Source organism: Aplidium turbinatum, chromosome 13, assembly GCF_918807975.1.
Source record: "Aplidium turbinatum chromosome 13, kaAplTurb1.1, whole genome shotgun sequence".
NCBI lineage: Eukaryota > Metazoa > Chordata > Ascidiacea > Aplousobranchia > Polyclinidae > Aplidium > Aplidium turbinatum.
Genome location: NC_137484.1, coordinates 14,048,169 through 14,109,116, shown reverse-complemented (window position 1 = coordinate 14,109,116; position 60,948 = coordinate 14,048,169). Strand labels below are relative to the sequence as shown.

Here is a 60,948-nt window from a genome sequence, read left to right as displayed (position 1 = left end):
GGAAAGGTAGTGAAGCAATACAGTAGTGACTAGTGAGTGTTAACCTGGTCAAATGTTTTAATGTTCAAACTTGAGAAAACAAGCTATTGATTTGTTTTCTATAGTAATAACACTGTGTTTACTTTTTTTCTTATATCGGACAGGTTCTTAAAAAGCAGGCAATAAAGTCTGCAGAGAAGACAAGAAGCCTATTGTGGATAAAGAATTTATCAATTACGTCAATTACTTACGTATGCTGCAACCAGGGTAAGGTTGTTCTACTAAAACAGTAGCAGCAAGAAAGTGGTAATATTACATTTTATTTACATGACGCACAGCTCAACACACACCATAAATCAAAATAACTTCAATGGAACTGCTCAGAAGAGATAGGCTACAATATAGTAATACACAAAACATCAGGTGGAACTTTAAGTTCTACAGTATCTCCAACGGTAAATAGACAGAGAACTTAGCAGATTGGTACGAAATTGGCATGTTAACGCGCAGTGACACAAATTGTGAAGCAACTTACACAACAAACTGACACAGAAAGTGCATGCGACTACTGCAACAACAATGAACTTTATACAAGGAAATTTCATCAGAAAATGATCAGTAACAGCCACACCAATCGCACCACGCCACACTATTTAGGTGCATAATAAGCTTATGAAAAAAATGATAACTGATTCTCATCACTTCATGGCACAACTAAAATCCCACCCTACTAGAATAATGTGGCCTAGCTTAAAGTGGAATGTTGACAAGACGAACAAAAGCCAACTCAGTGCCTTTGCAACCGACATTTTAAAAATCAACCAAGGCATACAACCTGCATTTCCTGCAATATCAAAAGCGTAAATGAAAAAATTCTTGACGAGAAAACGTAATCAAATCAATATCAAAAACGCTGTAAAACGATGAAAGCGTTTTTTACAAAGTAGAGCGAGAAGTTTGCACACAGCTACTACTGTACATTTATGTGTGCCATTAAAGATATGACGCGAAACGCGATCATTTGATAAAATACGTGTGATATTTTTTCAGCCATTTCACAACGCTCAATTCGAACTGACATTAGAAATAACATAAAAAAAATATTCCATTTATTGAAATTAATATGGGAGATTGTTTTAAAAGAATGCAGCTTTACAAAACATGGCTGATTTGAGAGATTTCCAAAAACAACATGAAATGCTTGAATATTTTCACTTAAAAGTAACAAAAAAAATGAAATCTGTAGATCAGGGGTGTCCGAACTCCTACCTGCGATACGTTTTTGTATGGCGCTCGCTTGTTGTTGCACAATGTTATTTTTGGCCCGCAGACACATAGAAATCACACCAATTGAATTTGCACTAAAAAAATCACTAAGATAGTATTTTCGTACCCAGGCAGCAAAATCCGTCATGTTTGTAATTTATAACTGTAATTTGTAATTATTTTGTAATTTGTAAATTTATTTTATAATAACTATACAACAATATCCTTAAACCTGCATATCGCTTTGTAGTATGAAAATGACATTAAATAAGACAATATTAATGATGATAATGGTCTTCAATAAAAACGCTAACGATGGGTCCTTAAATGGATAATGCGTCCAATCCTGACGGTAGAAGGATTAGATACCACAATATTACTATATAATACACTTTTCTTTGCGCAAAACAAGATTATTAGCGATTATTGGCACGCGGGCAGTTCCGCATTATCAAAGTTGGCTCGCCTGGGTAAAAGTTGGGACACCCCTGCTGTAGATGGTCTGACAAGGGGGAAGTAAAAATCAAAAACAAGTGTTTCTTTAAATAAAAAAAACTATCGCTGCTTCAAGCTTCTGATCAAGCTGTCCCAAAACCAGCTGTCTTCAAGCACGCGTGTGCGATCACAGGCGTTGATCCCGTTCAATATGCTCGTCCCTGTCATGCGTTGGTAAATGACGGGAATGATTTTTCGGCGCTTAGCAGCTGAAATGAAACAAGCGAACGCATGAGAGATGAGTCGATAGATATGTTTCACCACTAAAGCAGGGGTGAGGCTACTGAGCGAAACAGAGGATTTGAAATGCCTTGCAACAGCATACACCTTTGGTAAACCATACAATATTTTTAGAACGGTCATGAATGGGACCTAAGAGCAAACTCAAGACTTGGTAGGGCACAAAAAAGACAGCGTATTCTTGCCTGATGCACAGGGCATTAATTGTATGAAGCACAATTTAAGAAAATCTCCCGAGTTTAAATCAATTGCAAGTTAACAGCACAGCAGAAACTGTGTCGGGATCAATCAAAAGCTTTGAAGTTTATGGGAAAATGAGAACACTAAGACAATGAAAGTAACAAGAAGTGGATCTACTGACCTGGATCCAGAGAAACACCAATGTTGAGAGCCCATTGGCTGGCTGGCGTTTTCAGGAACGCGTCTGACAAAATCACGACCAACTTTGGACACCTTTAGCAAGAAAAGTTCTATGGTTGATTGGCACATTACAGTGGTGCTATGCGTTCAATGCACATTTAATACTAACATCAAAAAAGCAATATTCACTAAGGTAATTCACGTTTACTTGGGCCTTACAACCATTGAATAGGCCTACGGCTACGAGGTATTATTAAACATTTAAGAGGCCATACCAGTATACACTTACTTCAAAACCATTGCTTCGAGTTGACTTTGATATGTTTGAGAGCCTGGATGTCCATCCCGCTCTGGTAGAAACAGTCGAACTCCGGCCTCAACTTCGATCTTAGGTAGAAATTGAGTCTTAATGAAATCTTTATCGGCGACATCGTACAACACGAAAGCATCGTAGACCTGCTCCTGCTGCTGTGGTGGTGGTGCTGATTGTTGTTGTATCAAGGAATCACTGACTGTGTCACAGCTGACTACTGAAGAACAAAAAACAGTTGTTATGCTGTATGTTTTTATTCAATGTATAATTAGTTTTATTTTAAAGGCTTGATAAGGGATAAATGCAGAGCCAAAAACGTTTGCAACTTTGCTTTTCTTTTCAAATTGTTAACTATTGTGATGCTCAGTTAATGATATTAAAAATGTGCTATTCCATTCATATTGTACTCCATTCCAATGTATGCATGTCATCTGTGGGAAAATTATCATCAACGTGACATTAATCGCGTGCGTGTTGCCTTCAATAACGCATTTAGAATTATACACAATTTGCCTAAACACTATAGCGTACGTGAACATCAAGTCTTGTGCATTTGCAACATTATGACATTTAATGCATTACTTCGGAAATATGTTTTTTCTTTTGTTGGAAGATGCGAAGTATCGTCTAACTCTATTGTTGCCTCCCAGATGAGGTCCGATAGCCATCGTATATCAAGTTACCGTCTTCATTATATAATTCGATATGCTGTTACCTAGTCTTGATGGCTGCCATGTCATCTGATTGTTTTTAAATAATATCGTTCTGAATACTTTCAATTCTACTAACTTGTAACACTACCGTACCATTGCATGTAAACTTGTAACAGTAGATAGCCAATTTGGTGAGAGTTTAAACTGACGACATCCAAAGTGGCTCTCTGTGACCTTTGTGCATTTGCAGTTTGTGTATTATTTGGTTGTTTTGTTGTGGATATGAACAGCTTTGTCTGACGCAAATAAATAATAAATGGTTACAAAAATAACTTCTCTATTGCAACCAAATAGAATAAGTTTTGGTTGCACGAATGCACGTGACAAGCAAATCAGTCCTTTGGCGTTAATTCAATGTCTGAAAGCGCTGAATGAATTTAGAAAATGGCTGATTTGCTGACTGGCTTTGCACAACAAATCTCTAAAAGAACTTTATTAAATAGCAACAGCAACTACAGATCTAAAAAAGTCTTTTAAAATCATAAATGAGAGCCAATTGAGATTAACAAAATAAAAAAGTTAAATAATAGTTACTAAACTAAATGTGAGACAGTTAACAGAACTGCAAGTCTACAACAAGAATTTTCTAAGAAGGTATAGCTCAACTTTAAACCAGCTGGAATATTTTTACAGCATTGGCGAAACATTGATAAAACCTTGCATGTTAAAAGCAGACAGTCTTCTTGTGTTGGGCGAGGCGAACAGTAAGAAGCTTGCAATGATTTCTCTTTCTGATTCTACCATTAAAACACGCATCGATGAGCTCGCACAGGATATTGAGTGTCAAGTTATAGATAAGATACACGCATCACCTTGTTTCGCCATTCAATGTGATGAGGCAACTGATGTTGCCCAATTGTCTCAGTTGTTGGTCTCATGATCGCTTTGTTGGGTCTACTTCAATTGAAGAAGAAATGTTGTTTTGCAAACCCCTAGAAACGACTACCAAGGCAGAAGATGTATTTAAAGTTGTAGCAACATTTTTTGACAACAACGATATGAAATGGGAGAAACTTGTGGGTGTCTGCAGATGGTGCCCCGGCAATGATTGAATCGTGAAGTGGGTTTATTGCCAGGATAAAGCAAAAAAGTCCCAATGCGGTGGGATCTCACCGCGTGACTCACCGAGAGGCTCTTGCCTCTAGGACTCTTGCAATAATTATACGATCCGTCAACTTCGTCAAAACAAGTGCTATTAATACGAGATTGTTTACCAAGCTGTGTCAAAATATGGGCTCCAATCATGAAACTCCACTGTTTCATGCATCCGTTCGGTGGTTGTCAACAGCTAGAGTATATGAAATGAGAGACAAACTAAAGCTATTTTTGGAAGCTCATAGGGAAAAGGATCTACTTCTGTCATTCACATCAGAGAAGTTTCAGTTGGAGTTGGCCTACCGCGTGGACATTTTCGAAGCCCTTAATAATTTAAATCTTCTGCAGAGCAAGAATACTAATCGCATCAAAGACTATGATGCCATCCTTTCATAGCAAAACTGGGGCTGTGGCATCGTCGAGTTCAAAAAGGAAATGCAGCTTCATTTTCCAACAATGATGCTGTCCTCGAGAAAAACCAAAGTGAACTGAAGGGCGAGTTTAAGTTCGAAGTGGAGTGCCACATGCAACTTTTGAAAAAAGAATTTGAACGCTATTTTCCAGACTTGGGTGACAACGAACTTTCAGAATGGCAGATGACAAGGAACCCCTTTCTTCTTAATGAGGAAATTCTTGTGAATTCTTCTCGACAATTTATTGAGGAAAATTCTTCTCGACAATTTATTGAGGAATTATTGGAGCTAAAATGCAATTCTACTGAAACGGACGACTTTAAAGCAATGCCACTAACTGAGTTCTGGGCGAAATACGTGCATATTTACAAGAGTGTGGGTACTGTGACTATACGCACACTTCTTCCATTTTCATCCACTTTCTTGTGCGAAAATATTTTTTCTACTCTCGTGAACATAGACAAAATCTAGAAACAAACTTGACTGTGAAGCCGATCTGAGATGTGTATTATCTGCTACTAATCCTCGAATTAAATATTTAGTATCCAAAAAAACAGTTACATCCTTTGCATTAAGATTTGATTCTTTGCATTTAAGATTACATCCATTGCATTAAAAATTGATTTAACAGCAACATGTTCCAATGGGGCCTCGCCGATTCACCATCTTGTGCGTGTGGCTCAGATTCTCAGACTGCACACCACATTATCTACCATTGTCCTGCATATCGACCCCAGGATGGATATGTGGACCTCACAACGCTCGATGAACACACAATCCATTGGCTGCTGCGGCGCTGCGCCTGGATGTAACAACGTGATCTGTGGAGTGTGGTGGCCTCAAACGCAAGAAGAAGATTAATGCAACTTACCTGGAAATAAATTGCTGCTCTGCTTAATGTTTTTTGATTTTGGAACAAGGTGGGGCGCAAGTTTTGTTAAAATTGTAAAAGGAAGGTGTGTCTCAAAAAGTTTAAGAACCACTGTCCTAAACTGAGACAATATCAGTAAGAACTATTAAGCTGATTTGCTGCATATTGGCAGTTCAGTTATTTTACTTGGGGTGATAATGTCATCAACCATGATGTTACGTTCATTATCAGATACTGTACACTTCTTGATAGTGGTGATTGTTAGGTTGCTACATACGGTACCTTTTGAACTAGAAGGCCAGCTCAAATTTTTGACTGGCAAATATTAGCCTACATACCTGAAGAGATTGGATTGCTCTCCGACATAGATTCTTCTGAAATGAGGGAACTAGCAACAGCCGAGCTACTGGGAAGGGATGGTTTCTCAGACATTACACTGAACGAACTTGGGTCTACGCTTGTTGATATGAAAGGATGCTGAATTGGGCTGTGGCTATCGCTGGGCTGTAGTGCTAGCGTTGTGGTCTCGCCAAACCCGCTACTTGTTCTACCAATGACAGAAGGCATTGGTGTGTAAGAAGGGTTGCCATCAATCGAATTTGAAACACTCCACCGTGTTTTGGATTGGGACTTCAACTCTCGTTCTGAACAAATAAAAAATAGTGTATCAAGTAGTAATTAGTTTGAATGATTGACTTTTCTGGCTATGCATCTTACCAACAAATAATGCTTCGAGTATGAGCAAGCATATCAGTACTATGGTTGCTCATAGATACTATCAAATGTTTAGCTGTAGTAGAATTTGTTTTAACATTGAAGCTTTGTTTAGTTTCAGTCAATAAACGATCGGTTTATAAAAGTTGCAATACCGTATATAATAAAATATGCTAAAAAAATTTAACAGCAAATTTGTTACTAAAATGGAAAGTTGGAGACACTGCACTTACGAAACCATTTGTCCATGTCTGTTATGACATCTTCTCGTTCAAACTCCCTCAAAATCTCACATAAGTTGCCCACATTAAACTGGGGGTAGCGAATTGCAGTTTCATTCAAAAGAAAATCAGTTTTGTCCTGTCGTCTGTCCATATTTAGAATCTAATGCCCATAAGAAATACATTTTTTAAATGAGCTATTTGTTGATTTTATATGATATTTCAAATATATTTTACATCAAAACAACCTTTTTCACAAAATGATGCTGTAACTCAAAACAGTCAAAGAATTTTTGATGTCAACAAAACTTTTGAATGTAACGTAAAGGCAATTACATCGTTTGAACGTCGCCAGACATTGAAATTGCGTACAAAAGGGAATTTTTGCTGACCAGGTATAGGTTGTACGGTACCTGAGAAATATTTACAAAAGCCATTCGGTTTGTTCAAAGAACCCAATTAGCCTAACACTCAACAGTTCGTATTTACATTGATTCAATGTCTGAATATTGAATAATATTCAATTGTTGGATATACAGAAGGCGTCGTTGGATTTAAAAAAAATCGCCGAATAGGGGACTGCCGAAAAAGGCTGTCGCCGAATAGGAAACTCGCCGAATAGTAACAGACCCATATACTGGTACTTAATGAAATGAACGCTGATGTGTCTCAACCTCTGTTCTGGTTCCTCGATATTAAATTGAATGTGAAAACTTATACAATGATCCTTCAATTAGGATACAACCAAATGATTAAACATAATAAGTAAATAAATTTGGTCAGGTTCGGAAACTTGTATAATTTATTTATAAAGCTTTTGCCCCCGTAACAGTGGCTTTTTCAGTAGGCTATCTTATTTAATAAATTATACAAGTTTCTGAACCTGACTGATTTATTACACATATATATATATATACACTGGCGCCGACTTACGGGGTGGCCACGCCACCCCGTAACCGCTGTGGCGGGGTGGCAGCCACCCCGTTTAGGTTACATTACTTACTGCAAATAAATGTAATTTGAATGGACGTTTAAATCTTTTTTGATCATTGGTTTTCGCTTTAAGTCAACGTAAAGCAAGAGGTGAACCAATACAGCATTGCAAAGAAAATGATTGTTTTTGTCACAAGCATGATACTCGCGTAACAAGCAAGCTACGTGAAGATCACGCAACACGTGGCTACGAGTTTTTTCCTTGTTGTTGTTGTTGCGATCGTTTTATTTGTTACTTGGCATAAGTCATTGTTACATTTGTTAGGCTTACAATGGGATTTATTAATCAATAAAATACGATCTTTCCATTGTCTCCCTCAAAAATCTTTTTTGAAAATTTTTAACCTACTTGCGATCTATCATGACGCAACAGCGATTGAACCAAGTCCTAATTTTAAATGTTTATCAAGCTGAAGCTTCACGGTTACAACTTGACCAGTTGATTAACAGTTGGATTGACAGAGCTGCTGTTCGCAAAAATACTTTGCCAAATGTTAAGTGTCAGAGCAGCAACGTAACAATAAAATTCACGACATACCTCCTGTGCTTTGTTTTAAAGTTGCTTTGTAAATTATCGAGCTACAAATCAGGTGTGAAAAGACAATTGCATCTACGAAACACGCTTAGTAAAAATCAAACAAAAACATGCAGTTTGAAAGTTTTTAGGTTGCCATATTGTGCTATTCGCCATCCCGTGCAAAAATAAAAGTCGGCGCCTATGCATATATATATACATTGTTTATTAAATTCTTGACAATTGCTTTACCTCAAGATAAGAGAATCCAATTTCATCTGCCACTGACTTCCAATTAGGTGCATTGTACTTATCTACATCCAAGCGCAAACCAAGCTGTTTTCTGGTTTCAAAGCCAAGATTTTTAATCAGCAAGTGACTGTAATCTTTGTTACATGGTTGAAAACTAGTGGCATTGCTTGACATTCCAGGCTGGTTAGTGTTATTGAAAGTTTGTACTGAGTCAGTACCTCCATAGTATGAGGGTGGAGGGTGCAAGTTACTATCAGTCATTGTTGAAGAGTCTGGTTTCACATTGCTCAAGTCACCTTCACGTGAAAGATCTCGTTTTTCACCTGTTTCATATTTTCTAATTTCTTCTTGCTGATCCTTGGCTGCAATGCCTGAATTCAGTTCCCTTTGTTGTTCCAAAAATGAAAGATCACTGTCAGCTTCTATTTGTGCCATACGAGATTTACTAACGCTATCCATGATTTTTGTGTTTATAACAAACTCTCAGCCCTACTGATGGACTATAAAGCTTAAGGCAATCAAAAAAAAACATTGTTTAAATCGGACCTGTTGACAAATCTCATGCAGAGAATCTACCAAAATTCATATACCATGCAGCCAGCAAGGGTTAAAAAATGAGTTAAAAAGGGTTAAAAAAAGGTTAAAACAGGCTGTTAAGGATTCAGATAGTAATAACTTATTTGATTTAATTCGTTCTGCTTTGCTTTTTTGCTTGGCATTGAGCACTTTTTGTAGTGTTAATAGTTTTTATTGTTTTTATAATACATTATATATCATATATGTGTTAACAAATAAGGCTGTTGCAAGTTATAATGTACGATATTGTTAGAATGATCTATCAATCTAAAAGAAAATGTTATCTTTGCAAAACATGTATGACATTGTTACAAGGCATACAAATGAATATTAAACAAGACAAAATTTTCTGAGAACAAAACTGACCACCATGACAAAAAATTGTAATAAAATTAAATAAGCCAATAAATTTAGAAACATCATTGAGTTGAAGGTAAGAAATTTTACTGTGCGTAACTGACTGATTTTTCGCACAGAACTGCAGTTTTGACTTATTAATTGATTAGACGAATCTATATCCAGTCCACTAGACTCTATCTAACTGAGCTAGTCTTTGCACAGCAAGCTGTTTTTTAGCCTATTGGCCATTTCTTGCATGTATTGTCTGGTATCATATTGATACAAACAGCTGTTCTCTTCGATAACAGGACATAATCCGCTCATTAACAAAAGTGAGCAATGACTAACTGCCTTCCTGAAATGTTGTGAACATCTGTTTTTTGCAAAATGGGTGTCAAAATGTTCGTTTGTCAATGAAGTCTATTCTGTGTTATATTACCACATACTTTAAAGTGTGTTTCAGCATGAGTTTTTATTGACCTGTTTAATTTGAATACTGTGGGGATACCTTTGATTTTCACTGTTCTTAAACGAACAAGCCATAGTATGACATCCAGCAACAGTATTTTATTTTTTTCAGTTGATAAAACAGTTTCAAACAAAGTAAAATAAAATTTGAAACAAGGCAGCAGAAAAGGTTTTTATACTGATTTCACATCTGCAAAGGTTAAAACAACATAAAAGAGCAGATAAACTGCTATAATGTGATATCATTTTTTGTATCGTTTTTGTGTATCTTTTTACCTAGCCTTACTGATATTACATAACTGTTTACTTTTGCGTGTGTTTTACTGTTGATACCAACTGTTTACTTCAATATAGTTATTGTCTTTATTAGTTTGCTAACTGTACATATAATTGAAAGACAAATAAGCATTCTGCTTTGCAACATCTCATAATTATTAGTAGTGAATGGTTATCACATCAATGGCTGATATTCTGTTAGATACCGTGGTATTATTATTATGAATGACCAATGTGACAATTCATTCAATATTTTAAAATTCATCTAATTTTAGAAAGTCTGAATGAAGAAGACCATGCAGGGCATATGTTAATTTTATGTGAGCACTGAGCAAACATTGTAATTCAGTCTCTTAAAAATAACTTTTAATTCACTTTTTTAGCTAAACTTGTTTAATCTAAATTTAGTAAATCTAAAGCGCTCTAATTTAAGTAAGGTGATGATGTCCAATTGACAAAAGGTACCGTAATAAACGATTTTTTTTATACCTTTTCTAACTGTAAGTATGTTGAATATGACTATCAGCTACTCCTCAAATTTTGATGACAAGAATTAGGCACAAAAATGAAAAATTACGAAAGCTAAATGCAATAAAACTAAAGTCATATATTAAAAATGTGCAAATATTGTGCAGGTTCCGACTGTTTATTCTCACAACTCCTAATCAAGGTTATCACAATTCCACCAAAGAAACTAAAACAAAACAGTGCAAGTTGGCTATGAGCATTGAGCAATTACATTACAATTATGAGCATGCACTTGAGCAATTTGTTGGTAGTTGTTATTTGGCCGGCGCCAGTCTTTTAATTCAAAACACTATTTAAATGGCATTATTTGAATGGCAGTCGCTTTCGTTCAGACATGTGCAGATGGGGCCTGGCTCCCTCACCGGGATGCGAGTGTGGTGCCACAGACCAGACAGTAGACCATGTCGTCCATGACTGCCCAATCCATCAACCACCACATGGAACGCTTGGACTGAAGGCCCTGGATGATGAGACTCTTGAGTGGCTGATGACCTCATGCCCAAACATATAGTCTGGAAGAAGACAGCTCATACGACGAAGAAGAAGAATGGCATGATGTAACTTATTCTTTCTTTCACCTTCTCTTTCAAAGCAAAAGACGAGAGAAGAGCAAATGAAAAAACTTTTAAGTTCAACAATTTTTTTGAACTGAGTTAGTGGCGCGTGCGATATTTGTCTGGCTGGTATCCCCAAGGATGCGAGTTTGATACTACATAGTAGGCGAGAAGCGCTTTCCTTTAAAAACTAAATTGCCAGATAAAAAACACTGTCTAAAAGTAAACTGAACATTGATGAAACCATGAATTTTTTTAAACTAAGTTCTAACAAGAATACTCAATCGTTAGGCTACTGCATTTTTATGGTGAATTTTTAATTTGAGTAGCCAGGATGAAATGTCTTTTTTAAAGAAGCATAGTAAATTTTTACAACCATCAAACTAACTTGTTAAAAACAAATATATGTAATGCGTCGTTTGGCAAACACGGTCACATCCTCTTATGACGAATGGAAAATTACCAAGAGAAATTCTCAATATTCCAGCAAATTAAAAAAACTCTAACTTTATTACTCATATTTGAAAAGACATAAAAGATTGGGCTGTAGGCTACTCAAATTAAAAATTCACCACAAAAATGCAGTAGCCTAATGATTGAGTATCCGGGTTAGAACTTAGTTTAAAAAAAATGCTTCTGGAAACTATCGAACTCACATCCTTGGGAATACCAGGCAGACAAATATCGCATGAGCCACTGATTCAGTTGAAAAAAAACTGTTGAATTTAGAAGTTACATATACTAGGCACCTTTTTCATTTGTTCTTCTCTCGTCTTTTGCTTTGAAAGAGAGAAAAAATTTTACTGTGCGTAACTGATTGATTTTTTGGAGTTCAATTGCACAGAACTGCAGTTTTGACTTATTAATTGATTAAACGAATCTATATCCAGTCCACTAGACTCTATCTTACTAAGCTAGTCTTTGCACAGCAAGCTGTTTTTTAGCCTATTGGCCATTTCTTGCATGTATTGTCTGGTATCATATTGATACAAACAGCTGTTCTCTTCGATAACAGGACATAATCCGCTCATTAACAAAAGTGAGCAATGACTAACTGCCTTCCTGAAATGTTGTGAACATCTGTTTTTTGCAAAATGGGTGTCAAAATGTTCGTTTGTCAATGAAGTCTATTCTGTGTTAGATTACCACATACTTTAAAGTGTGTTTCAGCATGAGTTTTTATTGTTCTGTTTTACCTAAATTGATAGTGTCTGCTATCAAAAAACATGAATGCTTTGCCATATTAGGATTGAAAAACTCAACATTTAATTGCACTCATTTTCTTCTTACAGGTGATGATGAGTTAAGTGAATTCTACTGCATTATAAATAATTTTTTCACTCCAAGAAGTCAATCTTTTGGCAAACTTGTCAAGATTACTGAGTAGTTAGACAAGTAGCCAGTTTAATTTGAATACTGCGGACACTTTGATTTTCACTGTTCTTAAACCAAAAGCCATAGTATGACATCCAGCAACAGTATTCTATTTTTTTCAGTTGATAAAACAGTTTCAAACAAGGTAAAATAAAATTGGAAACAAGGCAACAGAAAAGGTTTTTATATTGATTTCACATCTGCAAAGGTTAAACTTGAAACAACATAAAAGAGCAGATAAATTTTAGCATTGAACTATTAATATTACTTTAATCTAATATTATATTATAACATCTTGTTTTGTATTGTTTTTATGTGTCTTTTACCAAGCCCCACTGATATTACATTGCTGTTTACTTTTGGGTATGTGTCACCGTTGATATCAACTGTTTACTTCTATACAGCTATTGTCTCGCAACTCCTAATCAAGGTTATCACCATTCCACCAAAGAAACTCCAACAAAACACAGCAAGTAGGCTATGATGCATGCATTTGAGCAATTTGTGCACTGCTTACATGCAGTCCAGTCACATTAGTGATCAACCATATTAATGTAACGCAAAGAGAAAAAACACAGAAAATTGGATACAAACTCAAACCTATGATTTGCCACTTGAGATTAAAATTATTTGACTAGTTTAAGATTCGAATCAATAATTCTGAATTGCCCATCCCTGGCCATTGCATAGTGTATATTGATCATCCACTATCTTACTGCAAACCAGGTAAACTACCCATTATGGTTACATTTAGCAATGGGCATTATTGAGACCTGCTCTTGCCTCCATTTAGCCAATTCATTCCACAATCATGTCAAATCATTTTATTTTTGGAAGTGGCTATTTTTCCACACTTCATCTCACGGTTACAATCAGGTGTTGCTAGAGTTAAGATTAAACTAAGGAACAGTTAAGATAAGTGTTAGAGTTTGGAATAAGGTTAGGGTTTTGATCTTCGCCTAGGACTTAACAAATTTCCAAAATACAAGTTTTTGTTTTCAACAGCTTTAAACTTTTCTCAAATTAGGGCAGAATTCCTTATCTATCTAACTTATTAACATTTTAAAATGTTTGCGGAAACTGCGATCAGCGACTTCTGCAAACTCTTAGGATCGTTACCGGAAATTTTAAAATGTTTGCGGAAAAACGGAAACTGCGATCAGCGATGTTCTATTTTTTTCTCTCGATCTTTTCAGTCTGTTTGTTTGCGGATACCGATACTCTGATACCCTAACCCTTTCAAAATGTTTGTGGAAACTGCGATCAGTGACTTTGTTTTTTTTTAATTTTTTCTTTCGATCTTTTCAAGGTAAAAACTGATGGTACGAATTGTCCATGGTACGAATTAGGTTGCACCCCTTCATGCTAGCAGTTAACAGTTGTTGTTTTTGCATAAGTGGGTCAGATGCATCAATTTTGTACCCTGTAGTCTCCAGAACGCATTTTTGCAGTTTTGGTATTTCTTGAGGTTTCAGTCTACTTTTTTAGGCTTTAAGTTACAGTTTAGATATGTGCCCCCCCTATGTAATGCTATTTTTCAATGGAAATTGTTAACTTCTGAGCAAAAATTTTGGATTTATCACAAAATTGCCCACTTTTTTTGGATTTTTTACGTTTTTAGTTCTGTAATTTCCTTGTGATTTTTCACAGGCAAATACTGCAGTGCTAAACTGACCTTTATTTAACACTGTGCAGCTTAAGCTACATTTTAATGTTGAAATGACACTGGCTTTACAATTTTGGCCTTGTATTTTTCTCAATTTTACGAATCTGCAATTTTGGCTCCACTATGTTGTAGTCTCCAGAACGACCCATGGTACTACTCTACCAATGCCTACTCTGTGCTCCTGTTTGGGTGTAAAATGATGCAAATTTATATATAAACAAACCCTCAAAACAAAAAAACAGATTTACTAAAAAAGTGTGATAATAGTTCACTCTTCTATGGAAGCTATTTAGCCTGGCTCCAAAATTGTGTAGTCTCCAGAACAAACTTTAACAAAAAATTTATGCTTCCCTGTTTAAAATGGCAAACATTCTTCCAGTATGTGATGGACTAGCATGCTCACTTGGCAGGATTTCATAGAGAAGACTCGCAATAAATAAAAGATTAGGAATTTATTTGTTATTGAATTTGTCTGTAGTCTCCAGAACACTGTAGTCTCCAGAACTTTTTTTTTTTTTGTAAAACCAGTAATAAGCACTCCTTTGTACAGTTATTTTTACATGTAATGTTACAATAAAAGGTGCTCATAAGAAATGATACCTGTTGAAGCATTCTGTAACATATTTTGATCTTAGAGAACATAGATACAGTTAAAGTTGTTAAATTTTAATTTAGCTGTGATTGTGAGGTGCTTTTTACGCATATTTGATTGGCAATGGCTCCATATGAAAAAAGTACTTTAAAAACAAGGAAATTTAGAGAGCGTCTTCGCAAAAACGTAAAAGAACATTCACAGTTTAAAGACAGAAATTCACAAAAGAAGCGATTGGCTTATGCAGAAAAAATGGAAAAAATGAAGGCATTGCCTCATGATCTTGCATAGCCTATCATAGAAACATGAAAAGAGAAAAAATAATAGCATACAGAGAGAAGAAGAAGATGCAGTAGTTAAAAAATACGACTATGAACACCTCTGATGTGAGTGCAAGTACTAGCAGTGGTCCAGCTCCACAACTGCACTCAACACCAAAGACTGACGAGCATCGAAGGCAGATAAAGAATGTGGCACAAAAAGTACGGCGCCATAAAGACAAGGAAACATCCCTTTTAAAAGTATGAGTAACCAATTTAAAGGAGAAAAACCAATCTTTAAAGAAAAGATTTCGAAAGGTAGTTAAAGCATTCATAACTGACAGTGATGATGAAATAGAAAATACCTCGTCCTTACCTACCTGTGCTAATTCACCAAATGTCAGTGCAAATTTAAGCAAAGTTTTGTGGGATACAATGAGCCCGAGTGGAAAACGCAAAGTTAAACGAAAGTTGCTGGTAAACAGTGAGCCAGGGGTAAAACAAAAATTAAGACCACCTTAGGAATCAATCTTTGCAACAAAATAAATGATTACAGTCGAATTTCACCCCTTCAAGAGGCTATAAAAATTTTTTTGGTCGTGACGATGTTACTTGTGTCACACCAGATGTTAAACGCCAAAGAAAAGGTTCTGGGAAAAATGTCGACAATGTAACAAAGTACAGATTTGGATTTTTGAAGGTACTTCATCAAAAATTTGAAGCGGAAACTGGCAATAATTGCGATCTATCTACATTTAGCCGTAATGTTCCAAAATATGTTATAAACCTAAACCACCAGATTGGGGTACATGCCTCTGCCAAAAGGGCTTAAACCCACTATTGAAATTTGAGGCAGTTCAAAATCAAATATCTATCATAAAATCAAATAGACTATCATACTGCATAGGTATCTGGAAAATTTAGCTGTCTTTTCCCAAAAATTGTTTGGTATTAAAACTTATCAGTAGCCAAAATTTAATTTGCAGTCTCCAGAACAAAAATATCTTCTTTTCTCATGGTACATACTTACCAAATACATTATAACTATTGCTAGCATATGATTTATTACTACCTTGAGGTCAAACAATATATGACTTTGGCTGAAGTATCAGAATATTTAGGTACATTATCGCACAACTGCAGTAAACCTGCTAGAAACTGATAAAATGGGTATACTCACACTGATATTTAATTTTCAGTATAAAAACATGATATTTTTTGGGGGCAGTCTTTTGATTTAGTTGGTAGAGAAGTATCTCAAGACTTTTAAATCAAAATTTTATGGCAACAAGCATTCTGAATTTTTTCTCCGTTCTGGAGACTACAGGTACAAAATTGATGCATCTGACCCAGGTGTTTTGTTTTTCTCATACTACGGTACCGTACTGTACTTTTGTAGGGCATGATTTTTTTTTATGTTTGAATAAAACAATGGGAATTCACTTGACTGTCACAAAAGTAAACAACTTTTTGTTTTCATTTTTACGGAACTTAAGCTTATCTTGTTTTCAACATAATGCCGATGCTTTACATTTATCGCATTAAAAACACGAGAAGCACTTGACTCGATGACTAATATAGTCTTTCACTGCTTCCTGTCTGTTGTTGAATATATTTTTACCGGTTAATATTTGTACCATAATCGTATTCTATTTTTCACAACAGACAAAATAAAAGGTTTCTCTCTCTAACTACAATAATTGATCTGGCTAACAAAGGTGGTACTGCTATTTTGCATTCATCAAATGCTGGTATTTGCACAACAATCTAACCTGTTTGTTTGTTTATCTTTATCCTGCATTGCGGGAAAGCGGACTTGAGCGCTATGCATCGGTGTACGCCTTCCGACGTACACCTGACCCACGCTGCAGCCGACGGCAATGTCTGTTTCGCTGCCATTTGGTCTTTCGCTGCCATCCTTGTTGTGCGAATTATTTGTGTTTATTGTCTTTTTGCTTTTTGTGTCTTTCTTTTTCGCCAACAAAACAAAAAATAAACTGAACTGTTTCCGGTTGTCTACTCTAATTATGACTTAAATTTAGTACCGTACTACCCATTACTCGAAATCGATCACTGGGTAGAGGCCATTATCGTAAAGTTTCTTGCCCAGAGAAACAACAGCAATTGCGTGTTAAAACGATATAACCTTGAAAGATTTAAGCTGTGCAGTGTGCATGGTCCTATCATAAGATAATGATTGAAATAACAGCAAAAATATGCACATCTAGTGCTAGCTTTTTAGCAAACCTAGCCTGATTTAATAAAGATTAAGACAAGTCTAGTGCACAGGTTGTTTACAAAATGACTAAACAACCTATGTCAAGGAGGAAGTTGTTTTGCGTCATTGATGATCAAAGGACAGCAGACCAATTCAACAACAGCTTTACGGTATTGAATCAAAAAAATGAAAAGTCAACACTGGAAAGTCCACTGCCAGCAAAAATTGTCTTTTACATTGATTACACGTCAGGACAAGTCATAATCATATTAATGTAAAACGAAAGTGTTTAACTGAGTAGGTTCAATTTGGGATTTTCCAACAAGCAAAGCATGTTGCCAGACGTGTTTATTTTAAAAAGTCAGTCATATTTTCGTCACTGAAAACAATGGTATAAAAACGGTTTCTCCAAACTCTAAATAGTAAATACTCACCCATTGTCAGGCATTGTTGCCTTTTATCGTGTGTAGGGTTTTGGCTAAACATTAAAACCTGACCATAGAATCGACAAGGTTGAAAGTAACGCCACCTTTTCCTTTTGTTGGTTTAGTTACTGTATTTTTTTTTCATAATATCATTACTTCTGCAATCTGACAAAGAAAAATAAATTGAACTGAATTGAATTGAAGCATGAGCTGTAAGGGAAAAAGGTGGCCTGGCCACTTTAACAAGTCGAAATTCTGCCACTGAAATTGATTAGAATGAAACCGCCAACCAATCATAAGCTACGCCGCAAGGGCGCGGGAAGTAGGGGTGCTCAAGAGGCTTCAGCCCCCCCTAGAGCTAATTCAGCCCCCCCTGGAATTTTCGATAATTGCTTCAGCCCCCTAGAAAATTCTGACAATTTAAAGTACATAGGCCTAACATATTTTCAGAAAATTATTCGAGCAACAATTGCTACGATGAATCGAGTTCCTATTACTTGTGATCGTGCTCATCATTTGCAATACAGATTACAAAGTCGTCAATCACAGGGAGCTAGCCTATACCTCGCAGTCGCGGTTCCAGCCACCCTCTTTACTGTCACGGCGTTCCATCGTTTATTGGACATCATTCTGTAATATTCACTTTACACTTACAGCATAGAACAGCAAGAGATCTGGTTGTTATAACGGAATGCGGGCCAAACTTAAAGCATTATGCCCTGGATCGTTATAGCCTACATTTACAGCAGTAATCATGCTCTCGATTTGATTTTGCAAGGCGTTGTAAAGGAAGTGAGGCTTATTGCCGATGCCTTAAACTCCAGCTTAAACTTCGTTTAAAGTTTTCCAGTTGTAATTCGTGAATCATCAAAACGTAATTCTTTATTCATGTCGCTTTTTGGTTCCGATGAAGTTTCTTGCAATTTGCTGGGTTTGTGCCCTACTCGTTGGAGCGTTCGTGCTTCTGCCCTCGCTCGTGTTGTTAAGTCAGTGGTTCTCAAACTTTTTACAGTCTAAGCGCACTTACAATACTACAAATAATTCTGGGCACACTTTATATAAAAATGCACTAAAATGTCATAATTAAGTCAAATAAATAAAACTCCAAAATAAAGAAATTATCTTTTTATTAATGGGAAACATGTGCTTGATGAGCCTGTGAGATTTTCTCAATGTTCGGTCTTATGTTTGAGAGGCAAACTCTCATTTCCTCATCGATGCATTGCAGAGTTCCTCTCTTTTTACACTTAATTGTGGCGAGGGTAGAAAAGCCAAGTTCACATAAATATGACGTTGAAAATTGCAATAAAACAGTCAGTGCTTTTTTAGATATCGCGACATGTTCTTTTCTGATAGAAATCCAAAAAGCTTCAAGAGACCACTCTTTGTATTTCATCATCAATCTACGATCTGTGGACACAGCTGCCAGTTCTTCTTCTTCTGTCAGTGTTAAACTATATTCAGAGGTACTTTCTAAAAAAGGATTTCTAATCCAGTCATATTGCGCAGTGTTAAGTGATGGAAAGTAAAAATTCATTTTTTCTTCTAAAGTTGATAAATGTTCAATTACAAGTGGAAGGATTTCAGTTTTGCAAGTATTAGTTGCCAATGGGAACATTTCTAAACTACCTTTAATCGCTGCACTTTTCCAAACGTGTAATTTTTTCTGAAACGCTTTTATCTTGTCAGTGGATGTAAGAACGTTTTGCCCTTTCCCTTGCATACTGGTGTTCAAAATATTGAGATGCTGAAATATATCTGCCAAATATTGTAATTTAGCAATCCAAAATTTACACTGCAAGAGGTCACAAAAATGTGACTGCTTCATTGCTTTAAAAAATACAAGAAGTTCTTGTCTTAACTCGTGTACACGAGTAAGCACTTTGCCTCTTGATAGCCACCTCACCTCGGTATGTAAAAGTAATCGTTTGTGTTGAGATTCCATATTGGTACAGATTTTTTCAAATAGCCGCGATTTTGCAGGTCTTACTTTTATAAAGTTTACCATCTTAACAACTTCATCTAAGACCTCTCTTAAATTCTCTCCTAAGGTTTTTGACATCAAGGCCTCTCTATGCAGAAAGCAGTGAGTTACAATAACATTCTCGTTTTTCTTCTTTAAAAAAGATACAAGTCCCTTGATACAACCTACCATAGAAGGTGCTCCATCTGTGCAAATGCCTACACACGATTTCCACGATAACTGCCACTTATCAAGGTAGTCATTCAGAATGTTAAAAACGTCCTCACCTTTCGTAGTCACACTTAATTCTTTGCAAAAAAGAAACTGGTTTGTTATTTCGTTTTCGTTAATAAAACGAACGAATGCTATGAGTTGTGCCTTGTTGGTACTGTCGGTAGTTTCATCAACTTGCAGAGCAAAATCTGAAGAGTGGAGTTTATTACCACTTACATTTTTCTCAATATCAGAAGACATTTCCAGAATACGCCTGCGAACAGTATCGTCTGACAGAGGAATCTTGCTTATTTTTAATGCTGCTTCGTTTCCTAACATCGTACTGACAATCTTTTTGCAAGCAGGCAAAATAATTGACTCACCTAAAGTATGAGCTTTCATATTTTGAGCAATCAGTTCAGAGACTTGGTAAGAAGCAATTTGAGCTTTATCAGAAACAGTCACTATACTCTTAAAGGAACTTGCTGTTTTTTGTTGTTGCTCAGACATTCTCTGAAAATAGCTTATGGGTTTATCTTGTAGATAAAAGTGTTTCTTTTTAAAATGTTTAGCAAGTTTACTAGGGACCATTGATTCATTGGCCATCTTCATTCCGCAAACTAAACATACAGGCAAAGGATTATCATGACTTCCGATCCAGGAAAACCCAAAACTTAGATAGCTATCATCATATTTACGAGTCGGTCGTGGTTTTGCTTTCTTACTAGTACATTTTTTTACGCTTAAATTTTGGTCACTTTCGGCGTCAACTTCATCAATGTCACGCTTTCTCTTTAGAAACTTATCCATATGTAAGAGTAAATTTTTCTAAAAAAAAAGATATTTACATCAACGAAATTTATTGTTAACTATAAAATCCGCATTACAGTTATTTACTACTATACTTCATTAATGACTACCTACAGTACACTACTATTAACACCTCTACCACCTTTTCTATGAACACTAACTCAGCACTAGCAATTTCTTTCTGCTTTACAATTACATTCTGAATCTACTCCAACAGCAAAAAACACACATAGACAATTGCTATTGTGAGCAACAATAGACAATTGCTATTGTGAGCAACAAATACAAGTTTTACGGAATGTCTGCGACCGTGCCTGAAATTATCGTAATAATGATGTTAAACGGAAGGAGCAGATAAGAAAATTGATCTAATATGGTAACTCTTCTTTTTGTTTTTCTTATTAGAATACTTTTTTAGGAATGCTGTTGGGCACACCTAGATAAACTCTGAGGCGCACCAGTGCGCCCGGGCACACCGTTTGAGAACCACTGTGTTAAGTGCTACCCTACCCTGTTGCAATGTCTGACCGACATGACAGAAGATAGTGCAATGGAAGGACTAGGAGACGCACGTGCAAAGATGTTCAGCTTGGTAAAATAAGCATGCACGATGCGGCTTTATTTTGCGATTACCTGCAGAGGTGAAGCTTTTCAGCCTGCAGAAGCCGTCGCTGGACAGCTCCAAAACAAGAAGATCTCCTCTTCTTCAGCTTTGGATCCATCACCATATCAAAATCTCAGAAAAGATGAATCCGTTTCCAAGCTTATGGAAACAGCAAACGTCTTTGCGTCTGGCAATAACCTAACGACGCCAAAGGATCCCCGAGTGAGCAAAACTCCAGTAAAATTTTGAAACACAGAGGAATCGGATGCTTTGTCGTCTGCGGAAGAAGGTGCGTGGAAACGGCAATAGGCTACTTCGAAGCCCTTGATTTGGTTCAAGCTGAGCTTGATTGAAGATTTGACCAGGCGGATCTGCTTACAGCAGCCAACAGAGAAAAGGCCCTTCTGAGCTATGCAAGCGGTGAGGAAAGATCTGATACTGAGATCAGCTTACCCGATGTCATCAGAAAAGATCGCCTAAAAACGGAACTTAGGCCTACCTTGCTCAGCGATGTTGTAAGTGAAAAACCGCAAACTCCGTTCAAAAGGTTGCTGAGATAGCCTACTATCGCAGCAAAACCCTCGAACACTAAATCTTTTCAAAGAAACGCAAAAATTCGTGGAGCTCTTCCTTTGCCTCCCGGTTTCAGCTTTATTATCAGAACGTTCTTTTTCTGCTCTAAGACGCCTGAAAACGTGGTTGAGAAGCTTAATGACACAATAAAGACTTACTCATCTTGCATTGATGTATGTCCACCAAAAAATTTTGAACACTGTCAATGTCAAAAAACTCATGACACAGTTCATACAGAGAAAAACCTGAGCGAAAAGCAATCTTCGGAATCACTTTCTAATTTGTTCGCTTTCTTTTTAATTTTCTGAACAGCTGCTTTGTTGTTGCCGCTCTTCGTTTCTTACAACTTATTACAATGTGTGTGTTTTGGCGTCGTTTTACACACAGAAGGGACCTATAAAAGTTACTACCAGTTTTGAACATACACTCTCATAAGGGGGGTCTGGGGGGCGAAGCCCCCCAGAAGCTCACAACACTACGGCAACTTCAGCCCCCCCTAGAGAAAAATAGTTCCCGCGCCACTGAGCTACGGTTTAAGTGACGTAAAAAACGGCAAAAAGAAGATCATAGAAAGCAAATTAAGTGATGGATTTTTTGTCAGCTGGTTGGCTTAGAGGTTAGGGTTCGGGCTAGAAAGTAGTCATTTCATTGACGCGTGTTCGATTCTCACCACTGCTATTGCTCTTTTTCTTCTGTAATTACCAAATAAAGTTCAAAACAAGCATTAACTCTCTGGATGAGTGCTAGAAGGGTCACATTGGACGGTAGCCTTTTATAACTCGTTCTGATTGGTTGGCGGTTGCATTGTAGTCAATTTCAGTGGCAGAATTTCGACTTGTTAAAGTGGCTACCACCTACCAGGGAAAAAAGGGTGGATTTCGAAAAGTTAATCACTTTGTTTTTGTTTGTTTGTTTTATCTTTATCCTGCATTGCGGGAAAGCGGACTTGAGCGCTATGCATCATCGGTGTACGCCTTCCGACGTACACCTGACCCACGCTGCAGCTGACGGCAATGACTGTTTCCGGTTGTCTACTCTACTTATGACTTAAATTTGGTACTACCCATTACTCGAAATCGATCACTTTATGTTGATAATTCTTCACTCTGAAAGGCCTTCATCAGACCAGACCATTGAAGAGTCAAAGCGCCCTGTAGCTGCCCAATACACAACATAAATGATTAACTTCCACCGAACGAGGTCGTGTGGCTTCTTGCGTCACAATGCTCTGGGCAGGAGTGGGAAAACTTCTGCACTAACGTTACTGTTTTCTGCTGTGCAAAGTTTCACTAGGCTTTTATCCTCAGGTTTATTTTTGCGTGTCATATGAGCGAAAGTGATGGAGAGCAAGTAGGCTACAGTAGGTTCATCATATTCATTCTCACTTATAACATTTTTCCTGGGCCTTTTGTTTCTTACTGTAATACCGAAACTTAGCCTACTCGTATAATTTAATTTTGTAACCAACCTTGCCTTATTAATATTACTCGGAGATGGGTCATGTAACGTTTTTGATCCACACTCTTCCTCCACAGGTACCTCGACTCCCCAGCCTGGCCCCAGCGACCTAAGCTGGTGGACTTACCCCTCCGGGTGCATCGTCACCCCTAAATCACGTCGCTCCCCGCCGCCGCGGGGTGTGGCACGCCGGTTTTCTAAAAGTCTTCGACCTGGCTATGATGTTTGTGCTCTCTCGCCGTGTCAATCCTTTGTACCCGTGCGCTGTTGATGCGAATAAAACAGTTGAACACTAGTGGTGCGATACTGACCAGATCAGCCTCCTGGGCGAAACACGGTGTCTATCGCTGTCAATTCTTACTACAAATCGGCTGCCGAGAAACATTTTCTTTGAATGTAAAACGTGGTTTGAAAACTTTTATATTTGGTGTTAAAATTTAAGCGAAATGTTGAGTTTTGATTCAATATTTGCAGAAAAGAAATGTAAAATATCAATCAAATGGCAAGTTTTTCTCAAATTATTTAACAACCTTTTTTATGTTTAAAAAAAACCTTATTGCTAGATAATTATATCTTGATTTGGGGCCAGAATATCCCATCGGTACCGGGGCCAAATTATCTTTTCAACGGCCCCGCTAACATGCATTTTTTTATAGTATGGTAACATGATTATGTTCATAAACCTTTTGTTGTTTAGTTTCAATCAGATAGGGGAAGATGAGGTAAGTTGTGCCAGTGGGTAAGTTGAGCCACCCCCTGTAACTCGAAAAAGAAAAATCGCATCAACTCTCTACTGCCACCTACCTGACCGTTTATCTTATATGGAGCTGTTCTGTAAAGATTATAGGTCTTTGTCTTGTAGAAAGACAGAAAATCTATTTTTAGTGATTTTGGGAAGTTTTTTGAACTTTTTGAAAAAAAAGATTTTTTGAGTTGTACAAAATGTCTGTGACATTCATCAGTATTGATATGTCTAACAGTAATCACTAATGTTAGCTTATTCAGAAACTATTAAAGTGAGGTTGCTAGCTCATATAAGACTGGAGAAATTCCCGTTTAACTTTTAATGGCGTCCTTGAGGTAAGTTGAGCCAGTGACATACAGGTAAGTTGAGCCGGTGGCTCAACTTACCTCACTTCAGCTTCCAGTGTTAAGTGATGATACATGTAGTCATTAAATAGATAACAAAGTGTATTTTACTCTTTAATAGTCTAAATATCTGGAAAAATAATTTGTTCATTGGTCTATTGAAATTTAAATTTATTTGTAGTGTAACCTGCAGCCTACTAGCAACATGCAAGGGAAAGCCCGACCCTGTGCATTACATTGGTAAAATCGAATACTTCAATAAAGATGGAGAAATTGAGGCCAACTTTTTAAGAAAAGTGCCTGGAAAGTCCGAGGAAAAGTTGTCCTTTGTCTTTAAAGCAGACGATGATGAGTGTGCTTTTCTTAAAGAGGATGTCGTTAAAGCTTCCTCACACGACCACTTGGAGAAACTTTCTGCCGTCAGCAGAAATTCCGGTTTCCATGCTCTCTTGATCAGTGGCATATGGAATAAGTTAAGATCTGACAGACAACGGAAATTGATTTATCAAATTCACATTTGGAGGTTTATTTAATCAGGATGGTGCTGTATTAATGTATCGTTTTATATTCTGTTCTGCAGCTCAGTTAACACGATCTACTAGTCTAGTACTACATTGATTCAACGTCTGTTGACGTTCAATCAACGAAAAAGTAGCAGATTTGTCGACTGGGAAGTGCGCAATTTCACAGTCGAACAGTCACAACAAAATAAATTTTTCCTTTCACATGTTGTTCTTTCTTCCTGGTAGCAGCTATGTATTAACTGCTACCCAACCTGTCTTCTTTCTAACTTTCGACTCAAGTTCCACATGTGTTGAGTGAAGATTAGCCTACATATTGTCAACAAGAAACTGGGTCAATTGTGAAGTGGAATAGTCACTGCACACTCTAATACGTCCGTCCGATAGATTTATCACATTGTAAAAGGCCGAACCACGTTTTCACCAAGCAGCGAAAACACGAGCTTGTGAATAGAGAAAAAATAATGAGATTGTTGCTCAAGCATGACAGTGCATCGCAATGATGGCGTCACCATTGCGTCACAGTCCATATTACAATTCTGGACCAATAGCTGGGCAATAATTTCGTGAACATATGTACTGCATAGCATTTTATATGTTGGCTACCATCGCTACAGCTTTTGTTATTGAACTTAAACGAGTGGCTCAACTTACCTCACACCCCGGCTCAACTTACCACGTGGGGTAGGTAAGTTGAGCCAAAATGACGTAATATTTAAAACATGCTTTTTTTCAATATTCTTATGAGTTATGAAAAAAATTTTTTTGTTAAATTAAGGCCAAAGCATCAACCATTATGCTGCCACTTTCACTTTTATTGTAAACCAAACGGTTTTCTTAGTAGAAGCGTTTAAGTAAAAAGTGGCTCAACTTACCTCATCCTCCCCTACTATTGAAGTCTCCCTCCAATCTTCAGTTGCTTGACCACTGCTCTTCCAGTCATGTTTCGATGCTGCTGCTGGTAGAGCAGCATACCAACCATCAGGGCCGGGTTTATCTGATGGAGGGCCCGGGGAACTTTTAGATCGGGGGGGGGGGGAGGCGTACAAAAAGTTATCTTAAAAGTCACGAACACCGCTAATGCCTTTACTCCAAGCTCAGTAACCACCTTGTGATTAAAATTAACCTTGAAAGAAAAAGAAGGCATTTTGCAGAAACTTCAAAGGCTGAGAGAAAATAATAATACAAAATCACATTTTTCTGGAGGCCCTTCAAAAGAGGAGCCCGGGGAAACTGCACCCTCTGCCCCCCCTAAACCCGGGCCTGCCAACCATAGACAACTTCAAAAGACTGTCCAGCTCTTGCTTCTTCTACAGCTGGAATATCACCACCGGCCGGTGTGGGCAAGACGATTTCAGCCCAATCTTGCTGAATAGGTTCGGATCTCGAGTGTGTTTGAATGCTGTTTTTTTTTTTTCGGCGGCAACCTGTTCATCCTTTTTCATTTCTTCAATATCTCTATAGCAATAGGCAAGGCTACAAATCACCAATGCATTCTATGACTGTGTTCGTGAGACAGTTCTTCTCAGTCGCATAATGCCTTTCGGGTTTGTTTGTGGTATCCAGGCTTACACCTGGTTGTTGAAGATTTAGATTAAGTGGACGCAAAGGCAATGAAGCCAATCTTCATGTCCACTTTCAGACATGCCTTTTAGTGTCAAAGACACAGCCGCATGCTCTAGAGCAGTGTCAAACTGACGCCTTTTCGATTGCCACTCTCACCACTCGGCTATGCAGCCGACAATGTGCCTTTTGGGTAACAACCATCATATGACCAATCGAGTTCTTTCTTGCTGTTGCACGGAATGGCGACATCAATGTAGCGGCATGAGAAGTCCTTATAAAAATGACACAAACATCTCAATAGACACGTGCAGTCAATACTATTTCCAAGTTTTTCTAAGATTGATTGTAGACCCTCAAATCAACACCATCCGCCGCCTCTTGTAAACATAGGCTTACTGTTTCACTTGAATGTTAACTGGTTGTCTCAAGGTCGGGGCTGTGGATTGTGGAATCGAAGTCGTGGAGCCGGAGTCGGAGGGATTTTGCCTTGTCCGGAGTCGGAGTCGTTAAAAAAGGCCTTACGTAAAAAGACATTGCTTTTTAGTAGCAGTTCGTTTGTTTCCAGATTGGCTTAGGCCTACATTACAAGATTTGTTAAATTTAATTGCAATGTGGTACGGTAGGTGAACTACTGTAGACTAGATAGATTAATTATTTTCAAACGAGCTACTGTCTACAATGCAACGGTACCGTGAGTTTCTTACTTTTAGACTTAGTTGATTGTCGGATTAACCGGATTTGTATTTTACAATGCTTAGGCTATAGGCTAGTCCGGATTTGGACTTGAGTTTTGAGTTGAAATCCGGAATTGGATTTGGTTTTTAGGCCTAAACGTCGTACATCTCTGTCAATCAGTTAATTATAAACCGAGGAATCGGAGTCGCGCATTTGTTTCTTGACTCGATCGACAGCCCTCGTGTGTGCTCTCACTCACAATATTTTGGTGCCATCATCTTCCTTCAAAGAAATACACCCAATGCTTGAGACATTTTGACAATTTCAGTCCAAGTTTTTTGTAGCCTAAGTCGCGTTGGGAGAAATCCGACGTTCACCAGCCTTGAGCGTGGAGTGTTTTTACCGGGACTGTGGAATCGGGCGAAAAATATAGGAATCCGACTCCTCGGTTTATAACTGGCCAACTCCTAATTCACTGTTGCCAGATTTTTTGATTTTTTCCTTTTCCATATTTTTTAAATTTAATTTCACTTAGGTTGTGAACAAAATTGAAACAGCGACTTTCACAAAGACTAACAAGAACAAGAGCTGCATAGCTGAGTGGTGAGAACCGTAAAACGGCAATCGAAAGGGCGCCGGTTCGACACCGCTCGAGCATGCGGCTGTGGCAGGACACTGAAAGACATGCCTGAAGGTGGACGCGATTCACACGAAGATTAGCTTCCTTGCCTTCCCGTCCACTTAATCTAAATCTTCAACCATCGGGTGTAAGCCTGGATACGACAAACAAAAAAAACAAGAACAAACACTTTTGTTTCTTCATCAACTGGCATTGATGGCTTCATCAACCGGCACACCTCCAGTTGCTTTTGGTATGTGGAGCCAACTCGTTCTTTTAACTGATTTTTCTATTTTAAACTGTTTAGGTTTGGTGACCGTGCTTAATTTACATTCATCTACGTACCCTTTAAATGTGCATTGCATGCACGTTTTAAACTTCTGTGGTTTGCCACCTTTTCGTTTTGTTGGTTTTGTTTCCATTCACTATTTGCAACTTTAATTGCTGCTGTTTTCCAACAAAGAAAAATAAATTGAATTGAATATCTAGCAAACTTTTTGACCGTAATACGGTGAACAAGAAAGAATATTTTGAAAAAGGTTATTTTAACAACTCCAATTCCAGAAACGCCAAAATTCCTCTTCTCGACAGTCCTGGTTGTTACTCCGGGTAGCCACTTAAACATGACAATTTCCTGTAAGACCCGATGGCACTGCTAAGCAATCAGAACATGTTTAAGTGACTACCGTCTAATTGTGACCCTTTTAGCATTCAGCCAGAGAGTTGATCCTATAGTTTGAACTTTGTTTGGTAATTACAGAAGAAGAGTTATCGTTTGGGTGGGAATCGAATACATCGAAGTGACTACCACTACCTTAACGCTTCTACGCCAAGCTATGGACGATGAAACGTTGACTCACTGTAATATACTTCATATGAGAATTGTTTTCTGTTTTCCATGCAACTTCTGATTGGTTGAAACGCTGTTCCTGTAACTTTTGATTGGTTCAATGATTCATTTGTCTTACAAAAACCTTTTATGTTTGAGTGCCTACCGTTACTCTGCACAACAGGTAGGCCTACTACCGAAACAAAAAACTTAGTAGGCTAATCTGTTAGGAGGTCGTCTACGATGCTTTATTTCTAGTAGGCCAGGGCCAGGGTATTTATCAAAATTTTCAAAACGCAAGATTATTATCAAAGGTTTTTCGAGTCTATGTTTATGATTACTTAGCTGATTGAAGTTATGATATGTTTGCATTTCATATATTTGCGACAAAAAACAAATTCTACTACTTTAATTGATTAATTATTATTGTAACAGCTAGGCCAATAGTTTTTGTGCTAGTCGATAGGGGTTTGTGTAAAGCAAGGTGGTTGAAAAATACATTGAAATTGTGCAAGCTACAAACCAAGACAAGACAACCACCTCAAACATGCAAATTTTTCAAAAAAATATTCAAATAAAATACAAGTCAAGACTTTACATTTTTCGTTTTATTGAAAACTGTGACACATTGTTTTTAACCCAGCCAGCAAATCAGCCCTTTTCTACATTTATTCAATGCATTGTATTCTGACTTCCATTATTGTTCCCCCAGGTAGCCGCGGAGATGGTCGGTCTTTTTGTTAGATAATAATAGGCCAGTAGGTATAGGCCTACTTTGAAAAATTTGAATCAATGCAAAAAAGCTTATTTTCTGGCTAGGAATAGGCTATACTTATACAAAATTCATACAGAAAAGTTTTTCATCTAAGGCGCTTACAAAATGTGAAGAAAAGGGAAAATGTTTTTGTATAGAGTAAAATTGTCATTGAAGATAAGTATTAAGTTATAGAAAAACTGTCATCTTCAAAAATAGTAACAAATATTACAAAAATAAAACGTAACATAGTACTTTCGTAAAATTATAAAAAGAAGAAATTAATACATTGAAATGAAACTTTGCATGTAATAGTGGCTTCTGCCAGCATTTACGAAAAGGCACGTAACCTCAAAAACCAACAAGTCATCTTCGAAGACCTTGTTGACGTGCGTAAGTTCTCGTCCTTCTGTAGAAAAATTATTGTAATAAAATTATCGTCTTTAATAAACCATAAATAATAATATACACACAAAAAATATTAAATAAAAGTCAAAGCATCATTTAAATCCGTTTCCGTGCATTGCTTTGAAGCAAGTTTCATGTAAAAAATTGCAGCGTACAGTTTACTTACGGCTGCCTGTAAATATCCGCTTGATAGCCTAGCCGAGTGGTTCCCAGCCTTTTTCTGCTCATGGCCTATTAAATTAGGAAGATATTGATGGTGGCCCATTAACTTATGCAATAAAAGACACAAAGTCACAATAGCACAAAATATTATGAAGATGAGAAGACTGACTGAAGCACACAACCACGTGATGGTGAAAGGTAACAGTTTTTTTAAGACAGTTTCTGCTCATAAAAATTTATTATGATTAGGCTGTTGTGATTTATTATTCTAATTTATGCTTAGCTCTGTGGTTCACCGGAAACAGCGTCATGGCACACCACTAAACCATGGCCCACCGGTTGGGAACCACTGGCCTAGCCATTGCGTGGTTAGAAACTTAAATATAATCTCCAGATGGAGATCGCTCAAAGAAATGCAATGTTTCAATCTCCCCAAAACATTGAACTGGAGAAAAAGCTGTAACCCATATCATATAAAACTTTTGAATAAATTGATATCCCTTCTTCCCTACGAAGGGCTTTACTCTTCCTTCTATCATACGGAGAAGTGTTGAGTTCTGTACAATTGTTTACATACCAAGAAGCCAACCACTGTTGAAGAATATGATAATAACGAGTTGGAGCCATAACTACATGTGCTAATGTGTCACTTTCAATCACAGCATAGCATGATGCTAATGTTTGATCGACCACAATGTTCCCACGTGTTGTCAAGGGGGCGAAGGCGCCAGTGGAGCGTGACACAACTTCCACGCTTGCAACTCTTGCTCGACTTACTGAGGCAGGAACAGAAAGGTTTGCAAACGACAATGATGGAGCAACAAACAAGTATTGACCGATTTTAACATTTCCGGCAAACACAGCAGTGGCTGAACGAAGATCGTGCTGAGGTGGTAGCTGATAGGTGATTTCATCTTTGCTTTGGTTTGATTGTGTTTGTGCTGAAGACACATAAACCAAGTGATTCCGAGTCAAGTGCAAATTATGACCTTCTTCTGTTGTTATGGAGACGAAAGCACGTCCTAATCTTCTTCCAGCTCGAACATCAAACTGAACATCCATGAAAGTTAGAAGAACATCAGGAGCAAGGTTTCCATTTGAATCAAGTGAAAAGACTTCATCTCCGGGTAATAATTCTTGCATCTGTTTTACTCCTCCTCCTGGAATTGGTACCAAAGCATCGCCAGGAAAGCACCCTCCTTTTAAAGCCGCGTCTGAAGAATCTAAAAATAAAGCGGATATTAAAGTTTAATTTTTGTTGTACAGCTTCCAAAAACAACGTGGCTAGGTCTTTCAATAGCGTAATGGATTAATTGTGTGCTTTATTTAGAAAATGCGAAACGATAGCCTACCTATAGCTACAAATAGCTCAGTGTTAAAAAAATACATAAATTTTACATTTTCTTGTGTATGTTACTGTGTATGGTTTTGGTTGAGCTTCAGCTGCAAGATCCTGTTTTGTCAATCTCTTTTTCTTTGTTTTTGTTTTGTAGTTCGTAGTCAAAGGTGAACATCTCAGCTAGCTTTTTACATTCGCTTGTTTTGGGATTAATTATATTGCATATACTTGTAAGATTAAAAAACAGCTAATTGTCATTGATTTTCAAACTTCTAAAGAATGAAAGACCGATTATTCTCTCAACGCACCACCACTGCTGGCAGTTTGACATAGCCGACATCCGGGTCTATACAAAGTAATAAAAAGTCCCACGTCACCTAGCGTATGTTAAATCGCTACGAAATGAGCACTTTATGTTTCGATCAACAGGCAGGAGCGCAAAATGCTCCTAGTCACAGGTCTGATGCGTAAAACGCTTGGTTATCGCTTGTCATCATTTCAAAGTTCATTTTTCTTCTTTGAATGCTATTCTTCACATCCTACAAAAACATTTCTTCTTAGCCGATTTGCTAAACACCAAGACATTGCAAAATTTGTAGCTGGATGTTTCAAAGAAAAGAAATATTTTTACAAGAAGCGTTTCAAGAGTTTACAAGAAAAGAATAAACACAATGTAGCAGGCATACAACAATCACTCAACAAAATATTTTGGACGAATAAAGGGTTTTCATTGTTGTGGCTGCCGTGTCCACAAAGATGAAAAAGATTAGCCTTTTGGGGGTCAAAACTCTGGGGCGTTAAAGCGTTTTTAAAAATATGTAAAAGTAGGATTAATTCCTTCGAACACAATGGAGATTTTTTATCATTGTTTGCTTAGTCACGATATTCTATAGGGGCTTTATATCAAAAAGTGTAGCTGCTTTCATTGCAGTCTACTATATAGTCTTTTCAACTTTTTTCTGATATGATCCATTTTTGGTGGCATTGCCAAAGCCATATAGCCCACATCTTTGCTAGGTTTGAAAAATAGATCTTTATAAGCTTATTTGAGTGCTGATTAAATTGCTACATTTTTCAAATTACCAAATCATAATAGGCCTTACAATTTATCAAAACGAGCACAAAAATTAATACTATGATTTTTCCTTTTGTCTGGCTTGAGGCAAACGTTGCCAATCAGTAGGCAATTTGTCATGTTTGTTGATTGAGTTTACAAAAACCAAAAGCAACAAGCAATGCTGCGTTAACCGCACGATCGTTTTCTTCAAACATATTTAGGTTCAATAAATTTGTACTTGACAGTCGAAAGAGTTTCATTGCGTTTCTATGGCTGAGCTCATACACAAAACACGCTTCGACCATAAATGTCGGACTTTCAAATTGTATTGGCTTCGATTGGCTCCTGCCTGACTGCTCACAAAAAAGGACATTTTGTCACTGAATTTTTTCCATGCCGATTTTATACCAACAACCTTAATAGGCAAAATTTAGGCAAAATTTACCGAAGTGGAAAAATTTTACATAAAAGTACAATCGAGAATTACTTCCCTTCTCGAGCTAAAAAAATCAAAATGTCATAAAATCGCAGAAAAGTAAAATTGATAAGATTTCTCTGCTTTAGTCTTGCGTTGTTGGGAACCATGTAGTAGATTTGGGCTGGATGATTATGATGATATGGTGTGTTATGATGATAAATTATATCGTTGTGAAGTATCGGCGTGTTTGTTTCACCCAAAAAATTTTGATGAAAACCTAACTCAAAAACAAAAGAAAAGAAAACTGGCTAAGTTTAAAAACTTGTCTAATTTATTGATATTACTTATTTATTATTCCAACAAATTACAAGTTTTCGAACCTGTCTGATTCTATTTACTTATTAGATGTTCAATCGTTTGGTTGTACGCTAAATGAAGGTCCGCGTGACTTTTTTTTCATGCACAGAGGTTTTCGCAGAGTAGCAATTGCAGTACGGAAAAATTAAATTGCTCTAAATTTCAAAAAAGAAAAATCAAGCAAAAAGTTTCAAGTGTTAACGTAGCATAACTGCATAGTTATCGTATGTAAAAGAACGATTTTTAAGCTATATGTTTGTGACTTAATATAGAGTAAACATGAAGTATACATAGGCCAACAAAATTTCCAAACACTTTTTTGTGTACCTGATTTAACGGAACAATGGACATGGAACCGTTTGTAGTAAACCCAGTCAAAACCAGCCTCCACCGCAAGTCGTGCAAGAATAGGATACTTCGAAAAATCTTCATCATTTGTTGTGATATCCACAGCTCGACCTATGGAAGAGAACGTTTTAAAAATAGAATTGTGCGCTTACATTTAAAAACTTGTTAGTATCACAATAGTTTTTGTTTCTTAAATATATTTTATCGTGCCGGTTTTATAAATGAATAAAAATGTATAAAAATTTAATAGTAAAACAAAAACAACAAAAAAATCTATTACATTAACGTTACATCATCAATACTATTAAAAACTTATGTCACAAAGCATCTAAGATTTATCAGAAACATATATGTCATAATATGTCATGCTCTATGGCTCTGAAACGTGGGCTACTTTAGCAAGCACCGTCAAGCGCCTACAACGTAATGACAGAGCGATGGTAAGATGAACCTGCCTGGTTGGGCCTGAGGACAACATCCGGTTTGAGACTCTGCTATCAAAGCTCAAATTAAAAGACATCAGTGAAGTCCTCCAATTAGGCAGACTAAGATGGCTTGGTCACGTTGAGCGCAGCTCAAGCTGGATCTCACAGGTCAGATGTGTCAACATCGCAGCACAGCGGGGTCAAGGTAGACCAAAACTTTCTTGGGAAGAACTTGTAAAACGTGACCTTGTAGCCCTGAACATGGACTCTGCCAACCCAATAAATCGCGAAGTGTGGAGGGGAAGACTTCGTTCTCGACAGACAGACAGACAGGCCACACCCTCGACATGAGGATTAATTCATGGCCTGTATAATCTAAATTGGTTGATGATGATGATGATGATAACATACAGTATCATACCTTCATAGTGCAGCGCGTTTTCTGGCCGTATTCTTTCAGTGTCCGGGTCATTCCAGCCCTCGGTAACTCGAAGCTTGACCCCCGGCCATTGGTTGGCGACCCAAATGGCGAGTACGTTCAGTCGATCCGTGCATCGCTGGTAAAACATGAAACAAGTTGTGAACAGTGACACAGCTAGAAGGGCGATAGGGATAGCAGCTGTCCACAGGTGCAGTGTCAAAATTTAAAAAAAATCTCATTAAAAAATCAAGCTTTATGGCTCACGCATTATCTTCATTGGATGCAAAAATGTGCCACTGTCGCCAGACCAGCCTCAGCTATGCAACTTTTTGTGAACACCCTGTTTAAATACAGCAGTTTAGGAAAATGTGAGATTGTTCATGTGTGAGAAGTTTTATTCGGAACGACGTGTAGCTACAAAGTATGAAAATCAATCAAAAGTCGAATCGATCGATCTGTTTGGAAGGGGAAGGAAGATGTTGCTTCACACAAACTATTCTGAACGCATTTAGTATAATTTTTAAATAGCATTGTTCTTACAATCCAAAGAATTTACTTTGTATAATTTTCGAAAAGAAAATCCACGAGAATGAAAGTTGGGTGCCGTGTTGGTGCCCTCAGGCCGGATATCACACACCCCTGGTTTAGCTCATCATTTGTGTACAAAAAACGACACAAAATTGAAATTAGATATGTGGATATTTGGGCCAACATGCTGTTTCATGTGTATCTTTGATTGCAGCAAAGTTGATGGATCGCGTTGACAAAGAGCGTTGAATAGAAAAATTAAAAGCTTTGAAGCTGTTGACGACAGAAAAAGTAAAACATTTGTAAAAGGTTTAATGCTGATGATTATTAATGTAGGCTACGCCACTTCAAAAGTGATAGAAAGTTCACAGCATGACTTATTCGATTTTGTACAAACAATAAAGCAACAAACAAAACGCATACATCAAGCAGAATGTGCAAAGGAATAAAGATATCAAGACCTGATAAGTTTGTCATAAATTTGAAAATGTGACACCAAGCGTTCAAGTTTTATTGACGATATGAGTATCGCGCCGATAACCTTGATCAATCAGTGACACCGTGAATGTGTAGCCTAGCCAAACAATAGAAAACTGTTTGCACACGTTTGAAACAGAGCTTATCATCGGTCTTTTTTAAATGAGATAAACATTTGAGCTCTAGACCTTTTGCACGCTTGGCTTCCAACAAAGGGTTGTGACTAATGTGCGCAAAGATTCTATGGAAGTAAACACTAAAAGAGTGTGTCGAATTTGTATTTATCTATTTTACTTTTTGGCAGGTTACAATATCCAACTCATGTATCCACGTTGTTTAATTAGTGTCATCACCGCTAAAAAATGTGTCCATCTTTCATTTTTACATTACTTAGCCCAATTCAATAGGTAAACTATTGCTTCCACTTTAAAAAGCTTTTCACGCTCGATAAAGCAAAACTAAATGCGAAATCGATTAAAGCAGCCTGTGGAGTTACACAATAAGAAAGTAACACAGACCAAATGTCAAATCGAGGATTTTTGTTTCATTGCTATCTACATTAAATTGAAGGTCTCTTTCAGGGCGTAGCCTATAACTAAATCCAAGTTTTTTTGTTTATTGATTGGCCAGTAGCAGTTTAATAAAAAAAAAATTGAAACATGATTTCTTCGTTAGGGGTTAACATATACTTTTCACAATTTTAAAACTTACAAAAACTAAAACCCGATTAGGGTGGATTTACAAGGGAAGAATGTAAAAAATTCAGAGCGAATGTATTTATAAAACTTTTTGTCAGAAAACGAATGTTTCAAGAAAACAAAAATACCATTAACGGCTTCTCAGACTTCATGCTAAATACCACTTTAAATCAGAGTAAGCGGTCAGATCCTTTCAAAAGACCCAGCCCCAAAATGTCTTCGTCCAATAAATTCTTGGTTAGGCTCGCCCTTATTCCTTTGATTCGAGTCACTTTGATGGTAAATAATTTTTCAACTCATGGGTGTTGATTAAAAGCAAGATACAACTTCATTCAAGATCACGTCTTCAGTAGACTGGCATGCTTTAAGAGACGATTGCAATGTTTAGTTGCAAAGCGACGATAATCAAAAAGATGCATTGCATGTTTGTGACAATGTATTTTTCGTTGAAAGTTTTTTTTAAGCGAGAAATATCATATTTAATCACTTTGGTTCTCATTCAATTGCCTGACGGACACATTAAAAGTTGGTTAAAACTTAAATACAGTATTTTTCTTACATTCAGAAAAAATGCTTAAATCTATATTCAAACCATATGTTTTGCCCTTCGCATCAGTTAAATTAAACCGTAGCCTATCGTCCCAACACCTAAGCAGTTAGTGATTTTAGAAGAAAAAAAAAAACTTAATAAAAAAAACTCGTAACATATTTAAACTAAAAAAAGTTTACAGCTAAACTTTATTTGATGGAATATTGCAAAAACATTCCATAGCATATCGATCCGTGGTGTGATAAAAACATAGCCGACTTAATTAAGCGCGTGCAAATTATTTGAGTTTAGATTTTGCTTCTTGGTATAATTAGTTTTTTTAACATTTTGTAGGTAATTTATTGATTATTTCTATTTGAATTATTGAATATAGACTTAAAATGTTGCAACTTGGATAAAATCATATCAGTAGGCTAGATCGTCGTATTTATGACGGAAAATTGCGTGAGATTGATTAAAAGGTGGTCCGTGAAAGCAGTTTTAGGTATTGAGCTGGCGGTTCTACTTCTGTATAGCTTAGCTCACGAATCTTTAAGTATTATCGCAAAAATACTGCATTTTCAAAAAAAAAAATATGACCTAATTTTTTGATGTTTAGGTTTCATGTTTAGATCATTGCAAATTAATGTCAGATAGAACCTCCTATCGACCCAACGTAGAACGTCACATGATCTAAAGTTGTGTCAAAAAATTATTTTGTAGGGCATCTGCGCAAAATTAAGAAGACTATCATAATAAGCAGTGTACAGTAAATGTACTTCGTAAACTCTCAAAATAACTCAACTTTTGAATCGAATTTTTTTATCGGTAAAGATATTATGTCGATTACTAAATTTATCCTACCAAAGTTTTTCTCAGTAGGCAATTGTTGTACCACCATCTCATTGGACAAAGTCTAATGTAGTTCACTTACACATAAATTTCAAAAATATTTTCGTTGCTTTGCAAAATCCTACGGGTTAAGCGAATACTGCAGTTGAGCATAAAGTTTCTTTTCAACCCATAAAGAGAAACAAATCAAAGGGTCAGTGGCACTTTATAGTCTACTTTTGGTCACACTGGCACTACAATCAACCAGAACTCTGTTTATTTTGCGTATCCGGAAACACAAAGATTGACATAGAAAAATTGCCGTGTGGACGTATTGCTAAACCCAGTCAGATGAAACAGGCAGCAAGATCAAGGCGGGGTGAAAGTATGAAAGAAAGGGTGAAAGTATGCACACAAGACGTCTAATTTATAAATGCAGAATGAAAACATGGTATTTATGCTTGTTGTTTTTAAACCATGCTTTCCTGCAATTTGACAGGATTTTTCCTTTAGGCATGTAATAAGCAACCCATTCTTTGAAAAATATAGCTACTGTATAAGCTCTTGTGATCATTTTTCAACATGTTTTTAATTTGAAAATTCACCAAGTATGAACTGCTTGTAGCCGACTGCAGTTTATTCCTACCTTCCGTTCAGAAATGTTTTATTTTTCAACATACTTTTGACATTATTCTTTGTTTATTTTACAATTTTAGCTACACAATACCAAACATTTCATAACGGCTTGATTGGAAAAGAAAGACTAAAATAATTTTAATCATTGTGTGTGTGTGTGTGTGTGTGTGTGTGTGTGTGTGTGTGTGTGTGTGTGTGTGTGTGTGTGTGCCTTATGTCATTGTTTCATAAAGAAAAAGTCACATTAGGTAATAAATTGACTGATAAGTCTATTTACCATTAATCAAAACTTTACCTGTGTCACATACATATTTTTGCCCTTTGACGAAATCCTAATGACTGAACAGTTCTCACGATTGCGTCATGTATTTGTACGTAATTTGCAATGCTGACAAGCCGAAAATGTTTGCCCGCCCTTATCAATGTTCTTAACCACCAAAACCCACAAACTTCGCTTCGATTGATGCTTTTACGTGTTTAAACGTTTGAACTATAAAAATATTCATTCAGAAAAACTATGGTAAAGTAACAACATAACTCAACCGCAAATCAAGAAGATGTTTTCAACACAACATTAAAGAATAATTTTGCTACAGTAAAGTTATGAATATGTCATAAATCATCAGAAATTCTTATTAGCAACAGAGCATATCATTGATTGATGGCAGTTCAATCCAGTGTTACGGCAGGTGATGTTTTGAAAGAACTTGCTTAAGTCAACTCCACAAGCTTTGTTTGTGCCAATATGTCGTCAATCAAAAGGTAATTAGTTTTTGTTTCTTATCACGTTTCAAGTTGTCAGGCCCAGTCAGCGACATCAATTTATGTTCAAAATTGAAGATACCACTGCTGCAAAAACAAAAAAGTATCCCTTTCACAACCCAGACGCCACTATTGGTGTGAGGCTACTTCTGTAGTGATTGATTTAACAGACATGGAAGGTGAAATGCTTTCGGTCTGTACACAGTTTGTAAGTACAATATTTGCACAGTCGGTCGAACTGCATGAGCGAAATAAACCAAAAAATAAAGCATTTATGAGTAGTTTAAAAAATAATTGCATCGCCTGTCATAAAGTTTATAACAACAGTAATAATCGAGTTTAATGCTTGTATGGCGATATCATGCTTCTCTTGGTCAACAGGCTCAAGCTACGAAACCAAATTACCTATATGGGTCATAAGCTCTCTGCAAAACGTGTTGCTTATTTTGTGGCATCAAACAGAAAAGCACAATTCTCAAAGTAATACAATACCATTATAGACCATATGAGTTAAAAAGTAATTCTTCTCTCAATTGGTTGACTGTTTTCTAAAGCTAAAGTGCTGTTCAGCCATAATAACAACAGTATAAACAATTACCACCTACCTTTGTCATCATTCTATCTTCGTTTGTGTGCTCTTCGTCTCTGAAGACAATATCAGGATTCCAATTCGGAGAAAGCTCGTCGCTAAATCGTCGCGTGTTCCGATAAATCGGCCCTTCCGCCGGACCGCTTGCGCCGATCGTCTGCTCAGACATTTTTGGAATATATTCGTTTCTTTGGAACGGGGATAAATTGACAGCTGGACGAGGGCGTGTTCCTCCCCCGTTTGTTGAACCAGGATGACAGGCTTGCGTTAATATCACTCCGCCGAGTGATATTCTGAATTTAAACGGTAACGAGTTTTTTGCTAAATCGTTTAATAGTGGGGCGACTGCTAGCGTCCATATAATAAAACTGTATAAGCAAAATCTTAGTGACTTTGTCACAGAAGTTCGACAGCATGAAAGTATTTTTGAGTTTAAGTTTTTGTGGCTTCGTTGAAAGCACGTAGGAGAGATAGTTTCTTGCTGGGACTGTCTTTGATAGCATCGCTTGCATTTGATATGCATCGCTTGATTCTCAGTGTCATTTAAGTTCTCGCAAACTTGCAATTGTTCACATGAATAAATAGAGTTTACTAGTTCAACCATTTTGTTTGGTTTCGTTCTGAAAATGTTCCTTCGGAAATCTTGATCAGATTGGCAATTTAAGTAATTTCAATTATTCTTGAAAAACCATTACGTTATTCACAAGTAATGTTCACAGGACTTTTCAAGTCTTTAAGTTGAGTCAAAGCAGAAGTCTTCATCTACAACATCTTTACCCTTTGTGTAACGCCTTTGCTGTGTGGTGTTAGCCGCTTGGCATTTAAATGTAGGTTCCGGTATAGTAAAAGCTTTGATCATACAGCTTACAGTAAAACACAAGCAATTTACATCATAAATACTTGAAAACTGAGAAAACACACAAAATCAGTTACTGGACAAAATATCACTGTTGGGCCTAAATATCACAAAATTAGTTACTGGACAAAATATCACTGTTAGGCCGATGCTGACGTAGTATCAGAAACAAGGATCTTTTACTTAAAGACACCAACAATAAGGTAGGCCTAACGTAACGCAATTACATTCCTGCATTACCAATTATCTGCAACCACTGGTTAAACTGAAAAAAACAAGCCTATGATAAAATTCTTTCAGATTTAAATTTCCAAGTTTTTAACCTTCAGTTACTCCTCAACACACTAATACATTCTACGAACTGTTGGAAAGACTCGGCCAAATTAGAACAAACTTTTGACTATCGCTTTACCGATCTACTGCAGTGCCTGAACTAGGCCTATTGAGGCAATATTATGCAAAATGACTGCAAAGTGAAACTCAGATGTTATTCAAATTGTCGCGACAAGTAAAGCAAGACAATTAATTACAGTACTGAGGACATACTGAATCGAATTTCCTTTATTCATGCCTGTATCCTGCTAAAATTCCAATGAAATGCAACACAAGCCTCTTACTTTGAAGCATAGCCTGCTGATTTGTAGCCTAGATCTTGTTACCGCTGTTGCACAAGCTCGCAAAATCAGCTTATAGCAAACGCTTGACTTTGTGGTAAGCCTAATAACCCCTTCGCAGTTGCATGCAATCTAATCAACGTGAACTCCCGTCGATACCTGCACTCGTGTAAACTCATTAATCCTAGATTATTACATTTTCATTGTAATTTAAAAAGCAATTGATAGAGAACTCGCTTTTCTCCGATTTCAATACTGCCACATTATGACAATCAACGAATAGAAATCAAGCAATTTTAACTTTTGTACGGCGTCGAAAAATACTTGGACAGTGCCTGTTGTCGGAAATCAACTAGCAACTGAAGTGAGGTACATAATTTGTGCCGTCTCTTATAAGAGTCGAGATTTAATGTCAACGCTAGATTCCAAACTGTCCTCCTTTTTCTTGGCTCTGGAATCCGTTACATCGTGACTTGGGCTGTGTTTCCTTTCAGAAGAAACATCGTGACAAACTATTCTCTAATTTTTTTCTTCGAAGCGTTACATTCTTATGTTCTGCCACTTCTGAGTGTAGATCTTAACCTATACAAGCCAATCGCGTGAGTCGAAACTAAAAAAAAATCAATAAAAATAACATTTGTGATCTTGAAAGTTGGAAAAACAAAAACTGTTGACAAGGTTTTATAGACAAAGGGGGCTGTCAAAGATAAAAAAGACAGTAAATGTTACTCTTCATTTTTAACCTGTTTCAAAATAATGTATCTTTATTTTCACTTCACGTCTGAGATCATTTATTTTAAGGCTAGGCTATGGCAAGAAAACGTCATATGAAGAATGTTTTATCTTCCATCAGAATAAATACCTTACACTGGCAAAAAAGTTTGTAATCAAGATTTGCAAGATGATAGTTACCAGCACCCCTCACTAAAAGAAGTTTTAATTGTAAAATTCTATTAAGTCATATCCGACAGTTTTAAACCCGTGGCGCCAGCAATGCTGTCTTGCCGAGTTTCTGCTAAGCCCCTCCGACATTGGTAATCCAGGTTCTGTTTTTTGATTTGATTCATCGATAATGCTTTGACAAATTTATTGCGGAAAGATAAAAACTAAAATGATGGTGTTAAAAAACACAGCTAAGGCATGAAAATCTCACAGGGCTTTATGCAAACATCAAACCCTTCTGTTAAATTTCAAAAATGGCTATAACTGGGTAAACCTAACTTCGAGATGTCAACACGAACTCAAGTGTTATCTGTGTTGTTCTTAAGTAATTCGTTTTATATTTTATGCTACTTTTTCAACATGCATTGCAATAGGCTACCAGCTATTTCTTCTAAAGTCATTTGTGAACTAATAATGTTCATCCAAAGCAATGTCAAATAAGTTTCATAAACCGCAGTTCGTTAAAAGTTTCAAACGCCAACCATATAAATGCCAAAACCCAAAAGAAACGAGGCAAAAGCAATATTTCCTTTTCATCATGTGCCATGCCTCAACTGTTAAAAGCTAGAATATTTAAAATTGTTAAAATAGCCTACTACAGCAGCCTGTTTTGTTTTGATTCGATTCAAAGCAGGCTACTTTTGTTTTGTCTCGATTAGAAACAAGGTTAGCCTGTTCATTTCAAAATGTTAGCCATTCTGTTGTGAGTTCGAAACGAAAATGAAACAGTTGTATAGACGTTAGACAACAGAACAAGTCATAAATTTCAAAGTGCGTCGTCTGGAGTAATATTTTTTTTTGAAGATCAACCAAATATTCAAGCAGAGACTTGTCACTATATCAGCATTTGAAACAAAGGTATTTCGAACATTTTGGAAACGAGACAATATTTTATTTTGCTAAGATGCAAAGCTTTGCCTTGATTTCATTTTAAATTTCTTATAGAAAACTTTAAAACAATGTTTGCGCAATTCAAAACTCATCAGATCGGTAAATCGTATGATAATCCAGCAATCCGTATAACGTGATTGAATATTTTATAGTAGTTGCAAAATAATACAAAGTGAGAGTAGCCTATTTGCAATTTAGCGACAAATTGCAGAGAAAAAAAGAAAACTTGATACCTGTGACATTTTTTCTAAAAGTAAAAGTTTTGTCGAAGTTTTTCGTTACACTGTAATTTAGAAATGACACAGTAGGCTAACTCTAATTTATAAACAGTGTGTCCGATATAGCCTACAGTAAAGTGTCAATATAAAAATTAACTAAACGAACAGAATAATAAAATCAATTCACACTTTAGGACAGATTTATGGTTTTGGTGGTTGAGTATGAATTTCGCCCAAAGTCAATAAACAGCTTCGAGAAAAAGTTTGCTGGGAAACGGGTAAGAAACATTAAAGGTTTGATGCTTTGTGTTATGCGATAAAAATTGATTTGCCGTTACAAAAGTAAAACTTACAAAAAAAGGTTTTTCTTCCTCTGGATCGTTATAAGCAAGGCCTTCATATAGCCTATCTTGTTGAAAATTATCAGAAGTATTTGTCTTGTACAAAGATCATGTTTTGGAAATAACGGTCAATTTATTTCAAAGTTAGTAAGTTTGTCCGTTTCAATCTTGTTTAAACAAAAATAGTTACAAGAATGAAACGACCAATTTAACTCCATCAATATTATTCTAGCCTAGGAAGCTTTGACACGATAGAATTGTGAACGAGTGGAATATCTTGAAATGTTTCAATAACAAAGACATCATTTGCTTAACAGTTGAAAAAATATTTTAACTGTTTAATGCTCATATTTCTGTTATAAAATACTGTAAAGATATTACATGCTACTAACAATAAACAAACAATGAACACACAGTAGCCTATCGTCGATTTTATGTATTACAAGAAAGGTTTCTTTATAGGTGGTTTCTAATGCTAAACACCGTTTTTGTAAATAGCAGTTATACAATGGTCATGTGCAGTTTTTTGGGAAACTTTTTACTAATGATAAAAATTGGTGAGATTACATTAGTTTTAAGCCTTCGGAATGCAAATACCTTTCTTAAATTTGTTTAAAAGATTTTTTGTCTTACCCATAGGCTACGCTACAAGTCAAAACCAATGATTTTGCTTGCAGCAAGGGTTTTTGCAATGCAAATTATACGTTGTTGAATATTTAAAAAATAATAACCAATAACATTGAGTAGTATTTGTCGATACTTTTAGTACAAAAAGTTATTAGCCAACTTGATATTTTTTTATTATACGCAATGCACATTCATTTGGATAGATGGTTGAACCATCAGGAGAATAAGTCCACCATTTATATATAAAGAACTATCTTTTCGTACAGCATTAATTTTAACTTGTTATTTAAAGAAGCAATTTTCTCGCGCGTGGCAGCAAAAAGTCTTGGTCACATGTAATTGGGGAGTGCACAAAATATTTTAAATGCCCTTTTTTTTGACGAAACCCAGACTTGAAGATCAGTGTCACTAGCTTAGTACAGAGTTATGCACCTGTTTTAAACAGTAAAAGATCCAGACAAAAATTTCGGTAAAAGTTTTTGAGCAAATTCTTGTTTGGTTTTCCGTCTGTGAACGCTTGAAGAGTTCTTCAGATAATAACATCTTCCCCAGCAAAGCGTTTCGAAAGCTAGTAATATGATGCAATGTGTTATTGTGAAGCTTTCAAAGTTTATGTTTGTTTTACCTTATCTATCCCTGTTCTGTTTTTTAATCCTCGCAGGGCCAGAGCCTGTTGTGCTGAGAGCCCAAACCCATGGTGAGAAAAGACAACTGGCCATTGCAGAAAACACATTACAATAACGTTGACACACAAGAACAAATCAGAAAACACAAATAAAGTGTGCGTTGCCACATTTTTAATACAAATGTCATCTTTTTGATGAAAAATATTGGTATCAAGACTTCAGTTGATTACGTCCAGCTTGTCAGAAACGAAGGTGCCTTGCTGGAATAAATACATAAAAAAGAGTGGGACCACAGAGGAAAAATTATGTGTTTTGTTGTTAATTTGTTATTGAAAAGAAAAGGTATCGACTCGGTAAAGTGTGAACAACTTTTGAATTTCCTAGAACATCAGCTGCAATGCAAAAACTTAATGAAATAAAACAAAAGCTAAAAAATGTTATTCAACCGTTAAACAGGTGAGCAGTAAAAGTTACGTAGCCTACTATCCGCAAGGATACAACTTGCAAAATACAACAGGAAACCCTACGTTACGCTTTTAATTCGGAGTCCCCGCTGCTTTTTTAAAACACTGCACTCACTAACTTTTCTAAAATGTTGCAACAAATACCTAGGGCAACACATCGACAAGTTTTCAATATTTATAAATAGATTTTTATTCTTTAACTACTTTTAATTGCTTAAGAGATTAGGAAAGCGACAAAGACGAAGCAATCAATGAAGACTTGACAACAAAATGGCGGAATAACAGAGCATCAATAATAAAAAAGGCTAAAAAAAAACTTTGCAGAAATTCTGATAGACTTACTCCAGATTGTAAATAAAAATCCAAAAGAGAAACGCCTCCAGTCAAGATAACATGTTTTTATCAATGACCATGCAGTAAAAATGTGCTTATGTTTTGAAGCGACAGTTTGCATTTTCAAATAAACCACTTTTTGTCCTCGCTGTACAAGCAAGTCAGATACGAACGCAACAGAAATGTGCGCTCGTTTGCAACATAGGCCTACACACTTGCTTTGTAGACACGTGTTTGTTGCATTGCTGTCGAATCTATTAACCAGAGATCGGTTATAGATAAGGAAAAGATGGTGCTTAAAAGTTTAATAAATAGTGCATTGACCTGTATCATTGCTTCAATGCTGTTTCCTTTTACCTCGCATGCTTTAGCATTTGAGCTCACCCAAAAGGAGAAATTGCTATTTGTTGCTTTAAAGATGAAGCTTTAGCGAAGTTGACTCCATTTCAAGGAGAAATCGTTGTCAACTGGTCAATTTTCACACGCCACTGACGCTATAGCCAGGTCGTTTGCTACGTAAGGTAAAATTTACACGAAATTACATTCTTTTCAAGTGGAAGTTTGAGAAAATAAACGAAATTATAACGGAAGCAATTGTACATTGAAATGGTGTGATCACAATCAATTTGTCACTTCGTCAATAACTAGTTTTGTGCTTGGCGGTTGAAGAAACACGTTTTTTTACTTTTTTGATTGTACCTGGTGTTTGGAAAATCGACAGTTGCAGATTCAGTGAAAAACAGCTTGTTGAATTATTATTTGTCAATGTAGCTTTTTCGAGATAGTTAGCACTTTGTTGTTTTTGTAATGGGTCTGTAAAATCATTTGATCATTTCTTATCATTCGAGTTGATGCTGTTATCTTCAAACAAAATATTCATTTTTCATTTTCATTATTCATTTCCTTTTGTCGGTTTCAAGGCAATCCGCGTGATTTGCTTAAAAGTCATAGCCTATCACAGAAAAGTGTCATTTGTTGTTTTGTAAGACTACTAAAGCAACACATTCACACAAACGTTATCTCAATTGTCGTTTTAAAAATGGCGCTTTTCGCAACGTTTGAGGCTTAAACCAACAGTAGCAGAAGAAGGCGTGTGTGACAAGCTGGGTCGCTTTCATTTGATTTGTTCTCCAATCAAGCGAAGATGCGTCAGTCGTCGCTTTCGCAATTGACCTTCGATCGGCAACCCGGAAAAGTTTCAAGTGTTAAATATTGTTTGTACTTTCACCACGACAATGTCGTGCCCACTTAGCAAATTATAACATTCTTGCTTAAATTGTCAGTTGTCACGCCCGAGAGCAAAGAAAGATGCAAAACAGCGTGAAGCACACGTATCAGCGACATCCAGCGGATAACCGACGCTCCACGCAAAATAATTGACATGGGACATCCGACTTAACCAACGTTTGACAGATTGTTGTGAGTTAAAAATATGTTGAAATGTTTGAAAAGGCTAAAACAATTTACGCTCTCACACTTTTTCTAATCTCAAGAATTTGAGTCATTCAAGAAAAGTCATTTTGGAGCTGGTATTACCGCCCTTAAAACACCTTTCGATTCTGACGTCACTTTGACAGTATAAGTCACTTTGTCGAAACTGAGACATCATTTCAAGTGTTTGAATAATGAAAAACAATGTTTGTATAATCATTTTACATAAACGATGAGCGTGTGTGGGCCAAACTTTCTCACCCACAGACAGTATTCTAAAGTAGCTACTAAACCCCTCTCTTCCATGCAATTGCTTTTTATTAAGTCTTTGTATGGCCATTTGTTTGCCATTGCTCCATGAAAGAAAAAACGTCTTTAACAGATTTTATAAGATGTCCCTGCTTTGAGGAGTGGATTAACTTCTATCAATGATAACAAATGAGTTTCCAAATTCTTTTCAAAAGCAACGGTTTAAGATGTTGAAAAAGATTATGGCCTTAAGTCACAGTTAGTAGACGTGAAATGTACGTTGTTAAACGACCATTAGCACATATCCGCAAAGCATAGCCTACTTTGGAAAAAAGTGAATCTTTCATTTGCATGTGGTCTGTTGAGAATAATGAAAATAAATTTTGGATTAGCCTAAAGCCAGCTTACCATGTGAAACTAAAAGAAACGTCTGAATTTTGTACGAATCCTATTCAGCTGTTGTGGCTTAATATATGGTACAAAAATTCCGTTTGTCTTAACAAGAATAAAATCCGTGTCAAACAAACTTTATTCGTACAGTTTTTTACCTTTTTAGGCGAAGTTAGAAGCTCTCTTTCTTCAGAAGACCGTCGTCACAAAGCGTGTGCCAATATCGTGATGTCTTTCTTAGGAGCTGTTTAAATATTATATCATGATATCACCCCCTCTTTTTCGTTCTCTCTATAACGACGACACCCTGCCAGCAAATTACCCCCTTTTCATATTAATTAAACGCATGCAACCCTTGAATAAATCCAAATAGGACTGATCTTCAGGCTGGAATTTAACGTCTAATTCAACGTTTGCAGACATTAGAATTAATGTAAAGAAGAACTGATTTGCTGGCTAGAAGAACGTCTTTCGCTGACCAAAAACACAAAATAATACTAGATGACATAATGCTTGAACGTTTTCCAAGCTTAATGGTTTTGCGACCGTTCCAAGTTTTAAACTTAATTATCCTGTTTCGGTATCTAGCACGTTATAGCGTCCGTGTTTTGTCGCTTCTACCTTTTTAGACATCTGCTACGTTTGACATGTATGTTGTTTTTTGTTGTGATGATCAGTAATACAAGCAAACTGAACCCTTAGCTACTGAAGAATATGATCCAAAGTCATACGAGGAAAAAAAGAATCAAAATATTATCTATTGCAGTGGTTCTCAAACTTTTTTTTGTTGCGACGCCTCTGGAAAAATTTTTTGGGACTTGCGACGCACCAGCAAATAAAAGTAAATGAAGAAACTTATGATTAAAGTTTTGTTTATTGATACAACAACAAAAATCAATGCATATTATTTAATGTGACGTGTGGGCTTTTTTATTTTCACAAAGTTCATTGAATTTTGGGAGAATTTTTGAAATTGCCACCCGCATTTCTCTTTCACTGTTTATTCGTGATTGATATTTGCTTTTTATCACCGCCAAGGCAGAAACTCTTGTTTCACATAAATACGACGTGGCGAATGGGATAATAGTTCGCAGTGCTTTCTTTCGCCAAACCTGGATAATCGTCATTCATTGAATCCAAAAATTTGCGGATTTCCTACTACGAAAAGATCACGAATCCATTCGTAGTTTGAAAAATTTTCCGGAAAGTATTTTGCAAATTTTGATTGGAGCTTGGACAAATGTTGCCCAAATATGCTTCCCAAATTTGAAGGGAAAAAATGTACTTGCAACCTCAACTCTGCACTGTTTTCAAACTGAAATAACACCGAAAAAAAAAAATGATTCAGAGTTTCCAGTTTTTTTATTATTTATTTTGAAGGATAGACATCCAATGCTACCTTTATAGGGTATCAGCAGTGGCATTTTTTTAGTTAATTGCGGTGTAATCGGCTAAGTGCATGGGACACATGTGTTCCAGCAGTCCTCAAAGGGTTAACTTAATTTTTATAAAATAAACCGAGTTCAGCCACAAAACTAAACTATTCTGTGACGCCCTTGGAAAAGTGAAACGACGCACCAGGGCGTCGCGACGCAGTTTGAGAACTACTGATCCATTGTGAAAAAGTCTATTAAATCAAGGAAGCTGGAAAGATGAGTGAAAGATGCGCGGACCTTCCAAGATGTCAGAAACTGATCAGGGTCATCCACACAGAAACTAATGTGATTAAATTACCAAATTCCTCCGAAGCACGAAAGTGTGGCTATGCACCAAAATACAAATTAGATGCGAAATGCTTCTACTGGTTGAACCAAGGCCATCAAAATTGTGTTTGACGCAAAAGTGGTCCTGAGGGTTAGTTATTTAAGATAAATCTCACTGGCCGAAAGCGACAATAGGTGGTTCGAACAAAGTGAAAGGTCTCTCACGGTTGTTCACAAGATGAATGTGCGCAGAGCAGTGCTTGAATGTTGCACTTCAATATCACCCCAAAGTGAAGTGGCATAACATGAGCAAGTAAAAAACGATAATAACGACCGCTAGTCTATTGCTTCAAGGCAGAGAAGGCACTAAAAACACAACAACACACTTTCTGACTTTTATTTCAAATTTGTAGCGACGTCATAAAAAACTACCAATACCAGTCAAAACTAGAATTGGAACAATTTTGATAATGACGAAGATTAATCTAATAGCAGCACAAACGGTTTTCCAATAACACCCCAGCCAGCAAATCAGTTTTTTTCATTGATTCAACGTTTACAGACGTTGAATCAATGTAAATAGTGGTTGATTTGCTGGCAGGGACATGTCATGTAGGAAGTTCTTGCATTGTTTCAACGATTAGGGAACGTCAAAACAATGCAAAAAACCAGATTTTGTTGGACATGTATCAACATTGAAATCAACTACGACACGTTGAACTATGCAGATATAAATGTTTCTAAACACAAACGTACATAGACATCAGTTCACTGCACTACACAAACAGCGGTAGAAAAATAATCTATATATTGTGACAACGGTTGCCAAATGGCCTAAAAATGTCCGCTCTATGTGGTTAGCCGAAGCGGTCTACATCAGGTGCTTCAAAGACACAAGTAAAATGACATCAAAGAATTATAAAAGCACAAACATCAATTTTATAGCGCGAAGATGAACTAGCCATAATGAAACAGAAGGTGTGTATCACGTTTCACACGAGGTCTTGTCACTTTGAAGATGGATTTATAAAATAAACGCTAACAGGTTACGCACATAGACGAACTACAGAGGGAAACTTGAAATAACGGCTTTAGAGTTGATAACCCCCTTGACATTCAAAAAGCGAAGTTCAAATTGAACGACAAATGTTTGAAGAAGGCGTTGTTTTGCGTAAAATACTTCCAAAATTCATCAAAAGATCGCGACGTGAAATTACATTTTCTTTACGTCAGCGCTTTATAGGCGTGCGTCATCAAGGCTCGCGTAATTCCTGAACAAGTTGGAATACACATAACGTCTAGGGTGGAAATTTGGAAACGGTAATATTCATGTGTTATCACGCCGCATGTCATGGTAAATGCCGTCGTATATCTTGTCCATGCTTTCTTCAAACACACGACGGTGGGATCGTCCAACCATCTCACTGGTGAGTTCGCTCCAATACTCTCCATTACCCAGCGGAACGTTGACTGTAGATCTGGTCAGAAAACAAGTTGAATATCTAGGTTATTATTGATCTTCGAAAGGACACTGGTTCGACACCGCTCCAGAGTAAGCGGGTTAGGCTTGGCAAGATTCATAATGGTATGTTAAAATTATGGGAGCAGCTGACTGGAAGACTATATGTCCCTTCGCTGCTTCTTTTTGTCTGTTGTGTTGCATTTATGATAGCAGTGTAGAGTATGTTTGTCACAATGGATGCAAAATAAAACACGATTAATATTATAATTATTATACTCGAGTTTCACCCAAACAAGGGGAAAACTCGAGTATGGCGTCTTCCATTTTCGTTCGATCGGGGTCTTAGCGACTTTACAAATCCTCACATCTCCTTAATTACAATAGAGGACATATCTTTTAATTGAGAAAAATAGGCTTATAAAATTAGAGGGTGGTATTCCAAACATCGGCCATTTTCACAATTGACCAAAAATCACGATCCGTGTCAAAATACACAATCACCGCTGACAGAGTAGGGGCGGCTTAATCTAGACGACAGCGCAGCCCACCTGGCTAGTACCTCGGTGTGGATCGCGGGGAAGGAGATCGGCTGCGTCGTCTCCAGTAGCATTCATTCGCTTCCGCCACCGAATCGTCCTGAGGAAAACGAACGAGATTTTATTGAAACGTTACATCTGAACCCCTGAACGTTATTATGACATACCTAACTAGTAAGTATTTCCTTTTTTGGATCGATTCAGTCTCTGCAGATTTTAAATCGTAAAAAAACTGAGTTGCTGATTGAATGGAGGGCTGACGCGGTTTCTCACACTTCTCAGTGAATCAGATAGATTGATCTCAAATTGGTTCTTTTGGCTCTTTTAAAATCGACATTGAAGAATTTGATGTCGATACAAGATGTGTTTCATGGCGTTTCAACGTGAGAGCAACACAAGAAACGGTTGGCCAGTTGTGTTTGTGAGAAAAACCTCGTGCAAAAATTACAACATAATAAGTTCACACAACATAGGTGTAGGCTCCAATGTTCACAACATTGACAACGTGCACAATGCAAAATGCTGTCTGGGTTGCACAACTAATACGTTCCATAAAAAACACACATAGCATATAGTTTGTTGTATTCCAAGCAAGCAAAACATGCTTACCACGATCTGATTGGCTCTGGGGGAAGTCAATAGATTTCGTACTCGGTCGCGTATCTTCTCGTACGGCGACGGTTCCCCGGTTCTCACACGTTCACTCAGAGGTTTACGATTGAGCACGGAATCAGCATCCAAGCCGCTCGTTCTGAATGCATAAGTTGAAAGATTTCATCAAAAAGATGTCAATTTTTGCTGATTAAACGTTTTTTAAACAACTAAAATTGCATAAATAAAAAGCTTCTTTTCAAGAGTACAACAGAAAACCGTTGTTTTTCAATGAAAGGACAAGCTCTAAAAACACAGGGAAATACTTGAGACGTTTTACGCTTGACAGCCGATGGTGATAAAATGGGATCTGCTGTGCGAGCCAGACACAAAACCTTTGTCATTCGTGAATGTTTGTGTTGTCCGCTCGTCTGTCAAGGACAAAGGGAGCAAGATCGACAGACTAACAGTGTCCCGACGAGCATAGAGACTCGTCTTGATAAAATCGCAGATTGGTTCAGTTAAAGAAGCATCGAGCGTTAGCCAACAATCTCACGCGCATTCGACTGCGTTATTTTTACATTATTTTATGTTACCTAAAAGCTTAACATGGTTAAATTAAGCTCTACTGATTGGATGCTAATGTTGGAACGCATATGACGTGATAACATGACGAGTTATGATTGAGTAAGACAGGTGAAGAAATTTTCACACGCTCAAAATCATCGCTAGAAGAAAATGTTACTTTAAAAATGTAGATAAATTGAGACAAGAATGACCAAGTTAAAAGTATCCAGACTGCCGTTGAAAAAACGTCAGTCAACGTTGCATTAACAATATTGTGGATCATACACAAACGCGGCGTTGAAGTAGTTTTCCAAACTAGAACACGACATTATGAAAAATGAATCGTTGTGCCAACAGTTTGTGAGGTGAGTCGTGGGCAAACAAGGCCTGAACCTTAATGGAAGATCAAACAAACGAGCTGAGTCCTTACCCACGGTGCTTTGTAGTGACCCACTCGACAAGCTTGTAGTAACACAAACAGAAACAAAGTTGTTTCCTTTACCTTACGATTTGCTAAAGATGTGACATGAAAGGCAGGCCGTGTCAAAACGCAATCTCTTATATAAACAAACGATTTAAATCTCTGATGTGCAAACAGAAATGGCTGTTGGGTCGCTCGCCTGGGCAGCAGGGCACTTGGGCATCATGACTGGGTTAGGGTTACCTTGTGGCTGCAGGGTCATGGTCAAGGTCGGCCCGAGAGAAGGAAAGGTCGCGGCGGGGCGTGATCGGCCGAGGAGTCGACTCTGTAGCGCTCCTAGCGGATGATTTTCCGCGTCCAGGACTCCTGTGACGTTGGTAAGGCACAGAGCTTTCTATCAATTCGGTTGTGTCTGTGAAGAAACAAGCAACGTTTATTCAGCTTTCACGATGACTGTAATTATCCAAAACGCGATTTTATTCTATCTATGTTGAGTATTTGATTTGGTAAAGAACTTATTTGTTGTCAAAGCAATCGTACTGTTTCAAAAAGACTGTACTTGCTTTTAAACGAAACTCGACTGGCTAGCTTTCTACTGCCTTTGTCTCTCTCCTTCCCTCTAGCGGAACTACTTCTGCGTCTTTCCTTTGAAAAACGTGCACCTCCTGACCGCTCGTACTCGACATCTCTCTTTGTTTCCCGATCCTTTAAGAACGACTTGAGGTCCGTGTTGGAGGAGTCGGTTCTCCTAGCAAGGCAGCACTCAGGCGTGATAGGCCGATAGTAAGCCGATTTAAGATTGTCGTATCTGTCGTAGGCCGATAAAGGACCGACAAGCGTTTGAACTTGGTTGGAGGGAAAACCTAACCGCCCCTCTCCGCTTTCATCGTCGAAATCTAAAAGAAACTATTGTCATTGTAAGCGCTGTAAAATTAACAATGTTTCGCAGATCCAATGTCATGAAATGTTCAATCCGAAAGTAACATTTAGCAGCCTCAGCACGTGCAATGGCAATTGGATTGCGGATTACTGACAATGAAGAGGCTTTATGCAGTTGTAAAATCGTTCAATTCACCTTGTTGCAATGTTGACATTGATCTTAGGTAGATCCAAAACGTCTCCGATAAATTATCACACTCGTTGGCTTAAACTAAATTTTCAAACACTTTTCGGTTTGTGTTTTTTACCACAAAACGGGATTTATCACAATGCGGTGGAATGTAATCCATGAAACAACAAAACTGGTAAAGTTACGTTTATCAAACGTTGAAAGAGATTGAAACACAAACGCCAAGCTTATCGGCCCACTGTATCTCCAGACAACAAATCATCCGTTTTTTTTACACTGTATCAATGTAAGAAACAGTTGATTTGCTGTCTGGCTATTATGAAACCAACAATTACTCTAAACATAACAAAACCTATTCACATTGCTAACTTTTAAGAAGCCATTTGTGCTTTTAATAACACCTTTCATATCTTCTTTTGAAAAATGTGACTCCTTAAAATGCTGCACTGGCACTCGTGGGTAAACTTAAGTCTATCTAAAATATTTAAACGTTAAAACAGCGTAAAAACAATAAAACTACTGTATAGAAAGGTAGACAAAGTTTTCCGCCTTTTTCACTAATAAGTTATCGAACAAACGATTACTTCCACATAATTTTCACTGCAAACATAGCAGCAATCCTTGTGTGGGCATATTTATCTATAAACTAGTTTACATGAAACTTTTTTTCTTTCGATGCATTTAAAAAAAAACAGACTTAAAACATCGTCAACTTAAACAAAACTTTTTTACATTGATTTAACGTCTGCAAAGATTTTTTTTTTCTTTAGCGGGAATAGAAAATCCGTTTGTAGCAGAGAAGTGAAACGGTAAAGTTTCTGCAAAAACGGGTTTTCCAAATAAAATCTTAATCTTCATACATCTTTTAAGCCTAATACGGATAAACCGAAAATCCATGTGTTTTGTAAACGTACTTGTCGGTAGCTCGGATCGTGGCATACGCAGCAATATTACAAGCATTAACTACTATCTGCCGTTCTGAAATTCTTGTTTGAACAAACACGACTTGGTTGATAAGCCAGCCGCAAACTTCCATTATGACCCACTCTCGATAACGTTGGCACGGGCAAACAAATATTTTCAACGATATTTAACCAAAATAAACTCAAGTCTAGCGTCAAACGCCTTTCCAATAGACTTATACAAAGAAGACGTTGCTACAACGTCGTATAATCGTTCTCACCGTCACTGTCATAGTCTCTTGCTCTTCTGCGGTACCGGCTCGGAGGTCCAGCTGAAAAAAAACAAACAAACTTTACAATCACAACGCTGATGCATGTATTCGAATGTCACTGAGGTGAATATATAAAAAAATCGTACACCGGTAATATCAAATCAATAAGTGTAGTAATCTTGATGGCTACCACCTCGCTTTCGATGTAAGAGTATTTTACAAATCTGTAAGTTGTACTACTTTTCGCCCTTGCTCGTTTCCAGAACGTTTTTTCTTAAAATTGATCGAATATATGCGTTTGCAGCGTAAACTCAACCAAGTACGATTTTGAAAAACTTTTGCCTAAGAATGATAGCCTGGCATAGAAGAATAGTTTTTTTTAGCAGTGGGTTTATGCTTTGTAAATAGCGATTTTCGGAATACTGGTGAAAGTTCGTCTGAAACGACAACGCAATCATGGCAATTCGCTGGTGTTTGAAAAATGCTGTTTTGGTTTCATGTGAAACACAACAGACGCTCTGTCACTACAAGTGGATAAATACCTTCAAAATAACGAAAGTAACAACAATAACAATCGGGCGTATTTCTATGGCAAATACAAGAAGTGAGTGACCGAAACAGTAGACACCTCTCAAACAATAGAAGACCGTTCTACTTTGAAATCGACTTGGATCTTCATTGTAAGGGCGGTTTACGTTAGGAATATGATATCTAGTAACGTGACACTAACAACCATTAACCAAAAGGATGCTAACTTAACACGGAGTGTGGTCATTGGTTAGCTTAGCACTGAATTTTACTACAAAATCGTGGCACACAGGTTCTCTCAACCTGTTCATTCTCGTTTACCCCTTGCCAACTACCGAAAGAAAAAATTCGCTCCATCCGCCTTTTCAAGTCAACTTTTGGACATTTAGAATGCAGATTTTCTTCTTTATAAAATTTACACTTTGATAGAGAAAGTCACGCCAAAGGGTAAATGTATCGTCGCTTGAGAACGCTAGTAGCAGGAGGTAAGGAAGGATTGTTGAGCAGTGTCGAACCAGCGCCCTTTCAAGCGTCGTACCAGGGTTCCCATCAGGCTGTCTAGCCGACTATTGCTGTGTGATGCACATTGCACATACTGAGACAGAAAAATCAGTCACTTTTTACATTGAATCAACGTCTGTAGACGTTGAATCAATGTAAAAACGACATTTGCTGTTTGGGTATAAGAATTTGCACTTTATAAGACAACGCTTACGTGTCTGCTTTCTTTTCGAAGGGGAATGTGTTCGGTTGGTAGGTGACTTAGATGTGGTGCGTCGGTGGGGGGAGACACGGGGCAGGTCTGGGGGACTTCTGTTGTATGATAGACCATCATTCAGAACCTGCAGAATAGGTAGATGGTAAGTGTGTGAGCAACAGAGAGTTACCATTCAAAACCATTGGGACTGAAGTTGTATGATTTGTGATAAAAAAGATCCAACATTTCTCAAAATAATACAAACGATTTCCATCGATTAAACTTAGGTCCGATTCGTCATGCTAGGGTATGCTTAGAACTTTAAGCACCCTAAAAAATCTTTTTCAATTAGATCCATTTCAAATGGCAATCTTTTTTTCTTTTCTTTTCAAAGAAAAATGTCACCCTCTGCAACGTGCCATGAACCAACATGCCAATAAAGAGAGCTTTTTCTCGAAAGCCAAGTGTAAATTGACAGCGATAGACACGTGTTTCGCCCATGAGGTTGGGCTCTTTTTCTTGCATGTTGACATGGGCTTATCGGTATCACACCACTATGTCACGCCACAGAGCTCTAGACCACTGCTTTTCCCAGTCAATTGAATTATTATCGTTGTAGAAAAATTAAACCTAAATCTGGCAGCAAAAGTTGAAGCTGGCAGCAAAACCTGAAGCTGGCAGCAAAACCTGAAGCAGGCAGCAAAAGTTGAACCGTTAAGTAATATAGTAGGGGAGCAAACGTGACTTATCATATACATCTGTGACTGTGGGTTCTTGTGATTATATTTTATACACTCATTTGTAAGCATGCGGGCAAACTTTTGAGAGCCACTAAATCTACGTGAATGAGAATTCACAGAAAACCATGCAATCCTACCTTTCTCACAACAAAATTTGGCCGTTCTTCCAGGTCAGTTTTGAAAGGCTTTTCTTTCACAGCAGAATCGAATGGGTCTTTGATTGACAGCTGAGCCATTCTCCTTCTGGTATACGGAGACGGTGAACGAGACAGCGATGAGATGGTCGGCTGTTCGTATCCCAACTTGGTTGAATCTGAAAGACATTGAGTGCAATGACTGCAATCTGGATTGAAACAACGGGAAAAATCGTGAGTGCTTTCCTGCTAATCATAGACTCTGCAAGTGGATTTGCTTAAAAATTGCAATATTAGTTTTTGAAAAAGAAAAATAAGAATATCAATTCGTCTATGGACAGAGTTATTTAATCCTTGAACTGGCTAAGAAAAACATCTTAAAATGAAGAAATGGTGTTGGATGGGAAGGCAAGGAAGCCAACCTTCATATCCACTACCAAGTGACTCAGGCATGCCTTTAAATATCCTTTCAACGACACAGCCACATACTCTTGAGCGGTGTCGAACCGGCGCCCTTTCGAGTGTCGTACCAGGGTTCTCACCACTTGGCCGTGCAGCCGACAATATATCTTTGAAGTCTAGCAACCAACATTATCGTTGGAGATGACGAAATTTGAAAGCCAAGACTGTGCAGCTAACTTTTTAATACAATTGTAGAACAATCGCACCTCGGTTGGCGCTTGCTGGTCTGCTGCGAGCTCTTCCACGTGCAGGGGAAGATGATAAACGGGGTTTCGTTTTCCTCTTACTCGATGAAGAGCGATTATTGGTTTGATGAGGTACGGAGGATTTAACAGGTGAAGCAGACTGTAATAAAAAGGTGAATAAAAAGTTTATTTATTTAACACAATTGTTTGAAACACCAGTTTTCGTTGAATAAAATGACCTAGCTTGGATGTACTATGACTTGTAGAAGGTTAAACAATTGGTGGTAAATGCGATGTATGGAAGCAGTCTTTGTTTGCATGTACTGCATAAGCCTTCATATAATATGGAAATGTGGCGACGTGGCGTGTACCAATACATCATCGTTCAAACAACCACCCTGCCGGTTTATAAACATCTTAAAAATTAATTGATCTCTGCATGAATGTGTGCAAAAAAATGCCACTTTTGCAAAATCCAAAACTGCTTACTGTTGAACCTTGATTCTGGTTCGAAAGCAAAATTATACCTCGCGTGTTGCGTACGTAGCACAGCAGGAAGATTTGTAAGAATCAAAATCATTTTCCATTTTAAGCCTGTTCTTTTTACTTCTGGCTGAATGACTTCCACTGCTCACAGAAGTTACCTGATTTTGAGAAAATGAAGTTTCAAATATCTTAGTTGCTTTTTCGTAGGCTACATGCGAACTCGAATCGTTTTTCAGTAATCAGTGAAAAAGGATGTGGGCTATAATGTTCACAATAAAGTTCAAAAGTGGCAAAAAATACTTTTATGGTGACAATAACATTTTTAGGCCTTAACTTTAATTTGTCAACAACAAAAAAAATAATGTCACAATAGAAAATCTCTCAAAAACGAATCTGAACTGGAACCATTGGTATACCTCTTTAATGACTGTTCTTGATGAAAATTCTAGTTTTGGGGCTATACCGGGAAAGCTAGAGGAACGTTGTAGTAAAACTTCTCTGTCGACACCCGGGTAAGAAGGGCATACACGTGGAGTTGGGAACAGAAAGTCTCTTGTATTGTCTTCATATGTAGCAAGCAGTTCTCCTTCTGCAAAAAGCACTAGAAACTTAATCATGATATTTTTCTAGAAATTTATGGAAAAAATTGCTTCACATAACATTTTACTTTAACTGTTTTGATACTAAGCTACACATTTCATACTTGTGACAGAATAGCACTGGTTTGTATATAGCATTACACCTCCAACCATGACAAGCATTAGTACACAAAAATACTTTAAAAATGATATCACAGCATACCTGGATAGGTCAATTGAACAAGTTTCACACGAAGACTTTCCCCCTCAAGAGCCGATGCAACCTGAACAGGGTCAGTGCAGTGGCTGAATACTTTGTCGAAGCGCAGCTAAAAAGATACAATGGTGATGAATGATATGCAGTTACAGTATAACTACCTGTTAAAACAAAACTCTTAAAATTGTAAACAAAAATAAATTTAAAATAATTGAAATAATGTTTTTTACTGCTCATTTGGCATTGTCATAATTAAGTTACTTAAAGTTATGACTGAAGTGAAGGTCCCATACTTAGTAACTGAGTTTCAGGGAATGAGAAGATGAGGTTCTCATTATACTAAGTCTTCAGTATTTATGAGAGCAAGATGGCGAGTTCTTCTCTCTCAGGCTACCTTTTGTTCAGCAACTATGCCCACCCAATGCATTACTCGCTGGGTAGAGATGAGTGGTGTTTTTCAAGAACCAACTTAAACCAGGAGTCAAACCAGAATTTAAAAAAACAGCACTTGATCTACAGCATTAACTCCATTCAAGCAGAGGGATTCCTGAATAAAAAAAGGTACCAAAAAGGAGCTAGCCATACAGCTCTTGTTAGTGCTGAAGGCTTGATACAATGAGAACCAGGATAGGTCCTGTCATATCCCAATGCTCAAAGCCTTGGAGTGAAGTAGGCTATGGGAGCTACCAATTGTGACTAAATGCAGACAAAATAGCAGAATATATATGAAAAGACAAAAATAATAATAATGGGAATATGCAAAAATGTACACTTATCTATTCTGCAATGTAGAGCAATATGATGCAAAAATATCAACAAGTCTTACTTTTTCATGAAACAAGAATGGAAACACTGGTGATGTTGATTGTGTTCTTTTTATTTGACCAAAAAGTTCAACACAAATGTAGACATCCTGTTGTCCAGGAAGAAAGACTCCGGGACATGTAGTCTGCAATTTAAAAAAAAGTTTCAAGCAATGCCTAAACATTACCAATTCTGTGAGTCCCAACTAATAAATGCATTGTCAAACATATGATGTATCGTACGGCGTACATATTATTTTAAAGAAGATAATTTTGTAAGATAAAGCTTCAGCATGAATGTACTTTGTTGTTAACATGCATCACATTAATATAATAAGCTACAATGTTATCAATGGAAAAAATTAAATTAAATCTGATATAACACATCACTTGACTGTTATGGAATACAGTATATGTATAATATATCTGAAATAATCACAAATGAAAGGCAAAACACAAATAGACAAAACATGACTCAGTTGATATTCAAAGTAAGATTATATACATAGGTAAGCCATTAGCAAATTATAAATATTAAAAAAAAAGGATAAAGATAGATATGAGCAAATTCACTTTGGTCAATAAAAAATTTTAAACTCAAAGAAAAAGAAGCCTGAGTGTACCAGCAAACAACTATTGGACTGGCCCATGATACAAGAGAAGGATTCACAGAGGATACAAACTGATGTGCATAAATCAACAAAAGAATAAAAAAATATCAGTAACCTCCCAAGTACATGAAGCTCCACACAAAGTGAAATTATATAACTTTTAACTCTTTTTTATTAGTTTAAAGAAAATGTCTAAAAAGACATAATTGTTAACTCCAGACAATGGCCAATGTTTCGATCTTATGGATCTCCACAGCCCGATGAAATGAGAGTAGAGAGACTTTGTGTGGAGCTACAATGCTACATGTACATGAGAGGTTATTGATACTTTTTTATTTGCAGTGGCTATTCTTACCATATATTGTAAATACAGTAGAATTCGCCTAGCCCTATAGTGACTTTGGCTATAGTGACACTTCGCCTATAGTGACACCTGATGCAAAGTCCCGTTTGCATACGCAACAGTTGAGTAGAATTCGGCTATAGTGACACTTCGGTTATGGTGACACTTTTTCCGCGGTCTCTTCAGGTGTTACTAAAGGCAAATTTTACTGTATAGCCTAAGAGGCTATATGCCCCTGTTCATTCAAGCATGACCTAATTTTTCTCGCTTTTTCTTCTTTCAACA

The 60,948-nt window shown here is 37.1% G+C and overlaps 3 protein-coding genes across 6 annotated transcripts in view; all 3 read right to left on the bottom strand.

Moving 5' to 3' along the window:
* Nucleotides 1-279: 279 nt before the first annotated feature.
* Nucleotides 280-8,944, bottom strand: LOC145782300 (myeloid differentiation primary response protein MyD88-like). 2 transcript variants are annotated; one of them, XM_082594088.1, is made up of 6 exons: nucleotides 8,440-8,944; nucleotides 6,693-6,843; nucleotides 6,084-6,389; nucleotides 2,630-2,870; nucleotides 2,342-2,433; nucleotides 280-1,949 (listed from the first exon to the last, which is right to left on the bottom strand). In XM_082594088.1, the coding sequence occupies exons 1-6, from the start codon at nucleotides 8,896-8,898 to the stop codon at nucleotides 1,801-1,803; spliced, it is 1,398 nt and encodes a 465-aa protein (XP_082450214.1). In that variant the 5' UTR covers nucleotides 8,899-8,944; the 3' UTR covers nucleotides 280-1,800. The 2 variants fall into 2 exon arrangements, with proteins under 2 accessions (XP_082450214.1, XP_082450215.1); XM_082594089.1 differs by having other exon boundaries at nucleotides 2,630-2,867.
* A 20,155-nt stretch (nucleotides 8,945-29,099) lies between these two features.
* Nucleotides 29,100-39,976, bottom strand: LOC145782219 (sonic hedgehog protein-like). Its single transcript, XM_082593994.1, has 4 exons — nucleotides 39,391-39,976; nucleotides 34,325-34,460; nucleotides 33,458-33,589; nucleotides 29,100-31,182 (listed from the first exon to the last, which is right to left on the bottom strand). The coding sequence occupies exons 1-4, from the start codon at nucleotides 39,895-39,897 to the stop codon at nucleotides 30,383-30,385; spliced, it is 1,575 nt and encodes a 524-aa protein (XP_082450120.1). The 5' UTR covers nucleotides 39,898-39,976; the 3' UTR covers nucleotides 29,100-30,382.
* A 9,466-nt stretch (nucleotides 39,977-49,442) lies between these two features.
* Nucleotides 49,443-60,948, bottom strand: part of LOC145782176 (spermatogenesis-associated protein 6-like) — a 17,072-nt gene continuing 5,566 nt past the window's right edge. Inside the window, exons 2-14 of one of the 3 annotated variants that reach the window (XM_082593943.1) lie at nucleotides 59,733-59,855; nucleotides 58,913-59,018; nucleotides 58,528-58,700; nucleotides 58,153-58,269; nucleotides 57,647-57,785; nucleotides 56,982-57,157; nucleotides 56,123-56,249; nucleotides 54,889-54,939; nucleotides 53,200-53,532; nucleotides 52,880-53,048; nucleotides 51,667-51,808; nucleotides 51,081-51,157; nucleotides 49,443-50,537 (exon numbers count right to left, since the gene is read on the bottom strand). In XM_082593943.1, the coding sequence (XP_082450069.1) occupies nucleotides 50,387-50,537; nucleotides 51,081-51,157; nucleotides 51,667-51,808; nucleotides 52,880-53,048; nucleotides 53,200-53,532; nucleotides 54,889-54,939; nucleotides 56,123-56,249; nucleotides 56,982-57,157; nucleotides 57,647-57,785; nucleotides 58,153-58,269; nucleotides 58,528-58,700; nucleotides 58,913-59,018; nucleotides 59,733-59,855 (1,884 nt within the window). In that variant the 3' untranslated portion in view covers nucleotides 49,443-50,386. Of the gene's footprint in view, nucleotides 50,538-51,069; nucleotides 51,158-51,666; nucleotides 51,809-52,879; nucleotides 53,049-53,199; nucleotides 53,533-54,888; nucleotides 54,940-56,122; nucleotides 56,250-56,981; nucleotides 57,158-57,646; nucleotides 57,786-58,152; nucleotides 58,270-58,527; nucleotides 58,701-58,912; nucleotides 59,019-59,732; nucleotides 59,856-60,948 lie in introns of all 3 variants that reach the window. The other 2 variants (XM_082593944.1, XM_082593945.1) reach the window with 2 other exon arrangements.

Coding starts and splice junctions, on each gene's coding strand:
- LOC145782219 (XM_082593994.1), bottom strand. CDS start 39,897: ATGCATATCAAATGCAAGCGATGCTATCAAAGACAGTCCCAGCAAGAA. Junction 33,590..34,324: donor AAACGCGCTGCACTATGAAG/GTATGATACTGT, acceptor TCTCTTCCATAG/GTCGAGCTGTGGATATCACA. Junction 31,183..33,457: donor CCATTGTTCCGTTAAATCAG/GTACACAAAAAA, acceptor CTTTATTTTTAG/ATTCTTCAGACGCGGCTTTA.
- LOC145782300 (XM_082594088.1), bottom strand. CDS start 8,898: ATGGATAGCGTTAGTAAATCTCGTATGGCACAAATAGAAGCTGACAGT. Junction 6,844..8,439: donor TTGGATTCTCTTATCTTGAG/GTAAAGCAATTG, acceptor TATGGGCATTAG/ATTCTAAATATGGACAGACG. Junction 1,950..2,341: donor TGGTGTTTCTCTGGATCCAG/GTCAGTAGATCC, acceptor GTTTCATTTCAG/CTGCTAAGCGCCGAAAAATC.